At 39.1% G+C, this 72,089-nt stretch overlaps 1 protein-coding gene across 1 annotated transcript; it reads left to right on the top strand.

The window, feature by feature from the left end:
• The first annotated feature begins 53,263 nt into the window (after positions 1-53,263).
• On the top strand, positions 53,264-65,592 carry ZC3H15 (zinc finger CCCH-type containing 15). The gene is made up of 10 exons (XM_062506689.1): positions 53,264-53,406; positions 55,326-55,427; positions 57,777-57,888; positions 59,409-59,561; positions 60,645-60,736; positions 61,811-61,993; positions 62,661-62,807; positions 63,023-63,127; positions 63,356-63,482; positions 63,701-65,592. The coding sequence occupies exons 1-10, from the start codon at positions 53,329-53,331 to the stop codon at positions 63,892-63,894; spliced, it is 1,293 nt and encodes a 430-aa protein (XP_062362673.1). The 5' UTR covers positions 53,264-53,328; the 3' UTR covers positions 63,895-65,592.
• Positions 65,593-72,089: the final 6,497 nt, after the last annotated feature.

The raw sequence follows: 72,089 nt of genomic DNA, 5'->3' as shown, positions 1-72,089 counted from the left end.
AAGAGCACTAGCTATAATCTTCACTAAGCTCATTTGGTACCATTTAATATATATTTATGTACACACACACAAAATGGCAAGTGTGGTTGCATCACAGCCATAAAATGCTCTTGGGGATTTTGTGCAATTTCCTCAATCTTTGATGATTACAGAAGTGGTAAGAAGAGAGGCAAAGCAATAGGGTGAAAAGATGGAATTACCCTGCACTGCATCCAAATTCCTAACAACAGTATAGACTTTGCCACTTATTCCTAATGCTAACCAACTCACATATAAGGATTTAAAAGCTTGATCTGCATGACAGTTCACAAAAATCCACAAAAGAAAACATAATGACTACATACTGAATTTCATCTCTGTTTTTGAGGTTCTCTCATGATGCCTAACTTCAATTATCAAACACAAAATTTCAAACATATTAGTGGAGCATTCCTCAGTCCAGAGTCCATGCCTACTTCTTGCTGTGAGTTACAGCTGAGTAAACAGATAAAACTGTATCAGTTCCTTTGAAGCATCCCATTTCATTTCAATTGTGGTACAGTATTTCAATGGCAGACAAAAAGCCTGCAGAGCTGAGGTCCAGAGTATATAAACACTCATGTTAAGCAACATTTTCAACCCTAAGAGTTTAGTATGACACAGTTAACTACCTCCAGTACCTAAGAGACAGCTATTGAAAAATCTGAGCCATGTCACTAACTTTAAGTGGACATTAAAAAACCAAACCCAAACATTAACACAGCACATGTCCTGGCTCTGTAAGCACTGCATTGGCCATGAACACACAATAGATTTCATTCCAAATATTTCCTCAAGGTTTGCTTGGTTTTTGTTGTTCCTACAAGTATTTTGGCTTATTTTTACTCAGGGTGCCAGTCTCAGGTTGTAAACACAAGTGGGGTGTGACTCTCCCATAAGCAAGTTTATCCATGTGTTTGGAAAATGACAGTATGAACAGTTACAACTGCTCACGCACTCTACTGCCTACACACTGAAATGACAAATAATTAGGAAGGCTCCAATGAATTGTCAAGATTTGGGATGATTTTGAAGAGCTAGTTCAAAAAATAACCAAAACCAATGTTTGTTGATGCATTTACTACCACGTAATTGTACTAAAGCCCTTTGAAGAGACAAATTTAAGCTTTTTTTTTTTTTTTAATGCCTTAAGAAAGTATCTTTACCAAACACAAGAATTGGTTTACACTAGCAAAGTATCAACTCAGGTCCTGCTTTTCATCAGTGCTTGGACAGATTAAATGCATATTGTATATCTACCAAAGCACTGCTAGTCTTTGCAGTTTATTATCCTGACTGGTTATCAATTAATTCCTTGCACTGTGGCAACAGGAGCTCAAAAAGCCTTTAAAATAACTAAAGACTGACTATGAGACCCTGGCCAACCTCAACCCAAACATTTTCTCAGTATCTTCAGGATACTAATCTAGGGGAACTATTAAACACAAGAAATTCACTCTAACACCAATTACCACTCACAAGGGGCAAATATTACAGCCCTGACCCAATAAAAATATCCAGGAATCATCTTAATCAGATTTTTTCCCTATCCTACCTGCTGACAAAATTATACAAAGCAAAGTGTTTTAACTGCCGTTATGTACCAAAACATATGAAGTTGCACAAGATCCTGTATTTTGTTTCTGCAATTGCCTCCTGCAGCAAGGGGAGGACAAACTGGGGGGGGGGGGGGAAATCTTTGTCCTAGCACAGACACAGAAAAAAAACATTTAGGCTGAGACTAAATTCATGCCATAATGAACTTGTACCTTTGTTTGTTGCCACCACTTGCAAAATATTCCTCCCTTAAAATAACAATCCTTTTGTTCAAGCTGCATTTCCACTTTCTCTATGTTAAACATTTGCAAAATAACCTTGAATATCTGAGGAATTCAAGTTGTTGAAAACAGGAGCTGGGAGGAAAACAAATTAAACAGATTTGTTTAAGCCCAGTGTGCTTATGAAAATCTTTCCTTTGGCTTTCCACAGCTCCATCTGCATGGTGATCTCTGTAGACTCACATACAGATTTAAACTTGACATTATCTAATGTATCTTGGGAAAAATCCTGCACAGCAAATTGAATTTTTAAAAGTGATACCACATTCAATGAGCAACTAATACATTATATTTACTTGAACTGTATCAGAATAACATTAAGGATAATAAACTCATTTGGAACTTATATTCTTTAGCCTACATTTGAATATACATTTTAGGTGTACATGTTACAGTATTACAGGGGCTTGTTTTCAGTCTAGATTTTGCGCATAAATGAACAACTCCAGTATATTTGGTGAGTGAGGAGAAAACAGCAAAAAATCCCATGAACACACTGTATGCAACCTGTGTCTTGTTCAATTTTAGTAGAGGTCATCGCATTCATTAAAAATAAAAATAAACAAAAATTGTTAAAAATGAGCGCGTACAACTTCCACTTAGAATTTAGTTTCAATCCAGTTGCTTGCCACTTTAATTCAGCCCTTGCTCCCACTCTGTGATATGCAAATATTTCTCATCTGAGCCCCTATGGCCAATGCAGGGTTTGAAAATAATCAAACAGAACAGTGTGCAATTTAAGGTCCTGACAACAAGTACAGAAATGTTGTTTTATGCTTGAGGGAACTGTGCACAGACCATCTGCTGCCTTTGTGATTCCCTTGATGCCTGTCACAGCGAGGATGTTCGAGAAGGCACGGAATGCAAACGGAGCTATCATCGTGGAGTTTGGAGGAGAAGCTGAGCTATCCCAGCACTGTAACTTTTTCTTGTCCCCCTTGTTCCAAGGTTTGTGAGCGCTGGCCTTTCAGGCACTCAGCTTCATGGCTTCTCACAGAAACCTGTACTTTCCAGCTGGCATCGAAAGACCAGGAGAGCAGCTCAGACTTTTTCCACAGGCTTTGTGATCATCCATGAAGGGCTCAGGCTACAAATCCAAAGATGGGGGATCACACGTGTAATTTTATAGGGTTTGGGGGGATCACAAGTAAACCAATGGAAAACAGGGTGAACACATTTTGACCAACTATATTACCTTTCTTTGTTTGGGACAACCAATTATAAAGAACCAAACCTAACCAACAATACTCTAAAAAGATAAGAAGAACAGCTTACATTTTTCTAGCATGAGACATTCTAAGCAAGTAGTTTTTCTTATCTCAAAGAAAATGCCAGAGGGCCCTCACAGAGGTGTCTGCAGGGGGATTCCTCTCCTCTGCACAGCACCTTGGCCAGACAGCACCTGGATCATGAGATCCATCCATGTCAGGGGCTGGGAACTCACCTCCAGCACAAGGCCCCCAAAGGAACAATCCCACTGGGCACTTTTTGTTATTAGAGCAGCATTACATGCTTCATGCAGAGGGATTTAGGCTGATACAAATCACACAAAGAGCTAGAAATCAGAGAAAAATACAGTAAATGGAAATACAGAAGATTTGGGTTTGATTTTTTTCAGTATTGTAAGACCTTCATAAGGCTGAGCATATATTGCTTTATAACCTTATGCCTCATCCCTTTTCCTTCTCTCCTTCAAGGAACGAAAATGGCACTGCCTGCAGAATCCAAGAGCCCATATCCAATAGCCTCAAAGATCACACCCGTGTTTATCTGAGAGAAACAGATAAGTCAAATTTGCATCAAAGCACAAAAGAAAATAAATTCCTTCAGGATTATATTTCACATGAAAGGTGAAGACATTCCTTTAAACTATTCCCACTCTTCAAACCAACATATTATTGCTTCTACTTGAAACACTGTTGAGTCCAACATGCTGTTCTGATTCCTCAACTCTGCTTATAAGAAAGACACCAATCCTCCACTGTGCACACACACTATGATAAGGATTTTAAAGCTTTTACCTATTTTATTATTTGGTTTGGAGATTTGCACCAATGATCCAATATTAGATTAACTGGGTTCTCTAGAAAGCCTGCCTGTTAAAAGGCGTCTTTGTTAAATGGCTGCCAGAGACTCCTAGATTAATAACCCACTTTTCTTGGAAAGACTCCTGCACTGGATTCCACAACTATGGGAAAACACTCATTTCAGAAAGTCTTCCACATACCATATTTAAATGGAAATATCGACAAGTGAAATAATTCATGGTAAATGCCTCCACTAAGTGGATTTATGCCTCCATGATGCTCTAAGTAACACATTTCAGATTATCTCACTTCATTATGACATCCCTGCTTCAGAATAAGACTCCATGCTGTTTCTCAACTTCGACCCATTTTCTTGTAAGTCATGTTTGTGAGACTAAACTTTATGATTTACTTCTTTTCAGAAGTACTACAAATGTTATTTTCTTGAACAGAAACTAACAAGTCTTTCAATACAGTATATTGGAAATCTTTTCCAGAAACTTCTAGAAGCTATAAAATTGAGGTAAATTATATAGTTGCAGTTAGTGAAAAAAATCAACAGAAGACAAACCTGGCATTTTCCTGCCAATCCCATACATGACTTATGGCCTGCACTGTTGTCAGCTCTCCATCTTAAAACAGCTTAGTTTCCCTTCCACTGAAACCAAACCTTTTCCATAGCCTCAACACCATCCTTGCTCATGGCCAGCCTGTTGTGACCCAAGATCTTCACAGCTGCTTGTCGGGTGGTGGTTTTTTTTCAGAGCTTCTCCTTCACAAGAGATCTCATTAGCACATGAACTTCCCTCCATGTTACTGGATTGTGCCCTGCCTTACATTCCAGGCTGTTGAGACCATCCAGTTCTTCCAATGATTACCTACTTCTCCATCCTACCAAAATCTCTTAATCCTGTGTCATAGCATTCCATTCATCCTGAAGAACAGTCTCAAGACAAACCCTGAGGATCTGTATTAACAGACCAATCCTTTCCTTCTAAGTAGAGCTTCTTGCTCTCCCCTAAGTCATTCCCTGTCCAGTTTACTGACCATCATTTTAACTCCTTATTGTGCCATTTACCACACAGTTCCACACAGATGTGTTTATTAAGTGTAGATAACAAACTTCCTACATCTAAAGTGTCATTTCATCAAGTTAAAGGACAGGCTACATCTGGCACCAATTACTTTGGAAAAACATCTCTCATCCATTTGCTGTTGAATCTGTCAATACTTTTTCAAAACAGGCTCTAGAAAGTCATCCATCTTCAGGCCAGACTAATCCTCCTGCCCCCATCCCCTCCCCTGTTTGTTTTTTTTTTTTTTTGTCCTTCCTTTTACACACTTTTTTATCCCTTAAAACGTAGTCATAATGTTTGCCAATAGATTTCACAAGTCTCTAAGGGTCTAGTTCTTGAGTAAACAAAAAATCAGAGAGAGATGTTAATATTTGTCACAACTACATTTAATTCCCCATTTCAGGCAGATCTCTTATTTGGTTTATTTAATCTCTGCAGTTTAGGTGACCTCCTTCACGTATATGGGGACTCACATAATCCTTGTCTTCTTCCCTTTCCCTGCCCTTTTCTCACCCCCACACACAAGCACATGGCAGTACAGACCTGATAAAAAATTAACTTTCATGAGCAAGCTATTTTAATCTGCAAATCACCCCTGAGCAAAGTATTGCCAAGTAAGGAACACACTGCAATTAAACATTAAGAAACAGCTGCCCTAAAAAAAGTGAAAAACACTTATTAGAAAGAATAGACAGGAATCAGGAAAAACTAAACTTATAGCAAAATCTGGTTTCTTAAAATAATTAAATTCGTAGCAATACAAAAACTAATTCTATGTTTCCAATTGTCTTTGTATTTGTCCAATTACTAATCCAGATATGGAAACGAACCAATGTAATGCACTTCAACTTTATCCCTGGAGATGCCTTCTTGAAATAAGACTTGAAAATACAACTTCTCAGTTCCTATTAACAATTCATTTCTTCAGAACACAGTTAGACAGAACGACGAGACAAAACCCCTGAAACAGAATGTATCAGCAGAGCCAGAAAATTATTTTGAATCTATTGAAAGCATTGATATTAAATCTTGTTACAAGCTGAAGTCTGTAACAAAAAGTACTATTTCCTGCAGGATATTTAAGGAATACAGGACAGATACATCTGGTAGTTGGACTCCACAGGCCTGAAAAATACAATGTTTTTAAAGATACTCCTTCAAAGCATTCATCCATAGTTTGGACAAAACACTATACATCCAAAGTTTGTTGCCTCTTGAAGTAGCAGGTGAGCACAATGATTTGAAGACTATTGGGACAATCCTGAAAACATAAGAGCAGTCCATACAACCTCAAATCGTTCTCTTTAAGGAGAATACTGGAACTGCAAATTGTCACAAGGCAAACTCACGAAAATTAAGGATCACAAGTTGTATCACTTTTTCTGCAGTATTGCTGCAGTGTCCTCTGCTCCCAAATAAACAGGCCTTCAACCATTTTTAGCTGCAATTTAGCAGAGGTGGGAAAAATACTGCTTTTACAGACACTGCCTACAGTTGGAATATTTGAAATACTTTTTGAGACATACAAATAAAGCACCTTCTCTCTCATCCCCCAAAAGCAGCTCTATACAGACCCTACATTATGAAAAACTCTTTACATACAAACCTCTGCACATTAACAGGGCAAGTAAACTTTAGATTACTTCCTATTAAGATTAGGATTACTTATTCATTATTAATTAAGAGAACACTGCAAGGATTAAAGAAGAGTTGCCCAGTAAATTGTTTTAGTTGTAATACTTCTAGTATGAAAAGTTTTTCACTTCTATGACAGTACCTAAATTTGAAATTTCCATGTTAAGATGTAAGTTTGCCATATGAAGAAGAACCACCTCATAAACATCCACCACTACATGAAGGGCTTTTCTTAGATGAATGTCTAAGCATTACACACACAAAAATCTGCATGTAAAGACAGAACTATGTCAATCCAGCTCAGCACAGAATGGAAAAGGAAAAGCAGACTTAGGGAAGCTAAAAGCCAACTAACAAAACTCAAAGCACATTGAAGAGAGCTGTATTTAATCCAGTGAAGAACTACCACCTGGATAAGATACAGGATTTTGTTCAGTGTTACAAAACACCAGCTTTTTTCTGCTGATTTACCAGATGTGCAATTGTCTATTTTTAACATAAAGCTCATGAGTCACCTCAAAATCTGCAGCCAGTTTCTTTCACTTTCTCTTTTCCAAAGTGGCAAACATTTCAAATTAAGCTCTAATACAAAGAATTCCATATGCACTAACACCCGTCTGTTCTCATTTAGTGTATTAAGGTATGAAAATAGCACAACAGTGTTTAAAAAACAAGCGTTCTCCAGGACACAAAAACTGAGAATAGGCTAACTTTTACTACAATGACTTTGTCACAAACCACTTTTTGCCCAAGGAAAAAATCAAATGCAAAGGGCAAAAAGCAGTTCCCTCAAACTAGAGCAAGATCTATTTGACAAGTCAGTCACATTAGCAAACTTTAAGTCAAAAAAGGAACTTTCACCTAAACACAATGTTCACACCCTCCTACATACAGGGACTATTTGTAGATCTTCCACTGTACTGATGTCTTAAAACTTCAAATTTCCATTTCTGGCTTTTTTTTTTTTTTTCCTTGACGTATGTTTGATGTCAGAGAAATATTTGATTAGTTTAAAGTACAAGTAGGGCTTGTCTGCCCTCCTTTTCCTAAATTTATTCAGCCTTTTCCTTTGAAAGCAAACACCATGCTACAAAATCCTGCATCATTAGTCCCACACTTAGAACTTCCCCACAAGTCCTATGCAGCTCCATCCTCTAATGCCACAAGTACCTTGCATGTCACTGTAGGAAACCATCACTTTTCTGGTCCCCTAATTACTGTCCATCTTTCACTCTCTGCTCCTCTTTAGTGGTACTACACTGCTAAACTCTCACTTGGTGTGTGTCAGTTCTGCCCACTCCTTTCCCTACTGCATTGTCAGGCTCTTGCTGCTTTCTCCCTCCCATATCTGGCATGCATGAGGACCCTTTATGCCCAGGATATAACTCAGAGAAGCTTCCTGTCACCACATGGCAGCAGCTCCAGAAAACCCACTTTTCATTAGGTGTAGCTGACATATTCCAACAGGAAAATGCAAATGAAATTAGAGTTCACGATTTCTAAATATACACGTGATAGGTTTGATGGATTTTCCACCTCATCCCTCCCCTTATAGGTCTAAGATATGAAGGCCTCAACCTTATCTGTTTAGTAGAGAGCAAGTTCTCTACTAAAAGCACAATCAAGAGAATAAATGCTTCCATAGCACCATCACTGACAATCAACAGGAACATATTGTGCATGCACAACAGCATCAGAATTGCAGGCAATTTTAAATCTTATTCTGCATCCTGCTGTTTGAGTGACACTACACACAGGGCATGACCTGCAGAAATCCCAAGAAATTTCTACCTAAAACTTAGCTGGCCTTTGCCAGCAGTCAAGAATAAAAGTTTGTGCGATACAAGACTCAAACAGGATGATTTTTATATGCTGAAACAATGAGAGCCACAAATCACATCTCCTTGCTTTTCTGCAATATAGAAACCAAGGACACTATTACAAGTTGGATGTGAGGGTGATCTGGTTGTTTCATCTGTCACCCCACTGATCTCCAGGGTTGATTCAGCTCATCTGGCTGGCTAGGAGGGTGTGCCCTTCCCCCCCCCAATGCTCCAGGTGCACCCCTCCTGAAGCTAAATTAATTTATTAGATGGTCATTCTGACCAGTTATGGCTATTTCCAAAGTCAAAATGCTCCAAAATTGTCAACTAATTTTGTATGCTTGTTATAAGTCATCATTCAAAGCAGATATCAAACTGACAAACAAAGTATGGCACCCTCTGCAATTCCAAGTTCTGCCTTGCAGACAGACAAACAAGCTTTGAGAGAGGATAAACAGCACATGGTAAAGACTTAGTTTTAGCACATCATTTTCTTTACTCTAGGCCTTTTCCCAGCAAGCTACAATTAGTCCCAAAATCTCCTTCAAGCTATTGATGTACACAGCCAGGCACTAGAGATTGATGGTGACCCATAATTAGAGGTGCAGAGTCTCTAAAGCAAGCTCAATTTTCATACCAACAGGTAAACAAAAAAGGAGAACACAAGACTCTAGCAGTTATTTTGATCTGCTGTATTGAAGAGTGATGCAAATTTCCCACAAGATCACTTTTCCTACATTTCAAGTTTCAACAGCCCCATGCAATCCTTACACACGTTGCACTTTTTAGCAGAGTAACAACCACCATTCCAGCCTTGCAGAGGCACCAAACCCACAAATTTTGGGTCAAAAATCCCAGGACAACATTGGCATAAAAGGCAAAACATGAACATTGTCCAAACCTAAATGCAGCCAGGAGCCACAGGAACGTGGAGAGCACAGTCCTGATCCTGAGCTGGAAAGCACTGCTGAGATGTCACCTCCAGCTTGATATTACACTAATTAACTGCATATAAATGACATCTGCTTGGCTTGGAGCACATGCAGAAGACAATTTCTGGTCAGGCTTCAAAAACCAGGAAGAACAGTCGTTCTATTACTCCCTATGTCCAACTACTTAAGAAAATTGCATTTCATGGGACCTCTGGCACAAGTTTAACATTTTTTTACATGTGCCCCACTCAGATAACAAATGGCCATCTTCCTCAAGCAGGAGCAGAAAAAAAGCAAGAATTTTAGAGAGGGGGAATTGTGCAACAGAATTTTGCAAAAATTAAGAACATGATAAGTTTTATTCAGAAAACATTTCCTTTAAAGTCATTATCAATTAAAATGGAACAGTGTTAAGCAGCTTTTGAAACCTGTAACCAAAGCTCTGAAGCATTACTGAGCTTTTGACAGAGCTGTTCTAACATTCCATAAGTTTTTGCCCAAGATTTTATCTTGTCCTCATTCTTTTGGGAAGAAACCCATGAAGATCAGAAGCTGTTGCAAGAGTCATAGAAAGGCCACTATTCTCAAAATAGCCAAGAGTTTTTAGGCTGCTTCTCATGTATACCCAGGCAATATATGCAAGAGTCTGGTTTAATCAGCCAGAGCAGTAACTGGAAGCATGACATGCAAGATTTGATCTCTTCCCCTTTCACTCCTCCTTCTACATTTGACAGTCTGGAATTGGGAGAGTGGCAAGGTTGCCCTGTGTGAAGTTTCACTGAAATAGAGTATATAAAACAAGCTCCCATTTTGATGAAATCACATCTCCCCACCCCAGATAAATGCTGTTTCATCAGAAAACCCCCAGTCAGCTCCTTTAGTACATCCATTCTATGAGACATCTGCTCTCTGGTGCAGAAGCAGTCTGGATTGATGAGGTAAAACAGGTAAGAGCAGAGATCACAAAGACTTGTTAAGGATGATCCTTCCTCCCAAACAGTTTGAAGAGTTAGACATAAGTAACAGCATCTTCCCATGAGCATCAAGTAAGAAGGGGCAAAGGTACAATACCTGAGAAAAAGGCTTCAGCAGACCTTGCTTCTCAGCCCTGTTAGGCTCACAAACATCATTTTCATGAGGAAGACAATTTGTATTCAAGGTTTCTCATTTTGGTAATCCAAACTGTCTGACCTGCAAATGTGCTGGTCTTGTTGTCACTGACTGCTTCAACTGTCCTCATGGACTACTGAGCTCCCCAGGAACTCCTGAGTGTTTTTAATGTGCACATAAACAGGAAAACAAATAAACTTCAATACAAAAAAAAAAAAAAATTAAAAAGCAACCAATGAAGATTCTTTGAACTTCAAAAAAGATAGCAAATTGTTATAAAAAAGCATAGCAAGCACCCAGTGCCAACCAAAATAGGTCTTAGGAAAGCTTACAAAGTCTTAAATAGAGTATCATTCTGGCTTCCTGAGTTAAAGACAGAGTCTATCTGACATATCCAACATAATTGCACTCAATTATAGCACTGCCATTTTACAGAAGCCAAGGATCCAGAAATGGAAAGAAGTGCCCAATATGGGATATTCAAGAATCTCTCCTTAATATTTAAACAGCTCCATAGCCTATGTTCTCATCACTTATGCCATATGTTATATAAGATGTTATATATGTTATAAGATGTTATATAAAAGACTGTCTCTTCCAGGTGTTCCCAACCAGGGACCATCTCTTCTGACAGACATTTCAGCTGGCTGCCCTCAGCACAAAAACAAGCAGGCAAAGAGATCCTGAAGCTGTCAGGACTAATGCAGCAAATGTTACCCGAGCCAAAATGTAACAATGAAACCTGAGGGTGAGGTATTCTGCAACTTGCATAAAGGAAGAAAGAGAAATCCCTCAAGCTATCCTGAGTAATGAGAATTGGGGGAAAAAAGAAATACCATGCCCAGAAAAGACAATTAACAGTTACTGTAGACTTTCATTCATTACCAAGAACTTTTAAGTACCTTACAACACATGGTCTGCCCCTTCAAATTCACTTTGTAGTACAACCTTGACTGCTGTAAGGTAAAACTCCATATTTGTGAAATACATTAATTTTGCACACTCATATTTGCCTTATGTCTAAATGAGCCAAGTCTTCCTCACTTGAAATTACTTGCCCTACTGGAATGAATAGAGTTATAGGCTGAGAAATTCAAGTAAAATTCATTCAATTTGGCTGCATGCAAGAGCCCAAAAGCCTTGTTGTTTCTACTTATTAGAAATTTACTTAGCTTACTAGTCTGTTAAAAATGCATTATAGTGTTGGTTAAACACCTTTACAGATGAGGTCAATTCAAAATAATTTCTTTTGATTTTTTTTTTTTTAAATTGTGTACAGCTTTCTAGCACTTTGCACTAGGTCACCTGGAGATACCTTGCGTACAGCCATGACCACAGAAATACCTGCCTTATCCTGCTGTCCAGGTACTGCTCAAACTCACTGCTTCTGTGACCCAGGGAGGGGCATGTCTGCATTCAGGATGAGGCCAAGTTTCAGCAAAATCCAATTCTGCCTCCAGTTTGCAAGAGCACTGCTGTACACTGTTCTGGTGCCACCAAAGCAGTTACCCCCTTCACCCACCAAAGAAAACCATTAATATATTGTATTTGGTTTCTTACAAACCACACATATTCAGCCTCTAGGTCTAAAATGGCAGTCCCATTTCTCTCAAAACCATTTTTTAATTTATAAACATCATTTAAAAGCATCTGATGACTTTAGGAGAAAACAATCATTTGTCTTAGAATACCAGTTAGTAACTACTAGTCATCCTTAACTAAGAGTTAGACCTGACTTTTCCCCATGATCCCCAACAGGTACCCCTTTAGTACTGCTCCAAGACCCACAGCCCACTAGAAATTTTCCACAATGAGATTCCACACTTTCCAAAACTACCCCAAACATTTACATGACCTCCCATCAGTGATAGGGCAATTCCCATTCAACCTGGAAAGCAGTGAAAAGCAGGAAGGTAAAGAGCAGGCTCCCTTCAGAGCATAAATGCCATGAGCCAAGCCTTCCTTTCAGAGGCATTCCACACATACCATGGTACCCACAGCATTACCCCTTCTTGTGTGACAAGGCACAAAAATCCATTGAAAGCTAAATGGACTTTTAGAAACCCAAAGTGAAAACCCAAGAGTTCATTTTAGATCAAAAGTTTTACTCATGATTTTCTTCCCTAACCTCTCCTAAACTTGTGTTTTGGCAGCAGTTTCAAAACTTTTCCACCATTTCTGAAGTACATTTAAACACAGCTCCTACAAACATTATTTTGCGAGTGACAGACTAATGAGATCTTCAGACAACAACTCTAAGATGAAACAATCTGTGCACAACCGTTTCCTCTTAAATCAGAAGCCAAGACAGAGCCAGGGTCCCCACAGCAACTCTTTTGCCCAGTGGGTTTATAAAGTTTTTAAGCAGACAACTCATTCCTAGCTCTTCACTTCCCTCTAGCTCCAATTTTTTTTTTGTTAGTGAATAGGACATTATTTTCATATTTTTCCAAATCAAAGGCCCAAAGGAGTTTACTTTATCACCAATACTTCCATCTGTGCAACAGGTATAAAGAGAGCAATACATCCCCTCTAAATGCATCATCGAGTTATCCTGCCAGATCAATGATACTCCCTCCAGTTTTGCCTCTCAAATAACACAGGGAAAAGTATTCCCAACAAGTTTAACTTTATCACAAGTAAAGTTGTCCTATTCCTTCCAATAATGAGCTCTGGATCCCTGGTGAGTAACTTACATTTAACTGGCAACATTCTGGGCTGCTTATATTAACTGCAACAGTCTGAACAGCTTGAACTTCAATAAAATGTGCAGTAAACGACTGAGCTAATTTAACCTCATTAATCCTCAAACCAATAGAATAATTTGATGTCCGCACAGCAGCTTGTGCACCGCCTCCAACATAAACATGGCCCTGCAGGAAATCAAGAGCAGAAATGAGCTGCAGCCCTGCTGCCAGGGCTATCACGGTTGGGAGAATCGCCCCCAATTCCCGAGCCCCATGGCCAGCTGCATGCATGAGTCACACACTTTGTTTGCTCTTGTTAACAGTCAAATGGTTCTTTCCAAACTGCATCTATCCTGACATCTCCCCAGTGCAGCAGTTTTATAGAGGATGCTTCATTTTATCTGCAAACTGTTTACCTCTAGTTTCAACACTAGCACGAAAAGCTTTACTAGGAAAGGCAAACGCAGAAAGCCAAGCGGCACCGGTGCTTTAATAATAATAATAATAATAAAAATTAATTACAGCAGCGTTTTAAAAATTTAGTTTTTGAAATAACTGGAACACTGTGTAGTTACAAAGGATGTAAGGGCCCCCAAAATATTTATGAACGTGTACTTTCAGAGAGACAGTTTAGAAAATATTCTTTATCTATATTATTTTTTACTGAAATTCCTGCTGAGAGACAGGTACTTTATTTTATTAAATACAACACATTAAAAATATTAACGTGAGATTTTAATAGCAAAAGGACCTAAGTCACAAAAATACTGTACTGTGTTGACTAGAGTGGCAAAATGAGGATAGTTTCTAAACAAAGAAAAGGGATTATTTCTTCAGGAGGTAAATGGTGATTTTGATACCACAAGACCACATAAAAGAACTCAACTTCCAAAGGAACTTGGTCTTTGTAGAGTTTTAAGTACTGTGTATTTTATCAGACTTATCCTCAGTTATGCTTTACACCACTTATAAAATGAAACAGGACATTTAAGAAAAGAAATAACTGCCTTCAACTTGTAAATGCTGTGACTGAAGCCTGTTAAGTTTCAGTAGCATTCCAGATATACCAGGGTAGCCACAGCTTTGCCTTGTTTACATGACAAGGTACAGAAACCCATTGGCAGCCAGAGAAGCCACCTAAGCAGTTTTCAGTATTTGTGCCAATCAAATTATCCCTGATAAACAGATTACTTCAGCATATAACAAGTTAATTTATTTTAAGGACTGATATATATTTCTTTCACAGCTACATTGCAACACAGACATGAGTCAAACAATGAAACAGCATGATAAAAATTCATCTCCCCAGTATAGCATATCCATGGTTCTCTCTTCATCAGCCATACAATATTTATGGAAACAGGAGAGCTTTATCTTTCCTTTCCAACACAACAAGTTAAGTGTCTTGAGAGAAGTCAGACATCACCATTATCTGCAAGCACACAAGAAAACAAACTCATGCCAAAAAAAAGGAATAATAAAGTTGAGGTCTAAATGGAAATTGAAAAAAAAATAAAAAGTCTTGCTCCAATAGGTTAATCTCTAGCTAATTCCTCCTGTGACAAGTAGCTTTTAAGAACCATTTCACTCACAAATTCTCCTGTAACAAGTTTTCCTTGGAAATCAAACAATTTCTAGTACAAGCATAACTATCTTTGACTTTGACCAAACAAAACAGCATTACATTTTGAATTACTATAGCAAAAAGTCAACTTTAAAAAAAATATTTAATATGAAGACAATTCAGAAAGGAACTTTACTCAAAAGTGATCAAATCAGTTGTAAATACTGAGTGAGAAATTCCTGAAAGACAATTTTTTCCTTTGAGAAAAATGAAATACAGCAATTTACATTTCCAAACAATGCCACCTTTCTTTCCAAGTTCATCCAAAAAAAATCAGAGTATAAATCAATGTCACAGATCTGGCTCTCACACACACCTGATTGCCCAGGAGATTTTGTCACAGTTATCATGCTCCATTCACTGGCTTTGCCAAATGTTAATTGCCTTCCCTTCTATCTTCTAGATCTACTTGTGACTTGGGGGTTTTGCTTTGGGTTTTAATGCTTGTTTGTTGTTTTTTAAATAAAACACCTTAATAATTATATTCAGGAAAGGCTGGATTTGATATCATTTTTACATTAGAACCCAAATTTTCAGTACTTTGTAGCTACTTGTCCATTAACTGCTCATATAACAGAAGGACAATAAAAGCCATAAACCTCTTAGTTTAATAATCTTCTTGAGGAGCAATTCAATAAGTCATTGCAAAATAAAACAGCAGCTTATAAAAACAAAAAAAAAAAATTGTGTCTTCACTGCAGTAATCATCACAGCAGGGCGGATGCAACAACTATGTATTTGTTTCTCTAGACATGGAAAAGGATTAAAACATGTAGACAGTAACAAGTCACCATCACTTATTCTTTAAGCTATAAACTTAAGCATACATCTGTGTGAAAATTAATTACAACAGGGGGGAAATCAGGCCAGTCACTAATCAAGCTAAGTGAGCAGGAAAATGCAGCTATGTTGTACACTCCTGACTGAGTCTCAGGATCAAGCAGCACTAAGTGCAGATAAACCAAGGGGGAGTTATTATGCCTTTTCATCACTGAAATCATGCTGCCCCAGAAAACTCTGACTTCTGTGTCTGGGCTAGTTACAGACTATTGAATCTAAACAAGGAGACTGCAGCACAGTGGTTGGAAGCATAGCAACGCCTCAGAGGAGGGAGAAAGACAGTTTAAGGGGGGAACAAGCCAACAGGAGAATTCTGTCTGACAGCTGAAGGAGAATGAACCAGCCAACCTAAGAGGACAGCTGCAAAACAAAGCAGGGTCCACAGCAGGCTGTGTGTGCACACCTACATGCACAGCCACACCAGCACTGCCTGCTGCAAAACACCTTCCCCCATGATAAAATATCAGTGCCAAATGCCAAAGGCATGAAGAGAAAGCATAAATCCAGTCATAAGACAACTTTTCTAAATCCATTTCACAAATATTTATTATTTCAAGCCTAACATTACAAGTGGTAGGGTGGTATAGCAGAGTCACAGATACAGAATTATGCAGTGCAATTTGCAGTTACTTGAAAGGGGCTTGGTTATACCTGTGTATTTTTACCAAACCCAAGAACTGCAGGTATCATTAAGGTACACTAAAAGCTGCTCCCCTTTCAGTTAAATCACAATTTATTTCTGTGGTCATGGCTGTAAGCAAGGTATCTCCAGGTGACCTAGTGCAAAATACTAGAAAACTTTAACCATGTTATAAAATTTAAAAAAACAAAATAAATTATTTTGAGTTGAGCTAATCTGTCCTACAACTCATGCAGTCTGTCCTGCCTCAAGGTCCACTAATGATCGATTTCCAAATGGTGTCACAACTTCAGGATGGCACAGTGCTCAAGTATTACCAATAAATAAATAAATGACAAAACCCAACTGCTCTTTTTTTGAAGATGACACACTAATATACCAGCATAATTGTGATGGAGCTGTTTCATACCCCAGCTGAAGCACTCCTGGTTTGATGTTTCTAGAAGGCATTTACTGAGGAAACCCTGCATGGGAAGCTTTACACACTACATTGGACTAATTTAACCATAGGTAAGCACTTCTCTCAAGTTCCTGACTGAACTTCTCTACTAATCAGTTACTTGCCTTTAAAAAATATACACCTGAATTTTACTCTCCCTCCCAATTCCCATAAAGAGGGGTGGACTCAAAATGGTTATAAAATGTTAATAAGTTTGCCAGCCAGAAAGTATCCAAGTAGCTTAATCATTAAAGCTGCTGTTCATTTCCAGTAATGACATGCATGCTCTAACATTTCTCAGGCACAATCAGAAACTATAATATTTTACATACAAAGGCAAGATGGAAAATTACCTGCTGTACACTGTCTATATTTATGCACCTGAACATGCATGACATGGGGCATAACAATGGCAGTTTTGTAGCTGGATGTCATTCCTGCCTGCTCAGTGTCCTCTACACAGCTTCCTTACAAACATGTTAATGAAGGATAGCAGCCAAGTTTAAAATCAGCTGTGCCATAGCTTTAAGGAACGAGTTATTTTTGTAGTCCAAACCCACCAGATGCACATCTGTAAGAACCAAAGCATTTCACAGAAAAGTAGACAAGCATGTCTGCACATGAGCAGCTCCACAGCACAGAAACCGTGAGGAGCAAAGGGCAGTGGCTTCTCATTGACCCTTCCCGTGAGGCAAGTGATACACAGCAACTGCTCTGTGTAGAGTGTGTTCATTTACCCAGCCAGGATTTTAAATGTCCTTATTGCCCAATATCGACATCCATTTTAAGAAGGGGAAGTACTTGGTAGCAAAATTCCTCATGGATTTCATGCAGCATTGCAAATCCCTCTGTTTGGGTGTAAAAAACTCTGTCTTTGCTGGGGTGAATAATTTAACATTTTTCAACATTTAATTTCATTGTTCCTCTTAAATTCACTATACTGTCAGAATGGGAGAAAACTGCATTCTAGCCTAAGTGCAATTGCTACATTAGACAATTATTTCAAATTTTTGTTGCACATCCTAGTAGTTGTCCTATCTCAAAGGCTGGCTTTAATCCTCGCCGAAAACAGCTTCTCCTTTACACTTTAGAATTATTTATTTTTTAGTAAATAACATTTTCCCTCAGGCTTGTTCTGTTGGTGGAAATCAGCAATTTGAGGCTGTCCCTGCAATTCACTTGCTTTGCTCTTTGCATTACCTGAGACTGGCATTTAGGTTTAGTTTGCAGGAGGTTTAAATCCATCACTCACCACGAAATCCAAATCAGTGATTTCAGTAACACCTGAAACAGCCAAGGAACTTGGGGAAGGACAGGAAAGCAGCCCCCACACTTTAAGGCACAGGACAGAATGCTTTAAGCAGTTTCTCAAGTGTTTCCCCTTTCTGACCAGGGACATTTAGTCTTGCTTGTTCTATGCTGGGTATTTCTCCTGGGCACTTCTGTAGGAATAGTCACTGTTCCAGTGAGAATAAATGTGCAATTGAGTGTCATTAATGTACTGATTTGTAAACATCTAAAGCATGTATTGATCTACTGTCTGCCTCGAGAAAAACAGCCTGTGGATCAGAAATAGCAATTAATTACCAAGACCTTTTTTAGTGAATCGTGCATACAAACAAAACCTGAAAGATTTGATTAAATTCATTTTACTGTAACCCTTCAAATATTAACTAAAAGCTTCTTGGTTCATTTGAAAACAGAGATAATGGTGCTCTCTTTTAGAGTACCATAGAATCACAATAAAAGTTGCCAGAGGCAGTAAGAAAACAGTAACAAAAACCACCAAAGATAAAACTTCAAAAATCCCAAGTCCAAGACAGTGACAGAAATGGTTCTAGCTCTGCTACTGGAGGCTCACTTGCAAAAATTGTGACCACAAAATGCATCACAAATTGGTTTTCTACCTCTTTACTGCTGATTGCTAGGTAACATAATATTACTGATACTTTTTCGACATCTACTTTTTCTCAAGGTGCATAAATCACTATAAAATTGCTTTATTCTCACCCAGAAATATGGAAGGCTGGTCTTCAGATGTTTTAACAGCAATCTTCCCATTACAGGGCTACACACTTCGTTTTAATATAAGCAACACACTCATCAGAATATTTTTACACCTCCTGATACAAAATCAGATGAACTCTCCAAAGAGGGAAATGATTCTCCAGCTTCCATACCTGAAGTATATTGACAAATTATTTATAAGCATGACCAGTTTGTGCCATAGCCCTTCCTAAGAGCTTCTAAAACACACAGTGAATCCAAAAGGAAGCAAAACAACGTTTCTAAAACAGCTGAGTCAACATTCATAGAAGCTAGTTTTTTATGCAGAAATACAAAGATTTTTCAGAAACCAGCAATGCTATCAACATTACCAAGACAGAGCACCAGGTTTGGTGTGATGTGCATGAATTTACAGCCTAAGCTACCACTACCACTTAAGTATCTGGCTGAAATATTTCTCTCCACTAAACACTACTGTCTACCACGAGATAAAAATTAAACAGACTGTTTTCTTGAAGTTCTGAAGAAATCTTACTTCAAAAAGACAAGCAGACAAGTTGTTTTTTGGGGTTTTTTTTCAGCAGCAGTGCTTTGGTACCGAAACCCTTCAGCCCAGTGAGTATGTGCATGAGGCACTCTGCCAGTGCTGACTAACACTCCAAAACATGAACTGAACAGGGCTGCTCTTCACTGTTCTTTCCTCACCACAGTTACACCTGGAAGTGAAGGCACCTTTTACACATTGTAAGTAACCCCTTGCCTACCCAAAGGAATATCTCTTTGTAATGAAGCAAAACATGCAAAACTGCTCTCAAGATAGTACTACCAGGGAGAAGAAATATCAGTGCACCACCCTAAAAGCTCTCTCTGACCTCCTGTGAGGTGGGATGGCAAACAAGCCATGTACTGCAAGCTTCTATTGGAAGGGGAAAGAGACAATACCTAACCAAATGCCATGAAGGATCTTTTCAGACAAAAAGGAAAACTTTGTCAAAACCAGACAGAGAAGTTCAGGGAGACCTTTTGAAGAAGAAGTAGAAATTTTATAGTAAATACCACCGCATATACTTTCAGATTAGGGTATTCATCAATAATTTAACAGAAAAATATATATCTAATAAGTTTCAAAGACAACAAACCTAACCCTTAGCTCTAGACAAATCCCCCACAGTACCAAGACATGTGATTTTCAGTGAAAAACTCCTTTGAATGAGGCACATAAAAGGCTTGACCTCAATTTTCCATTTCACAAGGCAGGTTATTTTTCAGAACATCAAATAACCCACCAAAATACAGGTCAGTTGTTTGACCAGACTATGTTTAGTGAATGAAATCTAACAGCTCAATTACAACTTAGCAAACTCAAGCCATTTAATTCCAAAATCCTAAATAATGCTGGACATCCATGAATTGCAAAACTGCACAAGGTCAGGAACTCTCTTCTGATCCTCGGCCAGCTGGAAGAAGGGAATTGCAGAAAGCACCTACTAAAAAGTACAGAATTTGAGCCCTCTTTTCTTTTGCAAGCATACCATTATCTCTCATCTCACTGATGGCAGTAAGTTTACTTGGGTCAATGTGTTTTCTGAAACACTTATGAAGGTGGAGAAAAAAACCTAATTCCATGCTCTGAAGATATTGCAATTCATTTCTGCCACAAGACAGCCTTAATTCCAATATAATCATTGACAAAGTGGCCAACTTGCACAGAGAGGGAATTTTAGAAGAGTGGAAGGACTGAAACCAGAGAAATTACTTTCAGTGGTGCCTAGAGCTAGAGAAAAGCTGACAGTATTTGAGCCTGAATGCTCTCATTGCATCATCCATGGGTTAGGCCAGTCCACACAAACCTGAGATTTGAATGTGGGAGTCAGGAGGATTCAAGGGTGTGCAGCTACAAGTGGCTTCAGAGCTCTGAGCTCCCAGGACAGAACAGAGCCATTACTCTCTACACCCACTAAATGCTACGTACCCACACCATTGCAAGAGCACGTGAGCAAGCCAGCAAAAAGCAGGAATTCATGTTTTCCATTGGCAACAGATGTCTCTTAACCTACATATTCTAAATAAGAAAAAAAAAAAAAAAACCACAAACACTTTTTTTTTTTTCTTATTGAATGTGCTTCAACTATAAGAAATCAGAACTACCTGTGATTTGACTTTCTTTAAAAGGCATTCAGGATCTAAAAAGACCCAACAAAACTCAACTTATGACAACTTTCTAAGTTTTATGTTATCCTATATTTGCCTGGTAATTAAACCTGTAATAGGATTTCAATTTATCTCCACTATTTTAGAACTATAAATGCTTACAGCAACCAGGTTATTGTCACATTTCTATTCATAGCATTCTGAATGATAGTGACCACTTTCTTTTTACATTTATTATAAGACATAAATGGACAGAAGCAGTGGTGATGCATAATTTTAACTTTGTTAATTCAACCAAGAGTGTCTTATGGATTTAATTAAATTTCTACTAAAAAAGCTCTAAGTTTTTGACATAACACTGATTACATAATCCATTCAACCAAGATTTCAAACAGAGAAAAATAACTACCAAGCATAGAAACCTTTTCATATAACTGAAAGGAACCACTTTTCCCTCCTATCTTGCATTATTTCAGAGTCAGAGAAATGAGAAAAAGGAATAACAAAAGCAAAACACAAGTTGTCAGAGTAGTTGCTGCAGCTTGCTTTCTCCTGCTAAAAGTCTGTGTGGTTCAAGGCCCTCCAGACTATTTCAGAGCTTTATATCTCTGCCATTTGTTTGAGACTTATTGACTTTTCTCAGCTGTCTGTTCCCTTAGCTGTGACATAATTTATCCCAGGAAGATCTCCACCTCACAAGGATTTTCTTTCTAAAGAAGTTTGCATAAATCTGCTTAGAAGCTGAAGTGCCTGTAGCTAGTGGTTACACTGATGATCAAGAGGAAAGCCAGACATGATTAAGACACGCTGGCCAGTTTTAAGGTTGCATTCTGTTTCCATGCAAAAATTAAGGGGATCGGCAAAAAGTCAACAAAAATAAAAGTATCCAAGCAAGGACAGCCCAAACAAGAGATTACACTCAAACTCCAGCTTTTAGGCCAGGTAACTTAGGCCATCCTCCTCTGAGATTATGTAAAACATGGCAAAATCTAATAATTATGGGGGAAGGGGAAGAAGCAGGGATAGCATTTTCTGTTCCATTACAGGCTGGAAATGCCCACAGTGAGGGATCACAAGGCACACACCCTATCTCCAGAGAAACAAGAGACAACAGAGCACTGGGTTTCTGCTCACAACTCACCCTGCACTGAAGCAGCATTTATGAATCAAAGCAGTAAGAGGTGCTCTGTTGGTTGAAGATTTCTATTTTCCACAGCCAGGTGGCAATCAGGCACATTGCAATCCTCTCCAGTAGAAAAGCTGTGGTAAGTAGGTAACCCTACATACTTAACATCATAAGGGCTGCTTTTCTGAGCATCACATCAAGCCGTGTTTGAGATGGTGCACCTTGGGGACTTGATTAAAGCATCTTTTCACTACTCAGCCTACTGACTCTACAGACAGCAATTCTCATGTTTCTGGTGAAAATTACATAATCAGGGATAGCTCTGCCATTTCACATTTTGAATCAACCCAGCCTGTGTAATGCATAAGGAATAGAGTCAACTGCTCACAGTAAACTCTGTGCTGCAAGATATTCATAAAAGCTTAGTCAACAACTTGAAGATCATAAATTAATTCAAGGAAAAATAAAATACAAAATTATCCTTTGAACAAATCAAACAGGAAATATAAGATGTATTCATTAGTGATCACTTAGCTAGTTTTTCTATAATGACTTCAACACATTTTTATTTTCTTGTATATATCTAGAGAAAACAGTTTATTCTCTCTGGGTTCAGCAGAGCTATTACAAATTTCACCAACTGTCTGAGCCTTCTTTATTATTCAAGTCTTGTTTCATATATCACATGGTGATATTTTTGCTTAACATTTGCTGTTAAGAACAACCTACAAAAAGCACAGAAGTCCAAAGGTAAGTTTAAAAGTTCAAGCTTGAACTTATTCGCACATCAAACTTAAATCTCCAAGAAAAAGAAAAGAGCATTTTTCCCTGGGCCTTTCATTCTTGATGACAGCAAGGGAACTATGAAGGACAAAGTAAAAAGAAAGCAAAGAGGATTGATACTGTTGACTGAATGGAAACTGGCATCTTGATTTCAGTGGCAGCAACCCATCTTTTCAGTTTCACTCCTTTCAGTGAAATGTGATGAAAGGTTGCTGCCAACAAGGATAGTTGAGCATCTATTCAAGTAGCATTGCTTCCAAAGGCTTTTTCCCTCCTCATGTTTCAAATACAATGCCACTTCTGAAGGAATGGCTTGCTGCCCGGCCAACCCATGAAGCACATTCACTAAGCAAGACCATGGTGTCCAAACAAAGGAAAATTACCAGCAGCCACTCAAAATCCAACTGAATATTAATTTTTTTTCCAACAGACATTAATGGAAATCACTTTTCTGCAAACTTAGTTGCCAAAAATCACAATTCTACTTTCAAGTGTCTCCTACTGCTACATTAGTCAACAATATTTGTGATTTCCTCAATACACATAGCTGCTCACCCCTGCACATGACTGTTGAGAGTATACAGTAATTACTTCTACCCAATGGAAGCTAATTCAGTTCCAATTTATGAGAACTGGAATGACTATATTTTTCTAACTTAGGGATTTATATAGGTACAGCCATATAGCAAACTGCTTAAAACTGCCTAATACAGTTCTTAAAGTAGCTTTCATTGGATAAACCCAAATTTACACTGAATGATTGCATTTATCCTATGAAAGTGCAGTATATTCAACTACTACAGAAGGAAACAGAAAGCTATCATTCAATAATCTTCATTTATTTTGCTCCAAAATTATGCTTATGTTCCCAGGACAAACCAAATATTATCAATGTTCAGAGTTCACCACCATCTCCCATCTTCCACCTAACTATACATTCTGTAGTTCTGTATCTGCATACATTCTGTGCACACATCTCCATTTAATCCAAGACTAAGAACACAGAATAGTCCAGTCATTATAGATTAAGTCTTTCCCACCAGACTGATTACTGCACATAAACCAATTTTTTAAAAAATTTTGAAAACTGCCCTGAAAATCAATGTTTTGCCATTAGCAGTATTCTGTCCTGTTCCTCTAAAAATCCCAAAACAGAATGTTTCAACAGACAACATAATTAAGGCCAATTAGACAAGTTTACTGAAGAAAGTACGACGTTACCAGTGCAGACTAATACGGTAAATAATAAAATAAATACAGTAACTTCCAAATACAATCAAGAGATAGCAAAAATATCTGCAACAGTTGCCAGAAATGTGCAATACTTATTTTACAGCTCTACACAGGCTACAGTTAAGTTGTGTACAAGTACATCTCCAGTACTAGTAAATATAAAGTTTTTTTAAATCTCAAACAAGTATTTCTCACTCATCTATTTCCCAAGGTGATTTTTTTTTTTCTTTTAAATTCTGAACTGGCATTTTTCATTTTCCATACCAATGGTAGTAAAGCATGCACTGGGATTACAAAAGACTTTCAAGAACCTGGCATCACTACCCTGTGAGGTCTCAGCTACGGCTGGAGACATTGTCATCTAACAGAGAAGAACAAAGGTTTAATCCATTATGTCAAGTCCATACGTGTTCCTAACACCAACTTAATTCAGGCTTACCCCACCAGAGAATTCAGCCAATACAGTAGACCAAAACATACCACGTGCATTGTGATTAAATACAAGGACAGCCCATTCCTGACATCACTTACCCTTCAAGCCACACAGCATCCCTACAGCTCTTTATGGGCAACACAGAGCCATGACCCTGGTGCAATTGGTGTGATTTGGAGAAAAAGCACTTGTTCTGCAGAAATACCAATAGTCTCCAGAAATGGAATGAAATCGGTGACAGATATTATACAGAAGAATTTAGGTACAGTAGGAGTAAAATCTAGAGGCCCCATGACATCCCATTTCAAGCAGCAGCAGAACTTGAACAGAACCTACACAATCACTGCTTCACTTACTCAGAAGAACTGTTCTAACAAGGCACTGACTGACCTTGGGTCACTCAGACCTACTTGGTAGCCCTTGTGTAGAAATAAAGGAGCAATACAGCAAACCTCAGGGAGAACCTCATCACTGACACAGAGAGCAGCAGGGTAATTTCTGCAAAATTGGATACGATATAAACCTCTCACATGGAGGCAGCAAATGACAGCAGCCTCGATTGGATATGGTTATGTTGGCAAGGAAAAGCTACCAGCAAAGAGTATAAAAATCAGGAGTGATCAGTTTCCCACCTCTCCGAAGTTCCTCTGCTCTTGGATGAAAGTTGGTGTTGAAAATAAAGTTCTTAAGGAACTTTAGTTGAGGCCACCATCCTCAAGTGACATGCCTGAAATGAAACTGTTATAATTACACTGAGAAAATGCCTGCAGAGTGCCTGAGAGCCACATCCACTTTGTTAGTGTTTCATTTTTCCCTCAGTATCTTGGCCATGAGGGCGCCCAGCACAAATGTTGTTACCCAATCACATGGTAGAGATGCTCTAAGAAGGTTCTGACAGTCCAAGCACAATGCTTTTATAATTCAAGCTCAGCCTAGATTTCACAGCTGGCAAGTTTGGCCTATCCTCTCGTATCCAACAGAGACTCAGAGAAACCAAACAAAAAAGAAACAGAATCATTTATGTCTTGTCCTCTTCTACTTAGCCCCTGTTACTCCTAAATCTTAGTTCTGGAATGCTTAAAATGAACTGCAAGAGCAGAGAAGCCATGGAATCCACCTTCTCTCTCTATCCTTATTACAGTTTCGTGCTTTAAAATGAATATATTCACAAATCCCAAGTAAGGGTCTCCCATTTTCCCATAGGGAGGTTAGCCTGCTTTTTATTTCATTTTTCATTAGTGCACAGACTCCTTTGTGCCCCCTGAGAGATTTTTACTCTTTGCCCTTTCTCCCTCAAAGTCATCAAAACATCAGTCAGCCTAGAGTTTGTTACATATGCAACTAAAGAAAATGAATCTAAGTTTTGTGTGATTTTGACAAGGCAGCTTTAAAAGAAAAAAAAAAAAAAAGGCAACCAACAGCCCATGAGTTTTTAAGATGCTCAATTTTCCTCAACACACAATTTTCTCCTTCCCCAAAAGCTAATGCTCACCACAGTCACTCATGTACATCAAGACAGCAATAGAGAACACAGGATATCCTTGGTCCTAGTGGTTAATATTCTGAAGTGCTTTTTCATACCATAATGCATTTTTGAAGCTAATGATTGCATAGGTCATAAAATACAGAACCTACACAGCTTGGAGGTCAATAGATGCTTTTGTAGCCACAATTTGGCCATATCACATGGTACACATCCAATTTGTTCATCCTGCCATGCAGTGACAGCCACCCCTCTGAATCTACCATTACCAGAAAATGTGAAGATCAAAGACATGAACCACACTGCTGTAAAATTACCTTCAATTTACTGTCACATGCATAAAGAGCAGGGTGCATAGGCAGGCAGATTTTTCCAGAAGAAGAGAGGTTGTTGCATCCCCCAGATCAAGGTTATATTAATAAGTCCTATATTCACTGGATTACCAAAAATTAACATTTTCAGACACAGTATCATAAAATAATGCTATTTGAGTGATCAAACTCTACTAAGTTCAACATCTGCAACTTTTTAGAGATCCCCCTCCTGACACAAATGCCAGTTGCTTTCTCACCCAACCTGACAGGGACTCCAAACAAAATCTTACCCTCCCCTCCAAGAAGAATTTTACTGAAAGAAATTCAATATTGAAAAACTAAGTTGTTTGCTGCACATTTCTGTCTTAGCTTTATGAAAAATTATTAACCATCTGGAAGTGCTAAGGTGGAATAATTTGCTTTCCCTTAAATTAAGACAATTAAAAGGTCACTGCTGGCACAGCACAGATCAGGACACAAGAAAGAGATTTTGTATCAGGTTATTAGCCCACTGTTAGGACCACACGTGGCTGTTTATTTAAGTACCTTGCCAGGGAGTTTGCATTTTCTGTTTCAAGCAGCACAAAGAGGCAGCAACATCCAGGCCAATGCCTGGAGTCATTTCCCAGCACCTGGCAGCCTCAAGACAAAGCTTCAGCCAAGTGTTTCCTTTCACAGAGCACCAGAAGCAACTCCATGGGGTTAGCAGAGACACAACAAATCTGCGGGAGGGTTGCTGCCACTGTCTCTTGCACACATTACACACACAAGGCCGACACCTTCTGGCAAGATGCAGTTTGACTTCTTGGATGCTCTGATTTGGTTTGGGGCTGGAAGAAAGCCACCTTCAAGCCAGCACTGTACCAGTATTCCAAGAGACACTGACTACTGTAGGTGGCTTGCAGAGACCCAGAAGCAACAGCTGCTGGAACAGGATGACCACAGAATTTACAGCAGTTTGAATTTCAAGCCATCGACAGCGCTAGGTGAGGTTGACCCCGTTCTGAATATCTGTTGTCCCCTCGCACTCACTTCAGTTTACAAAGCCACTGAAAGGTGGGGTCTAGAGATGCATTTCATTAAGCAGAGCTAGGGACTAGCTTACTGGCAAGAAGACTGGCACAAACTCCAGCTTTATTCCTACACAAAGGCCTGTCAGATATTGGAAGTTTTTCCTGACATGCTTACTGCAGGTTTGAGATCTGAGAAATGCATTCATTGGCTTATTAAGCAATGAATAATAAATCCATATAGAAGTACAAGCAGACAGTCTCTGTAGTTGGCAACCACAGAATCACAGAGCAGTTCTGGAGACTACCCAGCATAGCTATCTGCTCAGACTTGAGCACTTAAAGCAGACAATAGTTACATGCTTAAGAGCAGACCATTTCCCTAAAAAAAAGTGCAATATCCTAATCCCTCTAAGGCTAGGGAATACTTCCTAGAAGGTATGTGCAAATTTCTTCTTTCCAAGTAACTATTTTCTGTTCCAAGTTTTGACCTTAGACATTTCCATTGATACATTTTCTACTTCAAGTTACATGCTGCCAACAGCATCAATGCAAAAGATGACAATACCTTCACTCTGGTTTCTGACACTCACAAGGCAATGAAATGATTTGATTAAAATGGAGTTTACAGTGGAAAAAAGATCTCAGAACAAACTGTGACAGAAGAGAAATCTTAGCCAAAAGGCTGCTCACCTTAAACAGCCACGTCTGAAATGCTAATCAAAATCAAAACTTCTATGCACAATAGCAGATCTTGTATGGAAGCATGTACATAGAATGAGTGCTGCAACTAGGGTTCAAAACACACTAGAATAGGGGGAAACCAGCCTTTCCATTGTCATGCATATGAGTCCTGCTCAATAACCACCTGGCCTAGAGACCAGGTGAAGTGTGGGCAGAAGAAAGCTTCCCACTGGGTAAAGGCACGAGGTGCCTACGCCAAGTCAGCCATCAGTACTCCCTCAATATTGGTTTTTCTCAAAAGCATCCCATTCTCCTTTTTTACAGTGCTATCAAGATAGACAATAAATTATTCCAGAAAGCTGAGAAGTCAAAAGCTTTTCCTTTCTGCGCTCTAAAGTCCTCTCTCTCACAGACGCATCAGCACAACTTTTATGATAGTCAAGCAGTATAAAAAACTGTCCCAAATTCTTCTGTTATTGTCTAATTGAGTACAGCAGCAGAATCGTGCAAGGCCAGCTTTAAGAAGTGATAAAGAACTCTCTCTAAAAACTCTGCTATTTGAACTTTAGTTGTAATGAAGGATAGTTGTCAATCCACTAGCTTTTTCCAGGGCAAAATTCAATTTACATTCAGAATACTATTGCACTATTTCAGAGCTAGAAATGCAGCTGAACAAGCATTTTGCCCCAGCTCATGGCTTATTGTTCAGTTAAAAAAAAAAGCAACAGATTTCCAGCAATGCTGATAACTTATGTGAAATTTTGTAATAGTAACAGTAGTGCAAGTATGCAAAGCATCCATCCCGTAGAATTAGAAATCTGTAAAAAACAAATAGTTGTTAAAAACACCCCCTTAACTTCCCTACATCCCAAATTCAAACAGCAAACCAAATCTAGTTATAGCAACAGACACATAAGAACATGAAACAGTTCATAAAAGCAAAGTCACGTCTTCCAAGAACATGAGCAGTATGATAAGGGACAGCTAAAAGGTAAAAGCACTTGTAAAATCACTGTATTTGAATGCTGCAGTGGTCTTGCCAGTAGCATATTCAAAGCAGCCACGTTAAAGACTGGAAGAGAGGCAGCACATCAGGCACAAGGTAGACAGAAAAAAAAATGCCTCAGCAACCCAAAAAGCAGCTTGTTACACCCTCTAATTCAATTCCTGCTAGTTGCAACTGATCCAGTGCTCCAATTTACCATCACTTGGAAACTAATACTTAAACACCTTTTAGTATTCCCCCTGTCCATCACTGTAGATTTGAAATTGAGTTGCCACGATGCTGAAGAGAGTGCATCACATTTTAATATCCTCCAGAAAATCTCCTGTAGTCAGGAGCACAAGAGAGTGATACTTGTCAGTTTAAAACATTCCTTTCTTTAATTTCTGAATTTTACTTTGATTTAATTACTCTTGGTGCTCTACATCATCACTGACAAATTCTTCAGAGATCTTTAGCCAAAGAACAATTGAGGACTAATTTTTGATTCGTTAAAAAATAAAATCAACCAACACTCTACTGGTACAGTTTTCTGGTTTGGGTGGGGTTTTCCACCAAATTTTAATTATTAATGAACCCTATAAGCATTTATTCTTGCATAACAATCTTCTCAAAGAGTTCACATACAAGTCACAGTGGATGCTGTCAGATTTTTAGGCACTTAGAAAATTTGAAGTAATTGTTGATTAGGCAAAAGTCAAGTCTTTCAGGACTCTGAATAGGACTACATGAACCAGGCTACAGAGAAGAAAAATTAATCTTTTCACAGTGGCACTCACTGCAAGCAGCATAAGCATTTAATAGCAGTGCATGTAAAAACAGAGCAATTCAGGACTGCATGGAAAAGGTTTTTAAGGAGATTGGTAATTGGATGCAAAGCATTAGATCATGAGTGATTCAAACATAATCCAGCACAGTACTGACCTTTAGCAGTTACTATCTGCAAGCCTAAGAAAATACAGCAATGATCTCATTCCAGCCTTTAGCGAGAAGGTATCAATTTCACCAAAGCACAGACAGCTGGAGTTAATTGTCACTCGCTGTCAGTCACCAGGGAGATCATGGATTCTGTCAGGCTTCAGCCTACTCAGACAATGTCTAGCCTTTTTAAAAACACATTTCTCTACTTTAAAACTGCAACCTATGAACCCTTCCTCATACACAAAAGCAGCAAGGCAGAGCCACTTCAGCATTTGTTCTGAAGTTAAGCGGAGTGTGCTCACTACATGAACACCCTGATTTGACTCACAGTTCTATAACCCGTGTTATGGAACCGTTTTGTGTTTCCTTTGTTTGAGAGGCCGAGGCAAACTGAAGGAAATTATTTGGCAAACATACCACCCACTTGTGCTTCCAGCCACAGAAAGAGTCAGAGAAAAATCACGAAGAGCTCCAGTACATAACCCTTTGGTACACTAAAATTCACACTATCACTACAACGCTGGAATTTCTAGCCACCCCATTTCTAGTCCCATTCCAAACAGAAGAGCAACTCCATCATGACCGTCTGTTGCAGGGGATAGACGTGCCCAGGAACACTTCTGTCCTCTGCTTTTCACTTCTGACATCTTACATGTTTTGATTTCTTCCTGGACCTAAGATGGAGATGAAATGCTCTCAGAAAAGACAGAAAACCAAGGATTGGAAATCCAAAGATACAAATCAGCAATTAGAAGGGAGAATAGGCTGCCCAAAAGATTTAATACCCATGTAGAACTTGACACTTCTTACATTATGGACAGCTGGTGCAGCAGCAACATACACAGGACTCGACCTAGTGTGCACACAGAAATGGAAGAACAGCACAGAAAGGAGACATCATGGAAAAATTTCAACTTTGTTGCTTGGGTGACCTTGATCTAAAACTGTTCATTGAACGCTAGTGAGGTACATCACCAAAACCAGAAACCTCATTCACCACATAAAATGCACTCTGAATAAATGTTATTGCACCTAAAAAGAAATCCCACACAAACTTGATGTGGTTTTGTACACATATTTAAAATATTAAATTCATTTTGAATACAATTTGCATTAATTTCTTAAGTCTAATATTTTCCTTCATATAGTCTGGACAAACTTATGATTTAAGAAATCTTTTTACAGAAATTGGCCCTTAAATACAAGGTTTAAAGAGGTCACAATCAACAAAAAAGTAAGTTTTACAGAGCGTCTGTACCCAGACAACAAAACCAATTCTGTGTTGCCATAAACAATTAAGCACAGTTTATCTACCAGTCAGAATTAGAATTAATTTACTGATTATATATTATGAAACAGTATTTCTGCAAGTACATAGGGGTCTTTTGTTCTTGACTGTGGCTCAGTCAAGAGCAGCTGCACACTTACTAATGCTCTCCTTCTTCAGCCCTAACTCTGAGACCACCTGTATTCATTTATCCTCACACCAGATACACTGCCAAAGAAAAGTCTGACTGATTGCAAGTTTAGGTTAGAGTCATTAGTACCAGCTGTATAAATAGCTTGTGTATATGCTTTTAATGATCAGAAGAAAATACCACTTCGCTTCAAAGATACAGCACTTAAGGATCTGCATTTCTGGATTCTGTCTACAAACTAATTATTTGTTTAGTGCTCTAAGCAATTAGCTCTTGTTACTGGAAAAGCTATTCTACATGGGGGAATTATTCATCCAAACATTCTCACCCCTTTGATGGGAGGCTTCTATTTATAGGGGTTTTTTTAATTTTTTAATTTTTTTTTGTAAAAGTGCTCAGAGTTTGCTTGTTTGGACAGGTTTTGTTACTTCTGTGTACTTAAAATGTTAAGTAATGGGTTACTTTAAAATGTTTCCATCCAAAGAGGGATCATACAATAAATGGGATTTGAAAAGTTAGAGATCATTGGAGACTATTCATTTCTGAAACCATTCCAGAAGTGCTTTCAGCTGGAACAGCTATTCCACCTTGAGTATTTCCTTAGTACTGGAAGTGTTCTCGTGGCTATTAAAACAAAACACACAAGATCCAATACCTTCCCATCACTCATGATGTTCTGCCATGCCTGTTACATGCACAGTTCACACTTGGTCTGCAACAGAGAGCAACAAAAAGTAGCATTGTTGGCTCCCCAATAAAAATAGGAAAAGACCAAGTACTGTCCATAAAGGAGTATTCTCACATGACACCAGGAGCCCCCTGAAATCTTAGATACAATCAAGTTCTATGAAATACACTGCTGATATACCCTGTAGATCAGATAAGACAGAATTTTGCACCAATCTGAGTTTTCTATCTTAACAGATTCTCTCTGTTGTGACAGCTAATTATGCAGAGCAGGACAACCCTCTGAATTCCTGTCTTGTGAAACAAAAATCACTTTAATTAACATAACCAGTACAACAAAACATTTTCTAAACTCCCACTCAAGAGAAAAGATTCCCTTCACAAAGACAGCAGCTTGAGGGCATTGAAAGGATTTTTTGGACTTGGAGGACAGGGACAGAGCAAGATTGCTTGTTTATTTTCAATTTTGTGCAGCTCCTCATCTGGTTCACCAGGTATTGAGAACTGACAGAAATGTCACCTATGTTATCTGAGCAGTTCTTATCTTGCCTCTTGAGACAGGTAGCAGGACTTGTTACTGATAAAGTACATCCTGGTATCTCTAAAAACACAGATTCTCATGAAGAAAAGAACAATTTAATACATCAAACAACAATACTTTCTTCTTTCAATACTGTTTATGCATTTTTCACCTTTTCAAAGTTTCTAAATAAAGCTTAGAAATCAAACACATTACTGCTGCATTCAAATATTTCTCTCTTCTAAGCCAAGCCAGAAAAAAAAAAAAAGAAAAAAAACAATAAAAATAAATCCTTATTTTTACTACAAAATGTTAGAAGCCACATTCTCAACAGATGACAGAAGAGCCAGCGTTACTGAAGAGGGTTAAAGCAAGCTGTCAAATCACCTTCTCTCCTCTGAGGATATGCACTATACCACCACCATGTATCTAGTTCTCACATTCAGACTATGAGAGCCAGGACTAAAACATCTGCTTGGCCTAACAAGGTCCATGTCACATTCTTGTGATAACACACTGCTCATGTCTATCACGTAACAGAGACACAACATATTCTCTTGCTTTTATCCCCTTGGATTCCTTGGGCATAACAAGAAATTAGCAGCCTCCCAGGCTTCCTATGGGCCATTCCATGGCCATTCTGGGGTGGGACCACCAGATAACCCTCCCTGAGTCAGGCTAGGAACAAAAGCACCTGCAGCAGAACGTGCAGATATCCTACAGAGAGACACTGCCACCAACCTTCCTTCCCCAGGAATAAAGGGGATGATGAGCAGTGAAGCAGGTGTAGGAAGCTCTGCTGAATTTCCACCACTGCCATACATTCTCTCTTCACTAAACACCAATTTACTTGCAGCAATAAAGATTCACCTAATAGAACCTATTCCTTTTATTGCAATGAAGAGCGAAATGGGGAAAAAATAGCCTGAAACTATACCAGTTTTAAACTATTATTAACTATCAGGCATACACTGACAGTAGGAGACATGAGGTGGCAAGAGGAATTTCAATAGCCATAAAGCTCTTTTCTCATCTGACCAGCTTAATATATTGCATTAAAATAAGTGTTAAAATACAGAGAAATGCATATCTAGTAACTTTACCAGGAGCATCCAGTTGCAGATTTCTTTCTGCACGTGACTAAATTTAATGCATGTACAAAAAAAAGCCTTGTGAAATGAGAGGTGCTAATATTTTTCTAACAAATGGGATGACATTACACAACAGGATCCTTTTTGTTACTCGTGAAAAGAACATGCTCTTGGAGCAATTGATTTCACACATAAAAGGCAACAGTTTCAAAGACCAACACTGTTATTTTTGGCCAGTTAGTAGAAACCCATTTCTAAATCTGATAGCAGCTCTGACAATTAATTACAAGCTAAAGATCAAGCACGTCAGATCCTTGTGAAATCCCTAGACATGAATCAGAATGACTCCTGAGGGCCTCCACAGAGTTCAGAGCAAGTATTCCCTCTTTTTGCATATCATCTTCCAGTGTCTCTGAGCTGCACAGATTATCAGCATGAATATTTTATGGGACTAAGATCAAGGTAAATAGAGCCAAGAAGTGTACAATTTCCTGAGTTTATGTACAACAGACTTGCCACGGGTAAATAAGTGCTCAGTTAGGTAGGCACTTACACATATTACAGCCAGGTGAACAGTGGGGAAGGACTCACAAACGAGACTTAAAACATATTGCAGGGCAAACTGCAATTCTGCCAATCCACACCTGCAAAAATCATTTTCCACAACGCTGCTAGGCATTCCATAAAGGTTCCTCATGAATTTAAGCAGCAGCAGTACACGTCTACAAATACATTAAGAACATTAAAAAAAAATTAACTATTATGTTATAATGTAATTTATGCTGATCTAAGTCAGGGTAAGAGCTGAAGGACATTTCCTTGTGAGCTCACAGGCCCAAATAACCCAGCCATGACTGTCCCCAGGGATGACAAAGGAGCAATCTCCACTCTTCCAAGCAGTCTGAGCTAATCAACATATCTGATTATCTACTGCAGAACTTGCATAAGAAATCAGTTGAAAAAGTTTGTTGTTATGGATTTATTTTGCCCAAAAATTAACTGTAATAGGTCGGCACAGTAATGACTTTTTCATTTTTCAAAGTTTTCCACAATACCAGAATGTACTGATTCTTCTGGAAAAATAAAGTGGATTCTGATTCATGGAAAGAGGCCATGCCAACAAGACAAGGTAAGGTTGAATTTGCCATCTCCAAGTTTCCTAAGACTGAAGAGACAATATTAATTAACATTCATTTATACTATTTATAAACTTGACAACAACTAGACAGGGCAAGCACAGTCTGGCCAAGAAATAAATAGAATTCAAGACCCATCTGGAGTTTGAAAGTTTCCCTCAAATAGCAAACATCACACAAGCAAAACAGAAGTCTCCAAAGTATCTAACAGAAACACTTTTTATAGTTCCAGCTATACATTTATCATTTAATTAAGTAAGTAGTAAGTGTTAAAACCCCTTCTTTACCTTTACAAAGATCAATCACAGACAAAAAAAGAAGAACATATATAAAATATAGTCCTGCAACATCCAGGTGTGTGGGAGACAGACCTTTTGGGGGTCCCAAAAGTGGCAGCACAATTATTAAATTACCTCATCAAGAGTCAGCTGCCAAAAACTCCTGGGGAAGAACCAGGGCCCAGAGCTGCCCCTCCCAGTGTAATATGGGACAGTGCAGCTTGTTTGGAGGAATAACTAAAGGTGATACACCCAGGAGGGAAGTGATCCTACTTTAAATTAAAGGATCTTAAAGGATTGCCAAAAGTAAGTGTAAATTTATTTGTACATTTTTCACATAATACTTGCTTGAATACCCCTCCAAAAATGCTGTTAATCTGATAACTAAGAACATGCCATTGAAGAAAAAGTAAAACTATTTTTCTTTCAGAAGCAAAATACTCCTTGCTGATTTACAGAAAAGCATGTTCCTCTCCAAATATATGCTGTCAGGTCTTTTTTATGGTGAACTGAAGGAGTACATAATGATAAATGAAAAAGTGAAAGGTTCTTACAAGTATTTTTATCTGTAGTATACAGAGGTCAATCTGTTACACTCAAAAATTATTTTCAACTTAAACAATTCTGCTGACCTTTCACCTTTGCCAAATGTCTAACTCACATAAAACTGTAATAGGTACACACAAGATTTCTTGTGATTAAGTTTGCAACAAATCCTTACAGAAACAAATCCTACAAGTTCACTTCACCCTCAGTAAAGGTGGCAAACACCTGAAGGGAATATACAACACACAATGCACACTCATTGAAAGTGGAGGAAGTGAGATTTGTCCCTCCTCCTCAAAGGGAGGGACACATGGGGATGATCTGGAGAATATCAAAGATTTGTGGATCATGGCAATTTAAAATGGCTCTTTTTTTTTTTTTTTTCTTTTTTTTTTTTTTTTGGTCAAGAAACAGGGAGTCCCACGGAACCAGCAGTTCAAAGAATGTCTCACATGCCAAGAAAGGCTCTGACACACTGACTGTAAATACTGGGAGGAGGGAGGACATGCAACATCAGCCAAAGCAGCTTTTTGAGTGCCTTGCACATTATTCCTTCAGAACAGCCACACTCCACAGTCTTTTTCCATAGAGATTCTCCCCAGACACAAATCCAGGCATGATGGTGAAGGGGCTAATTCTTTACCCTGTTTAGAATTAGTCAGAGAACTTCACTGTGTTCATGAGTTGTGCTCCCTTCACTTGAAACAGCTCCCACAAGACCTTGACAGACAGCTTGCTTCCACCACCAGGAGGTCAAACCTGCTAAAACCTTCAAAGATTGTCTTTCCTCGTGTATTTCCTTGTCTTCCTACACTTGTTAGATCTGTCTGTGCTGCAGTAGCAGCTAGCTGCTGTAACAATATTGTTATTTCCTCTTTCCCATCTCACAGAGCTCATTTTCACATCTCTCCATGCTCTGATCCGAAGTGTGTTCAAATCAAAGGTTCTCGTTTTTTTCCTCTTTCCCTTGATTGTGGTTAATTAGACTATTTTTTTTCTTTGAAGTCAAGGGGAAGAGCCCTATTTATTTCTATGAATATTTAGCCTAGCCTTTTCCTTCCAGTGTTCTACCTCACTGCATCTTCAAACACATTTTTCCATAGGGACAAGGATGCATCCAAATAAAGATTAATAAAAAGGCAGTTACTGTGGCATTATTAATTGAAGAAACTGGATCACTTCTTCCAGTGTCAATGAACTTCCATACACTAATAAAATTAACAAATATCGAAGTTTTTTGGGTCTGAAATAGAAACATTTACACTAAGTCTTTTCCAAATACTGGACAAATAGTCATATACATTTTGAAATACAAAAATATCTCCAGTGCTACAAGATGAAGCTGAGCAAATTTCAGTAAGTGAAATGAGAATAGGCATTATTTGCACCTTATAAGCATACATTATATTTTCATCTAGATGTTTAAAATAAGGCTACTGAAAGGAGAATTTCCACTGCCCCAGCTGTCAGTACCTGGGTTTTGTGACTTGCCTGCTGGGGAATTACTCATTTCCTATTGCAAATCTAAAATTACTATTCACTTGGACAGATCTGCTCGAGATTTCACCCTGATGATGTGTCCTCAGTCCAGCCCATGGCACTGGCAAGATAAATGTGTAGAACGAGAACAGGGGCAAAACACTAATAAATTCTGCTTAGATCAAAGAGATGCAATCACACCCTTTCAGAACCACCTGACATCTTCTCAACACTATTATGAGGCAATTAATGTCTATATGTATTGGCTGATGGAGGTGAATTATGGTAAATTCAGGCAGGCAACTGTCTAAAGCAGGTGAAGATGATTAATTACCTAGTAATAATTCATTATTAAGACATTTAGGTCTATTTGTGCACCAAATGCAGAGGGAGCAGGAAACAGTAAATCCTATAAATACTATTCAGACCAAACTGTTTGCAGCTATAGCCATAAAGGCATATATACACAGATCCAATAACACCACCTTAAGAAAAATTAGGTGCTTGGAAGCAAATTAGCAAACCAAGTGGGCAGCCTCCTTCCCATGCCTTGGGTGTATCAGCACACGCAGCAGGAGCCCCTGTGATGGAATGTTCACTATTTCTCAGGTCTGCCTGTTTTCTATATGAAAAAATGATCATACACCCAGGGACACAAACGAGGAGCCAGACTGCAAAGCCTTGGGCTTTGATCTCTTACTGCTAAACCGAAGCAGACAGGGAAATATATGAAGCCTGAATACACTTGTGCAGATAAAGATCTGTATGTTAATACTGATGTTAATTGACTAAATATCATTTAAAGCAGATATCTGCCTGCATATCACATACAAGGCCCTTTTCAGGTGTGTACAAAGAATGTGCCCATTCCACAGCATTTTTTCCTTTCCTTTTTCTCTATCTGGATCACACAGATGATATATTTCTTGGCCATCACCAAAATTGTTGCCCCTTATGAGGATTGCTCCCTAAAGAGTTTAAATACTAGAACTAGCACTATCTATTGCCCAGCACCAAATTTCGGCTGTGACTTAGCTATTCCACAAAGGGGATTTACTGTAGTGATACTTCTCAGGAATACACAATATTTTAAATTTCACTGACATTTCTCACTAACAAAACAGCACTTATACTTCAGCAGTGATTCTAAGATATACAATTTTGATAAAGCCTTTTCTTTCCTCTGGGTGTCAGACTTGTCTTTAAAGTCCTTCTGTGTTAAAAATTAGTTGTCTAGTTTTGTATAACAGACCCAATGTATTAGGGAGTACATGCACAGTAATATTTCAGGGAGATTACGACCTTCCTCCCCAAAATCTTGGATGACAATTTTGAGTTACTCTGAACCTCTCTCCAGCTTAGACTTCTGAACTTTTCCTTTAATCTACTTTATAATTCACTTCATGTATACTGATACAGTAATTTTTCTCTTTTTGTAACCTGGTGTCCAAATACCAGAACAACCAGGGCAGTGAACACCTGACCATTTCCATAAAATAACCTTCCTCTGCAAAAGGTTCTTAGTCAGAACCTTGTTATTAAAGCAAGTTTTCCCAAACAGTTTCCACTGCAGAGTCAAAGGGCCCTCTGCTCAGAACCCTTCTCTGTAAAAGGATGGGGAGATGGATGGATGAATGATTCCTGTGCCTTGCAAAGGTCCAATACAATTCACCTCTGGATACCAAACAGTTCTGACATCTAAGAGGGGATGTAGGCACAGAAGATGAGAGGATTTCTCTCTAGCAATGATATCCTGCCCCTTGGCAGATATCAGGCAGTTCAAATAAAATTTAAGGTTCAGCTCACGACACTCAGAGGATGCTGACAGATGATGAAAGCACTGTCACAGCAGCTCTAACTTGACTTTCTGTCTACACTACTGTACATTTTGAATCATTTCTGGACAAGATCACTGCAATGGGCAGCAATCTCTAAACCATCCATGAAAATACAATCACATCCAACAGGTTTGTGCTTGAGTTATCCCCTAGGAAGGGAAGGCAGTATTTCAACAGGCATATAGATGATATCAGGAACAGTTCTGTTCCTAAGAGCTGCCTCCTTCCTGGGTCTCCTCATTCCACATGTACATCTAAGAGGGCAGCATTCAAGAGCTTTTCTTACAGTCTGTTCTTGAACCCTCTGACTTGTTCTCATCTCACTGTATCTCGTTAACTCAATTTAGAGTTATTGGAGGTTCTTTAATTAGTTTTATTATCTTCCAAGCTACTAGGCAATCCAAGTGGGTTATTCTGTCTAATAAAATCTAGGTCTGCCTGACCAATATGTGACAGACATTTACTTCAGGAAATACTGCCAAAATGAAGACAATTTCCTTGGTCTTCTGGGCATAGTGGACATCACATAAAGGTACTAGAGCAAAGCTATGAAAACCAGAGCAAGGCAAACAATGCTTCTGCTTCAATCCTTCACGAGAATGGGTCCATTCTTTCAGATGCAAAAATGGCAACCTGAATTGCATAAAAAATAAAAGTTTTGATCTCTCCTTGAGTGCACAGCACACAGTATTTTGCTCTTCACATACCTGTTTAAGCAGTCCTTTATCAAGGCTTTCTAGCCTTTACTAGAAAGTGTCATTAATATGAGGGGGTAGGACATTAAAGATACACTTTTACCATTAACTCATTTTAAACACACATTCTCTTTCCTTTTAAATCCATATTGCACCTTCAGTTTGATTTTGGCAAGCAAGACAGAGTCATAAGACAAAAAAGATCAACCCAAAACTTCCAACAGTGAATGTGACCTCTGCAGATTGCATCCTGTTTTACCAGCTGCTTCATCAACATCTGTGCACCTAAGAGTAGCCCAAGACAAAGCGAAGGACACACCTGCTGCTAATTTTGATTCTGTTACAGTAAAAATTCAGTAAGAGATTTCAGGGAAAAAAGAGCAGGGAACAAACTGTCTATAAAGGTTTCAGTGGTATTATGGATACAGCACATTAATAGCTTTAATGTGTAAAAAAATTACATATGGGCTAATAAAAAGCCTTCCTTTAATTCCCTCTGTAACACCTCCCCATGATTTGACCATCTGTACATTGATACATGAGTAAAAATACTTGAATGTGTGGTGCCAAGGGACTTGTAGATTCATAGCAGCTGACTACCAGGGCATCATGTTGAGAACACCCCCTGGACAACCTTCAGCTCTGCACAAGCATCCAAATTTAGCATTTCTCCCTTCAGCTGATTCAGAGTCATGCTGACTTCACCAACCAAAGATTGATTTCATAAAACATCTGTCTGACCTAAAACAACACTTGATAAGAAACAAGGGTAGTTTGAAGGTAAGACAACCTGGAACAATCTTTCCTCTGTAAAGATGCTACTGCACATCCACTCAGCTCAAAGTACATCAACTCTTTTAAGCATTTTTCTTTCACTCCTCAGTATTTTACTTCAATAAGCTACACATACTCCTACAAAAATGAGACGAAGGTTATGGTTGTGTACAGGATATATATAAAACATTGTTTCTAGTACAAAGTTCATAGCTTCAGATTTTTTCTAGATTCATATTCATGGCTTGGAAATTTGCTTTGTAGGAAAACCATATGACATTCTCCTCTTAGAACTCAAACTTCCATGGAAATAAAAGGAGAAAGAACTTGACAAAGTATTTAAGAATATCATAAATTGCCCTAAACTGGGAACTATAGCATTTTTTGTTTTGAATTCACAGCAAAATTATTTTACTAGGAGAACTGTTTCTCTGCAAACTCAAACTGAGGGTTTCACCAATGTAAGTAATGAGAGTTGGTTACTGTTTGGGAATGTTTCACCTTGGGATGTATTTTGTGATCCAGAAAACCATAAGCTATCAGGATCATCTCATCTCATCTCATCTCATCTCATCTCATCTCATCTCATCTCATCTCAGTAATTTCTCTGAATAGTCCTTATAGGATTTCTGGCTCAGAATATGGTAAGGAGTATGGCCAAGCAGGGAAACCTCTTGATGTTTGTTTTTCAAAGGAGCAGAGCAGTGTTTTTACATCTTTGCACAGCAGTCCTATTTTTACTGGGCCTGAGTTACTCTATATTGCACAGAATTCCTGAATTTAGGGTTGAAATTAGAACTGCAAAATCCTAAATACCAAGGATGCAGTGTGTCCTTACAGGAGAAACATCAAAAGCTAAAATATTTTGTGCCAAATTAAAGGTTTTGAGTACAAAGGTCTAACAACTGAAGAGTTCATACACACTTATACAAAAAAATATGAAGTGTATCTGCAACCTAGGGGTTGGAAATTATTCATTAAAATAAGAAGGCCCTAGCCCTTAGACACTGTTTTGGCTTTCTTCTGTTTTGATCTTAATGTGAAACAATTTATAACATCAAAACGGTGTTATATTTCAGAACTTTTGTTTTAATTGTAGTGCCAACATTCGTAATTATAATTTGCTTTTCAAATCATCTTTGAGAAGAAAGGGATAATAAAATTATCCTAATAAATCCACTAGGGGATTATTGTTGCACTGGAATATCAAAGAACTTAGGATGCATTGAAGATTTATTGTCACACAAAACATTGAAGTGTTAATGATCTTAATCTGAAACTGGGTGTTCTTCCTTTGATTAGATGCTATACATCAGTATGACAGTCTTAATACTTTCTGGTTAGACTGATAAATGAAACTGATTTTGTTACATTACTCAGTATGTCTGCAAGTTAATATAGGAATGAAATTATTTCCTTATAAATGTTAAATTATAAACTCTAGAGACACAAGCACAGTACAGCTGTTGCTTTACTTTGCAGTGCACACTGTATTACAAAATGGATTAAGAAACTTCCCACCCACCAAGCATGAGAAAAATATGGAAGTTTTTCCTCTGAGCTGAAGTTCCTCCTAAGAAATACTTCAGTTCAAAGTGATCAAGTTAACATTTGAATGAGCTGACTAATGTAAGCAACAGTGCTATGGGTATGCTTACAGCCAGGAGCATGCACATCTCACCTTGCTGATTGAGCATGGGGGATCTGCCAGTTCACAATTACTCTGGAATTTTCACTCTGTGGTTTGCAAGCAGCTCCATCTCATGTTTTTTAGCAAGACTCAAAAACAGCAAGAACAATCACGTATTTCCTAAGATAATTTCCTAAGATAATAAATAATTCCTTATTAATTCTTAGTTTAATAGGAAAACCTAGGAAACCAAGTTTTGTATTGTAAATGGCTAAGCAAAAGGAGAGCACAAATTTATCCTAAGAGCAGTATGGAAATACAAGAACTTAATCCATTTCAAATTGTTTCATCCATACCAAACCTAGCAAAGCAGGCATGAAAACATTCATGCCTAGGCACAAAGTATTTATGCTGAGAAATGCAATCTTTCACTTGCACATCAGTGTAATTTAATAAAAATCTTTCAAAAGCTTCATCAGTACTTTTCAGTTTTCAAATCCAAATTTAAATAACATCCATCAAGAATTTACACGGAACAAGCATAGCAATAACAAATGAAAAAAAATTACTTTCTGAAATAGACAATTTAATCCTTAGTACGCAAAATAACGCAAACAAAACTGAAAGCAATAACTAAAAATAGGCATTATTTTCTCTTTTCATCAAAAGCTGATTATAACCCCTCTAAGAAAGCAGCATGATCTCCACACAGGCTTCACTGCCCTATATAAGGAAGATGCAGTGGCATTTATTTCTTGAATTCATGGAGTGGGTTTGTGACCTGTTTGTGGAGGGCAGAGCCGAGCTCTGCTCGCTCCTACACACAACACGTGCCCAAGGTGCACAGCAAACACACAGTGGTGCTGCAGCACCACGCTCCCAGCACATTCTTCTGCAGATGATCTCGTGCCATGCAATTCGTAACAAAACCAAGGAAATCTAGGATCAGGTGGCTTCAGAGAATGCTAGCTGGTTTACAAGGTTAATTTCCCATAGCAGCATCCAGGTGGGTTAGTGAACTGTGAAGTATTTTCCTTTCAGTAGTGGAATAGAATAACATGCTGACGGCACTGACTGAAAATGCTTAATTTCTCCCTCTTACATAAGAATATTTAATGGGACTTCTAAATGACCCAACTGAGACAGGAATTCTTTCCCTAGGTAAAACACTTGATGGGGAGAAGAAAAAATATATTTTTAGAAACAGCACTCCCTAAACTACATTAGCTTTTTACCACCAGCCTTTGCAATTCTTCTTCAACAGAGGACTAACATGGAAGAAGGCAGGTAATTCCATGACCAGAATTAAATCTGAGTAAATAAAGGAGGATGCCAAATTTCAGATTCCTAAGGTATATGAAGTTGAATTCTCCAACTCATGATCACCACTGTGGTATCAGAGAGAAGATGAAAATGGCTGATGTTGGCCAAGAGTCCACGAGAGATGACTTTGACTGCTATAGAGTGATGAACAACACACACCTCTGAACAAAATGACCCTGGCAGCATTCCTGACTGTACAATCATGCAGCAGAAAGACAACCAGGAACCTAAGAAAATTCCCAAACAGCCCCACAGAGAAGCTCCCCACTAGCTCTGTATTGCTTTCATTAAGAGATGTCAGACCACAGCTTTTTTTAATTACATGCCCTTCACAACAGTACTCCATACATGAAATTTCATGTAAATGGCATGAACAATTTGAACATACTGTAATTGCAGACGAAATTTGCAACAGTAGAAAATTAGGTATTTGATGGAACGGAGCAATTGAAAGTGTTTATGTCATATATAATATTTACAAGTATTTTTATAATAGACCAGTATCATTCTATCCTGCATCTAAGAAAATATTTAGCATAACCTGCTCAACCCTGCAGCACAGAGCTAATGACAAGTCTTTTAAAATTAATTTGTATTATTATCACTCTGATAATAACACATTACTGTGATTAACTGCAACTCATGAAAATAAAAATAAGCTGCTTAACATAAAAATTGTTTTATGTTGGTTTAAAGAACACAACTCTGAAGAACTTCACAGCCTCTAAATTCATATTTAGATAAGATCAGTAGATCCTTTTTGCCAGTATACAGGTATACAACTTCCCTGGATCTGGTTTAGCAGCAACGTTTCCCTAAATGACACAGCTCTGAGTATAGACAGGAATTTGTCTATTTAACTGGACTGCCAAGAACTCATGGGCTTGCAGTCACTACAGGCCTTCTGTGGCTGGACAAAGCCTGACATTTGGAGAAATGACATCAAAAAGGCAGAAACAGAGAGGTAGACTCACCCTAACACAGTGGCTTAGCAACTCAAGTTAGTACTACATCAACAGCAGCTCCTCAGCTTCTGATTCACACCTGACCCCAAGCCAGACATCTGGAAACACCATGGGCAGGGGGAAGTGGCACACAGAAAACAATTTCTCTATCAGTATTTCCTGTATTGCTCTGAGAAGATCCAAATACTGCAAGCAATACCCATTTCTGGGGCTCTGTGTAGTTTGGATGCTGGCTGTAGTATTCTGCTCCAAGACAAACATACAAAGAACAGACTTGGCACAAAAAAAAAAATACAAAAAAATAAAAATAAAAAAACCCCAACCCTTTGGTTTATATTTTCTAGATATCACTATTTCCCTTGGCCATGGTCAGAACTTCTTCTATATTCCCTAAATGCCACCAAAAGCAGAAGACATTTGCTCTACAGTTGGCCTATTCAGGAAGGTATGATGGATTTTCCAGATAACACATTCAAGTAGTCTCTGCTCAGTACACCAGGATTTATGATAGCGATTAATATAAATTGAAACAAATAAGAAGATAAAATGCTTCAGGTTTAGATATTATTGCAAATTCTGTTGTTTAGGATCAGAGTTTTCCCAGACATTCTCTCCAGAGGGGCATGTTTCCTCCAGTTTTTGATTATTTCCTCTTTCCTTGATAACTCCTCCAATTGTTTGCAAAGTGATTTGACCATTTAATTGAGATGCCACCAGTACATCAAATATCTCCCCTGATACAACCTTTCTTATGAGTTTAGCATCACTCAGGTTTTGTTTCCCAAAGAGTCACACCAAATATTCACACAGAATTTTAAAGCTTTGGTCAGAAAGGACCTTGTAACCTAAGAGAGCCCCTGCTCTTAATCAGCACTCTTGTTTGCAGAAAAAACACATTGCACTGAGCAAATTTACTCTGGTCTGTATTAGCACAGCTCCCCAGATGGCCCAGTTTTCTGCCTAACAGTGTCATCTCTCCCATTTACCAAATCATTCCGTTTCCTCATCCCCAATACAAGTCATTAAAACGTTATTATTTCCAGTTACACAATGAAAACACTGAGAGATGCTTTGCCAGCCTGGGCAGATGATCTTGTTTCCCCACACACACCTCTTGTCTTGGGTCTCTATATAAAATCTATGAACACTTTTTTAAAATAATTTTTTAAACTTCAACTACTACAATTTACCCCCATGTCCATAGCATTATTAAAATACCTTCTTAGCAAAATCAAGTACTGTTGCTATTTCTGTAATTCATCAGCTGATAAAGGACAGTGCTACAGAGAGCTTGTAAACCAAATACTACTGACACTGCATCATGACCAATTTAAAAGCATTTGATTTTGTAGTTGAAATTATACTGAAAGCAGATTACTAAAAGAAAAAAAAAAAAAAACCTCTGGAGCCAGATGAAAAATAGTCTATAAGATGTGAATGTTAGATAAAAGCCCCCATTACATTCTTAAGACTGATTAATAGTTTAAACTGCTATTTAAAATACCTTCCATTTTATATATTGTTTTATGTTTAGGGAATGTTTTCCTCAAACACAATTTTGCACCCGTAATACTCAATTCTATAGAGAGATTATAACTCTTATATAACTTCTTATCTCAATTCTATGGAGAGTAATACCTGTAATAGGTATCTTCCATAGGGACAGCACTGGTCCCAAGAATGCAAACCCAGAGAAACAGAACACTCAGAACACCCCAGACTTGGTTGGGAAAAGCTACAACAGCGACACACAGGGGACACCTCACTCTCCAGAGCTGGGAATGGCAACACCTTCCAGAAATGCACCTCTGACAAGATCCAGGCTACAACACGGTTATCCCAGACAGGGAGTTGATGCTACCTTAAAGCAAACATTACCAGAAACTCTCCATTTTCTATTCTGTCCATCATTCCTGCTAAGAAAAAAAATCTTCTCTAAAGCTAAAATTCATATGAAAACTTCATCTACATGTACACAGCAACCACAGGGCTTTGCAGCACCCTGTGAAGGCTCGTATCACTCTGTAAATGACAGCACAGGGTGCCCCACCAGCAGCACGGCTCTCGGGGACAGGTACCCGAACGCGGGGCAATCCTGACACCCGCTGGCTGCTCCTGGCACCACCGCCGGCAGCGCCAAAGCCAGCAGCTCAAAGCCTCTCGGGCTCCCTGCAAACTGCCCCCGGCTCGCTCCTACCTGTACCGAGCGTGCCGATGTTCAAACAAAACCAGCTCGGCGTCCTTCTGCTCAAGCTGCAACGTCCGCGATCCTCTGGATGCATCCAAAGCACGGCACAGCAAACGCTCACCTTTGTGTCCAGCGCGCAATTCAAATGCTGATTCAGCCCGCAATGACACCTGCAGAACTTTCTCCGTGTCCAGCTGGGCCTGATGTCACAGGGCTCCTCGGGCAGGACTCCATTCTTGAGTACAACTGAAAAAAACTCCACCGACCAATTCTGACTCCGCAATTAGTGCACAATTACCAAGGGAAAGGCAAAGAAATGGCTCCTATGACACATTCTGTTCACTCTGCTCTCAGAGCATGGGACCTGTGCAGCTGCTCCTGCAGCTCAAACCAGATTGATTGGGATTGATCTGACCAAACTACACCTTCCTAAACCAAATCCTCATCAACTGGGGAATAACTTCTTCCCACACTCATCTAGGTTCAGAGTTCACCGTACATGTGACATGGCATCACAGAACTTTCCAACAGAGAAATTCAGTGGAGAAAACCAGACCTCACTGCATGGATAGAAAATTCATCAAACAGATTAACAATACTTACTTAAGTATATTTAAACCCAGTACATTTATAGACTTTGCCAACAATCAGAGACATAATACGAAATAACTCTGTGCAGGTCTTACCCATTTGTTGCTTGACACTCTTTAAATGAGCCTATTCTATGGCTCAGAAATTAAATAGAAAATGACAAATGCTATTAATTTTTGCAGTACATCCTAGCCCAGAATTGGCCTCATGACACAAGTCAAGCCTGTCTAGACTCAACACCATCATTTTAGAGCATTTCATTACAGCTGAAAAAATACTTACCTCCATTTACAAGAACATTTTAGGGAAAAAAAAGTCATTAGTACCAGAACATGTCACAAGCACCCGCAACGTCATTTATAAAGTTCATTAAACCGTGCAAGAAACTTATTTCTAGAACACTCTTTTCAATAGATACACTGCTATTGAACTAAAATAACATTGGTCAAAAAATGGAGAAAAGAGGATATTCTAACACAGATGGATTACTGGAATTGCCCAACATTTCTGCACCATCTTGAAAGAAACAAGTTGTTCATTTAAGGTCTGACTACAAGTTAAGTGTTTGACGCTCTGGTTTGGGCACAGGGTATGAGTAACTCACCCACCACCACAGCCCTGTTTGCACAGGGGCTTCCCTGGCTCAGCTGATCCTGCCAAGTCCATTTGGTGCTTCCAGAGCCTCCCCAGGCCTCCCCCTGCACTCAGCCACGAGGCTGCTCTGCCCGGTGCTCAGTTCCAGTGCTCACCCCAAACACTCCCAGGAACCCACTGGTACCACAGCAACCACCTGGCACCCCAAACACTGCACATGGAACAACCCATTATGAGCTCACTGACAGCCTGGCACCCCAAACATCCCCACCACAGCTGCCTCCTGGGAACCAAATGTGGAACCCAGGAATATTATTGCCATTATTAGCAGTGACATACACACAGGCTGCCATTGGACCAAAGATAAAGATAAAGATTCAGCCAAAATCCCCTAAATTTCAAACTTCTGCCAACTTGTTCTCAAGCTGTTTGTTACTCTCTGGACACTCCTCTAGCAGCTCTCTTTTATTTTTCAGCATTAAAGGGAAAGAGGATGGCTTCTCATTCATTAGGAGCATTTGCAGAGCTAGTTTCAATAGAACTACTCATGATTATTGTTACCTCAATCTCAAAACACTGTAAAATAGCACCTCCAATTGAATAAATTTGCTATCACCATCGATCTGCCCACTGCACTTCACAACAACCAGATTAAGAGCAGCATTAGATCTACTTGTTTCATCTTTCCAATAGTGAGAAGAAAGAAGTCAGTTAAGAAGCTAACTGCTCAAAATATCATGTTCTGTGGCAAGTGGCATATTGCAGCTTACTTGGAAGGGTGGTTACTGGCTAGCTTAATTCATACTCACAAATACACTTTGAATATGTCAAAAATAAAACACATTTTAAATGAGACCCTTATGGTGTATTCCACTATTTAAATGTATGTGATAAACTTCTGTTGGAATTAAGAAAGTACTAAAGGGAGAAAAGAAGGAAGGGAAATATGTACAATTTCTTTCCCCATCTGGTTCAGAACAAGCATATAAACACAGACATGATACACAAGTATCAGGGTGAATACTCACAAGGCAGTTGCCTGGATCAACCTGCACAAAAAAAAAAAAAAAAAAAAAATGCTGCTTTCATGTTAGACCTCTCATCTTCTGTTTAAACCACCAGTCAACCACACTATTGGACAGGATTTAAAAGTACGTCACAGTAAAGGGTATTAGTTCCTTTCTTAAATCAGCTACAAACCCTTGAGATTCATTACAACTCTATGCAATGCTGAAAAGATTACAGAGCACCCAATACCCATGGAGGTCTACATTTCATATCTGGAGATGCTGCACATTTCCTCAATGAACCTGCAGCACTACTGGAATAATTCTGAGGTCTAGCAAACCATTTCCCCAATCTTTCCATGTATAAGAATCTGACCTTTCTTAACTGATACTCTCCAGCTGAGTTCTGTTCTCCTTCATTTGCAGCTAAAATAATAATTTTCATGTCTATGAAGATAACATCTATTTCGGATACCATTTATTCCTAACTTGAATCCAAATAACTTGCCTATAAATAACTTTAAGACTAATTAATAATGTAAATGCCTATTCAAAATACTTTCTTAGTTACTTATTCTTTTATGTTTAGAGAATTCAGGGAAATTAGGGAATTTTAACCTCAAATACACTCTTGAATTAGTAATAACCAGTCCTGTCCCAGATACAAGTAAATGCTGTTGCAAGAATATGACACTTGAAAAAACTCCTCAGGAAGTAAAGTGCAGGTTTACATAATTTTGGCTCTTCTTCATTAAACCTCTTCCTGAATCCTGCAGTTTTCGAAATTACTTTGTTACACTCTACCTTATTCATATAACCAGAAGCTCCCCACTTTCTTTTTTGTCTCTTGTTCCTGATGTGGAAAGACCTTTTATAAAACTCAATTTAATTTTAAAGTTGATATACACATACATGGCAACCGTACATCTTTTCAGCACCTTGACTTAAAACTCATGAACCCTTGTGATCACTCTGCAAATGACAGCAGAGTCTGGGTGTACAAATTAGAGTTTTCTGGGACAGCTACGTGGACCTTGGGGCAATTGTGACACCTTCTGGTTGTTCCTATAATGACCTTGAATATTTTAAGGGTAAATAGGTGGGGAAAAGAGAGAGTTAGGGGTTTGAAGTTCTGGTTTGGCCACAGTGTATGAGTAACTCACCCACCACCACAGCCCTGCTTGCAGGAGAAGCTCCTCAGGACAGGCAATCCCACCAAAACCAGTTTATGCCTCAAGAGCCTCCTCATGCCTCCCTCTGCCACGGAGATACTCTGCAGAGTGCCCCCAAAGAGCAGTCACCCCAAACACATCTAGTAAGCCACCATTACCATAGCAACAGACTGTGACCCCAAACATGCCCTGGAGAAACAGGGACAGCATCACAGTTAACCCAGTACTCCCAGAGCAAGGTAAATGTGTTGGTGCCTCCCGGACTCACCATGATGGACTTGAAGGAATCCAGCCCAGCCTCTCCTCAGGAGGTTTTGCCTATCAACAACAAAAATATACAGAAATTGACATTCAAAAATATCACAACAACACTCACTTTCCACAGCACTTCCAGTAGGGATTTAAGACCTCCACCAGTCCCCCAAGAACACTACAAATACCCTGCCTTACCCACAGGATATGGATTTATCCATAATATTCTTCAGGTAGCTCTCACCATTAGCCAGAATCTCACAGCTGACTTAACCAATCAAGTTTTCTCCTATAAACCACTCCACTAGAGACTGGGGCAGCTTAAGGAAAAGTGTAAAGGTTAAAAAAGGCCACCCTCCTTTTTAAGGCTAAGTTAGAGACAGCCTCTTGAAAGGAGACGTGATTTCATGTTGTCTTTTGTTAGGCTTTTTCTAAGAGATTTGAAATTTTATTTAGATTCACAGAATCATTTCTGTTGGAAAAGATCCTTAACATCATTAAATCCATCATCCAGCTATGTCCTGAAGTGCTGTATCTACACACTTCTCATATCCATCCAGGGAAGGTGACTCTTTTGGGCATCCTGTTCCAGCAGGGAAATTCTTTCTAATATCCAATTTAAACCTTTGGCACATTTCAAGTCTTCTTTCTCTTGTCTTAAGGCTTTTTTTTTTTGGCAGGGGAGAAGATATGAACTCCCCCTGACTGCAACCTCTTCTCATGTAGCTGCAGAGAACTACAAGGTCTCCTGAATACATTTTTTTTTCCCTAGGCTAAACATTCTCAATTTCAAAGATTTTTGTCAGAGGGCTAGAGCCTGAAAGTATTGTTTCACCACAAATGTGAAAACATGTAGCTGGGAAGATGAAGAAGATGAAATGAGTGTCCTTGCCTGTATTATTCAAATGCAAGAGAAATATGCAGGTGAGTAGGAGTTACAACTCCAGAGCTGGCTTGTGACAGAGAAGAATCTGGAAACTGCTTCTTGCTCAATGTGGATGCAAACAACAGCTCTCTGGCTCTGTTTTTGTCGGTTCATACTCGACTTTCTCACTTGGCAAAAACGTACGCCTTGGTTTTTATTTGGGGGGGGGAAGAACAGGAAAAATTATTAAACTGGGCTTAATAAAGCCCAGTGAGCTCTTGGACTACCCACTCGTCCTTTATTCAATTACTTATAAAGCAATCAATGTTTATAAGAACTAGAGTAATGATCTTAATTTTTGAGGTATAGCAAAGGAGGTGGAAAAAAGTCAAGAAGCTTGAGTCATATTAAGCTGATATTTCTGTGGTTACTTAGGATTTTTTAAATGAAATATTGTAGACAGTACTGACTTGTGCTAGCTCATAATTTTAGCGTCAGCTTGTTCTAAATCTAATGCTGGATGCAAATTAGAACAAAGCTGCATAAATTTCTAGAAACTAGAAATAAAATACTATTCTTCAGGCTTTGATGGATTAATCTTTTAATTATGTGTTTTATTTATGATAATCTTCACATTCTCTATGTTTTTCAGGTCACACTGAAAGGAGGCAACACGGGAATAATTTTTCCTTTAAATTTGAAGATACAGTGAATTATGTCACAAATGAAATAAATTTCACAGGAGAAGAAAACATTATAGCCTGGCTCATCTCACAGTGATGTTAGCAGGAGCATGACTGACATAAGGCAGCAAGTTGTCCCAATACCTCAAACAAAATAGGCTCATTTTTAGACTAAATTTCTCCTGTGTCAGGCTCCCACTACTGTGTCTTTGCTGATGGATCAAGAAATCATTATTTATTACAAATGTGAGCCAATGTAAACAAGTACACCTTTTAATCAGGTAACCTCCTAGACCTTCCATTGTCTCGAGCTTCTTTGTGACTCTGAGCCTAAAAACAAAATAATAAATCTGGAATTGTTTCCCAGTATTATGCAGACTACAGAATCCAAACTGAAGACCCAAAGAATTCCATCTTTTCTGGAGTGTGACGTGTGCCAAATGCCTGGGGGTGGCTGGCTAGCACTGTGAACCCCAGAATGCTCCGAGCTGGAAGGGGCCTACAAGGACGGCAGAATCCCAGAACTGTCGGGGCTGGAAGGGACCCCAGGAGATCACCAGGTACAACGCCCCTGCCAGGACAGGGCCACCTGCAGCAGGTGACACAGGGACACATCCAGGTGGGCTTGGAATGTGTCCAGAGAGGGAGACTTCACGTCCTCCCCGGGTAGCTGTTCCAGTGCTCTGCCACCCTCAATGTAAAGATGCTCTTCCCCTTGCTGAGGTAAAACTTCTTGTATTTTACTTAAATGACATAAAGTAAGGGTCACCATGCGCCAGCTCTTAGCCTGACACAGGACATCCTCAAGAATCCGCTCAGTGCCTGTGAGCATTGTCCCAACACCCCTTGAGCTCCATCAGGCTTGGGGCTGTGACCCCTTCCCTGAGGAGATGACCATGGGAGCGGCTGAGTTGGGATTGATTCATCAGTTGCTGGAGCCTGGGATATGCTGTATTTCTCCCTGACACTTAACTGTCTGTTTTGTGTGTCCTTTAGGATGCAACAGATCCTAAGAGCGTGGAAGATCACGCTGCAAAAAGCTAGTGTCCATGAAGGAGACAGCGGAGTCCTGCAAGAATCAATTTTATTGGAATAGAAGGAGAGAGCCCACAGGGTCGTACCCCTGGATGTGGAGCACACATCCTAAACTTTAATCCTAAATCCCAGCTGCACGTTGCCTTCTGTCCTTCCCCCAGCGGCCGAGGCACTAGGAAGGTACAGCCTTCTCCATATTCCTACCCGGACGTGTATACTCCCAGCAGCGTGCCTCGCATGGCCATTAAAATTAGCTTCAATCCCCCTCCCCGGACGAAGAAATCAATAGTCGTAAGTCTATGAAGCCTGCACGTTTTTCCTAGAGTTCAAAAGCTCAGACTCCGCTCGGTTCTGCAACAAACGTGACGCGCACGCCCGTCCTTGCAGAGCCTGCCGGGCCCGCTCAGATCGCGCCGCCTGTGAGGACACTCACAGACCTCCCTCACGCACTGAACCCTCTCGTGACGTCACGCGGATCAGCCCATCCTGCTCGTGACGTCACTTGCCCCGCCTCTCTCCCCCCTCCGTGACGTCACGCACGCACGCTGCCCGCCGGAAGGCGATTGGCCGGCCCGCGGCGCGTTCCCAGCGTGCCCCGCGGGACCCGTTGCGCCTCCCCCCGCGGCGGCGGCGCGGCCCGAGCCCGTCCCGGCCTCTCCCGGCCCTTCCCGGCCCGGCCCGGCCCGCCCGAGCCCCCGCGGGAGCCGCCCCGCCCCGCCCCGCCATGCCCCCCAAGAAGCAGCAGCAGCCGGCGGGGGGCAGCAAGAAGGCGGACCAGAAGAAGAAGGAGAAGATCATCGAGGTGAGGAGGCCCAGGCCGCCGCTCTCCCGCCGCGGCCTCTCGCTGGGCCCTGCCGCTCCCTGCGGCTTCCCGGCTGGAGCGGCCGAGGGAGGGATTCCAGAGCCGAAAGCTCTCTGTTCCCGGGGAGGCACCGCCTTCTCTGCGCTGCTTTAGCCGGGACATTGCCAGGCCCGAGCCGTGTTGGGCCTGACCGTGATTTGGCAACGCTGTTGTGCCGTCTGTTTTCCTCGCCCTTTCCCGTGTTTATCCATCCTGGTGCCCTGTGTGTCCGTGTATTCCCAGAGTCCGCCTCGCTGGGCTGTACGTTTGTGCTTTTGGGGGTAGGACCAGATGATCTGCAGAGATCCCTTCGCACCTTAATGACTCGCTGGTTCCTCACTCAGATTTGCAGTGGGTTTTGTTACAGTTTGACCCGTGTGACCCTATCGGAAAAAAACTGCTAGAGGGGTGTGTGTGTTTCTTTATGCTGTGTGTGTGAATTTATGCTGAGAGTACAAGCAGAGTAGTAACAGAAATTTAAATATTTGCTTGAATTATTGGCATGAGAGATGCTGCTCAGGCGAAATACCCGTGTAATGAGTGTGTTCCTTTAAGTATGAGGTTGCACATTGTTATTTCTGTGGTTTTTGGAAAGGTCAGTTTAGAGCAGTTGGTCTTGTGTTCTCCTGGCTTTGGAGTTCCTGAGGTTCTTGCTGAATGCAGCTGCCCCAGAAAGATTCTTCTTTTTATTACACAGAAATGTAGCTGAAACAGGAATTGTTGGCATTGATTATTAGCAATATTTTTTTATGTAAAACAAATACACGGGGATTATATTTTCCATGCTGTATTTACAGTGAAAATCAAGTGTGTAAATGATAAATTTTCTTTCCCAACTAATTTTTTTGACTTCTCCAGTTAGCACCAAGTAATAGAGAAGCTGCTGTTCATAGGAAATATGTTGTAAGTGAAAACTCCATGAGCTGTTTGTTTTGTAGTTATTTTATAATATACTTTTGGATTGTTAGGGCTTCCAAAACCATATTTGAACTGAGTTATCTTCACTGTATGAATATCTGTTACTTTTTCCTTCAAGAAGGAAAATGTTGGTATCAAATCAAAGGCATGGATAAGTTTTTAAGGTACCTATTTCAGTTACAAAAAATAATTTCTGCCTCAGCTGCTCATATGAAAGTAAGATGGTTTTTTAGGTTTTTTTGTTTGTTTGTAAGAAATTTTTCATAGATTTGGTATAGAATCTTCTCCCTAACAATAAAGCTGAAGATACAGAGGAAGAATTGGTTTGGGCAGTTAACAGAAACTTCAAGCAGTGGATTTTAGGAAGTAGAGACAGCTGTCCAGACCTGATGTAGGATAAAGACATAACTTCAAATTAGTACAGTTAGAAAAGGAAAAGCTTCCAATACTTGAAAATAAAAATGTGGTGATACTCATCTGTATAACATATATAAAAATGTGGTAAGAGTCATCCTTATAACATACATCACTTTTCTATCTGAATAGTTGAAGATAGAAGTAATGAGTGATTTCAGGTAGACAGGAGAGAAACCAGCAGTAGTTATGGCTAATCAGTTGTCCTGTTTTCCTCAGATGTTCCTTGGGTACTCTCCAAAAACATCTTGTTGCCTCGAGAGGCCTGAGAATGCTGTGTCCATGCTCACACTGATACCAGGGCACGAGGTCTGGTGATAAAAACAAGAGCTCACCCAAGGGCCACATTCTGGAGGTTCTGGTGAAAAGCCACTTCTGAAGATGATAAGAGGAGCCTAAATTTTGTCCACGCTGTTTCTTGTGTTGCTTGAGGAAATAATCTGTGTTTTACTGGAAGCGTGAGAGTTGTGGCAAGGGTGGTGTTTCTGGTGGTTTGGGTTTTGTTGGTTTTTTTAAACTAATACGGCTGTGTTCATCTCTTGATTTAGGACAAAACATTTGGCCTAAAGAATAAAAAAGGTGCAAAGCAGCAGAAGTTTATCAAGGCTGTGACTCACCAGGTTAAGTTTGGTCAGCAGAATCCACGACAGGTAAGCATTTATTGTGGAATGTTTTCCCACTGCCGAGTTGAATCATCTTTCACTCTGTGTACAGATGGTCAGGTCCTGGCACAGACCTAGCTAACAGCTGTCATGCACAGCTTGTCTAGCTGTAAATTATGTACCTGTGTAAAGATGGTGGAGAATACGGGGGTTTGTTGGTTTTTAGCTTGTTGTTTGGTTGGCTTTCATTGTGAAAAAAGAACTACATCCTACCCAAACTCAACTCGTCACGCTGAGCATTTGTCTCAGTAGTATTCTGATAGTAGCATAATTCAGTTTAAGGTATACCTAAAGTTAAATTGTGGATACTGGCTGTCAGCAAAGTACAGTTGCACTTTGTTTCTCTTTTTTCTCTTTAATTCCCACCTTATCTGAGAAATAGTGAGCAATTAATATGAACAACAGTTGGTAGTAAAGCTGGAATTGAAAGAAGATAAAAGTATAAACCTTTATGTTGTCATTCTTCTACTTACAGAACTATTTATTACAATTGTAAGTGGACACAAGTCTGTCAAGTCTTCATCTATTTGGTGAAAAACCTTTGGTCAAAAAACCTGAAATTTTGAGCCGCTGTCTGTAACTTAGCTCTTCTGTACGATTAAATAAAATGAGTTACAGTGTTTACATTATACTCAGTCAGAAAGTATGGATTTAATGGAAATGATCCAGGTCTCTACAGAGCTAGGAAAGCTAGCTGGTAAATATTTACACAGATTTCTGTTATATGAATAAGACTGTAAAATAACTACATTTGCATTAGCTCAATTCATGATCTTGCAATACGTTCCTTGTGTAACAAGGATGAGCTAGCATGGCAAGCCAAACTTGAAAAGTAAAGCTGGTATTTGGGTCATTAAATCTAATTTTTTTTTTTTTTGTTGTGGAAAATATTCCTCAATGTCACTTCAGAAACATTGGTGTTATTCAAACAGTTCTGAAGGTTGTGTGTGAAATCCCTGGATCTGTGGCATGTATACATGTATGTATGTACGTGTATATCAATGTGTAAAATAGCCAGCCTGAAATAATGCTATTTCTCAAATGCTGGTAGCTATTGACTGTTGGATGGCAAAACCAAATTTTTAAACCTGATTATACCTCTCTTACCTTAGGGAATATCTTTCAATTAGGATTGTCCCTGAGAAAGAACTTTATAAACAATTTTCCTCATGTTGTGAGATGAAAATGGAAATGCTGTCAGAGTTTTAGCTTTGGTGGTGGGTGTTTTGGTTTGTTTCTTCTCCTTTTCTGTTTTGTTGTTGTTTCTTTGGGGGTTTTTTTGTTTGTTTCTTTGATTTGGGGGGTTTTGTTTGTTTTCTTTAAGACAAGCTTCATCTTCAAGTTTTTAGCACTCTGAAGAGAAACAAAAGCATTCTTAAAGTACAGGTTTGTGTAGTTGATATACATGGGTCTGTGTGTTATTTAAAATAGCATTTGTGAACTTCTAGTAGGAACACTACCAAGCTGCTAATTCCTTTCTAAAACAATTTGGTGTGTTTTTGCCAAATTCACCATAAGAACAAAGCTTCTTTTTTAATATTACACTGTATTTTAGAAAACAGTTCCCTCCATACTTGTTTGTGGTTTTAGTCTCACTGGCTTCCCATAAGGACAAGAATCAAATAAACACAGAATCCTTAGGGGTAGGGAAGATCTCTAGGATCAGTGAGTCCAGCCAATAACCCAGCACTGCCTGTTCACCACTAAACCATGTTCCCAAGTGCCACATCTACACATTTTGAACCCTTCTAGGGATGGTGAGTCCACCAATGCTTGGCTCGCCCTTTCAGTGATGAAATGTTTCCTAAAATCTCATCTAAACATTGTCTGGGGTAACTTGAGTCCATTGCCTCTTCTCCTGTCACTTGTTACCTTGAAAAAGAGATGGACCCCACCCTGCTAAAACCTCCTTTCATATCTGATCTAAGAATGTTTCTCCCATGTCCTCTTTCACGTGTTTTCATTCCACTCTGGTACAGACACACCTGCTCTGGCTTATCCAGAAAAAGGGTGAGGCATGGTCAGATTTTTTTTTTTTTTCCTTCATAGATGTAGTTTTCCTTCTCTAAATAAGCTTATTTTCCTGTCTTTGGTCCTTAAGCAATGAAACATTCATATGTTGAGTTGATCCAAGTTGAAATAATGTTCTAAAAGTACTTTCAACTTCTGTGTGCAGATTTCTTAGAATTTCTACCTGTATAGATCAGAAGAAGGAGTAGCAGTTCTGAGCCTTCCGTGCATCAGAGGTTGTTTCATTCCTGCCCTTGTAAACTAATTTTGAATGATTGGTTATTTTAATGTGAAGTGAGTCATGGCATGCTGGTTTTATATTTATAGGCTGCTCAATCAGAAAGTGAGAAGAAATTAAAGAAAGAAGATAAGAAAAAGGAATTACAAGAATTAAATGAGCTCTTCAAGCCTGTGGTTGCTGCACAGAAAATTAGCAAAGGTAGGATTAACTGTTTTCTTCTCATTTATGTGGTCTTATACCTTAAGTAGTTATATGAGTAATGACCCTTCAAAAACACCAGTAGATGTTGTATTGAAATAGATGTGACTATTTCCTCCTCCATCTAGTGTGCCAAGTGTTTTATCAGTCATGATTTGACATTGTTTTGGGAAGTTCTCTGGGCTCAGAAGATCACTGAAATATCAAAAACCACAGTGATGTTGTCAGCACAGCTGAAGATACTTGGCTGTGTTCTGATTCATCAGTTAGATGCTTCTGAATGTGTGGCATGATTTTGTGTGTGTTTGTGATGGTATTTGTTTAAAACAGCCTGTCTCCCCTAGGAAGTCTGAATATCCAAAGAAAGAATATAAATTCATAACATTTGACTTAACAGAAGACTTGTGTTCAAATCAGAACAGAAAATACTTTCCAGTTAATTGTATTGAACCTCATAATTAGCAATAGCGTTTGTTTTGGGTCTCTTTGGGGATTGGTTATTGAACAAACAAATTTTGTGATGTTAACAGTTTTACTTATCAATCTTCTGGAGCTTCTGTGCAATAATTTTTGACAAAGTGTGATTTTCATATATTTAAAACAAACCTGGTATTTACTCACTGCAAGCACTGATCAGCAGCAAAGACCACTTTTCTGTTTGTGACCTGCAACTTTCTGTATCAGTTTTCCCTAAATCAGGCAGTTTTTAACTTTTGAGTTTTTTCAGAAAACTAATATTACCCAGATTTTTAGATTGCATTTTAAACAGGTGTTGCTGTGCATACTGAAATCACTTTCAGTCAAACCAAAAGTGAAGCATCATGTGAAAAGCTCAACCTAAAATCTTCCACAAGAACTTAATTTAGTACTACAAGTAAAGTATTTCTAATTCGATCTCATGTCTCCTAAATACACTTAGACCTGTTTCTTTCATTGCTTTTCCTAATGACTTCCTAATAGTCAAATGGTTCTTTAGTGGGATGATTTTTACTTAAACTGTAGTTAGGATGATTGGATAGTTCATATTAGAACAGCAGTTGCTTATTTTGGGGTCTCTGATCAGCCATTTTCATTCTATTATTAAAGGAGGAAAGTGGTTTGAATGAATGTGGGTTAAATTACTGTAATTTGTTGTAATGTGTAGTTGATCTGTTGGGAAAAGGCTGACATCCAGAGGATGCTTTACTGTGTAGCAGAGGCAAGAATAGCTTCATGTACAGGGAAGAAGTTGCACAGAACGATCTCTCTGATGTATTGTAATACACAAATGAACAATTCCTCAGGCACACCATATTTCTTTGAATAGTTTAGTGGCAGCTCTGATACTTAATGTAAATACCATGCAATAAGAGTAAATTTGGCATGTTTGGGACTGAATTATGTATTTACCATGAACACTTCAAAAAACTTCTGATTTTAAAACATGTTTTCATTCTCTACATATCCTTGATATTACCAGAATTTCTAATACAACTTTTGCTTAAAAATAGTATTAAAATATAAAAACTTTCTTTACTCAGGTGCTGACCCGAAATCTGTAGTTTGTGCTTTCTTCAAGCAAGGACAGTGCACTAAAGGAGACAAGTGCAAGTTTTCTCATGATTTGTCATTGGAAAGGAAGTGTGAAAAACGAAGTGTCTACATTGATGCAAGAGATGAAGACCTTGAAAAAGGTGTAATAATTGTAGAAAGTTACTGCTAAGCTATTCTGATTCTGAAAGTGGAATTTTAAGATTGAGCCTTCTGTGTTGTGGTTATGATCCTGAAGAGCAGTGACTAAGGCACCCCATCCCACTATGTTCAAATTTCTGAACAGCACTGAAGCTTTCTCCAATTGTGCTCTCAAATGTGCTTTAGACCTCACCTAGAAAATAAAGTATGACCTGCTGGTAATGGTGGATTTTCAGTTGTGCAGTGTCATGTATCCTGTCATACAGTGTTGAACAGGATTTGACCTTTCTTGCAGTTGCAGGTTCCCTCTTAAGCTCTGTAGAAGGGAAGTGCAGAAGGAGGAAGTGCAGTGAGCAACCAGAGTTGCCTTCCAGAACTGCTGCTGGTGTTTGGCCAAACAGGCACAGTTCTACATTTAGGGTTACGTGGGAATTTTTTCTGTGCCTTTCTCTGCCCACATGACTTGTTGGCTAAGTACTCTGGATTTTACTTTTATTTAGCAGGGATTAAAGATTTTATAGGACTTGTTTTGGTTTTTTTTCCACATTTCCTCATGTCTCAGTCTTTATTTGAATTTTAGCCTCTGTCATCCTAAATGTATCTGATGGGATTCCCACAGATTCACTGCTAATGTTGTCATTGGTGATTTGCTTTCTCTGGTGGAACCTTCTTTTAACTTTAACACAGATAATTTTGTATTATCTCTTTCAAGCCTCAAGTTAGATTAGCTGTATTTCTGGGTGTTATCCTCCAACTTTCTCTTTTATTCAGTTGTCTTGTTTTTCTTATTTTCCCTTGTCCACACTCAGTACTGCACAGATGGAATGACACACTGAGTGTTTATCTGAAGCATGCTTAATGCATTTAAAAGTTAAAATTTCTAGGGCTTTTGAGGTAATTATCTTTTGAGTGGCATAGGAGAGTTTGAAGACAGTATTTTAAGAACCTGAATTTATTTTCCCTTGTATAAGCTACTTAAAATGTAAGAATTGCATATTAAAACTGATACTGGGCAGAAAAGCAGCTTGCTTGTAATGTTCAGTATTTGGAATTTTTTGTGAAACCATCTGTTGTCTTTTTTCTAGATACAATGGATAACTGGGATGAGAAGAAGCTAGAAGAAGTGGTGAACAAGAAGCATGGTGAGGCAGAAAAGAAAAAGCCCAAAACCCAAATAGTATGTCTTATTTTCTTTTTTTTTTTGCTTTGCTTTATTTTTGTTTTTTTCTTTTTTTTAGTTGAGCTGTACTAGAAGGAATTAAGTGCAGTGCAATTTGGCATTAGATGTATTTATCATTATGTAAAAATTCAGAATGGAATATTACAGTAATAATATTCTGAGTAGATGGCTGGACTGACAGTATTTGTAGTAATCTCTTTAAAAATTACAAAAGCAAAACCACAAAGAAAACCACAACCCAACAGCTCTTTTCAGACCATAAAAAGTTTTCTCATGTACATTACAAATGGATAGTAGGTGAAGTGCTTTATAGAAATGCTCAAGGTCTCTGCAGTTTACCTAATGTCTCCTAATTGCTTAAAAATCCAAGTATTGTGATTAATGAAGTCTGTTATTGCAGTGGGTATGATATATATTGATTTATCTCTGTACTGGGTGACATACAAGCATTGTAAGCTTTTAAATTTTCTCCTAACTTATGCATTGAGAGTAATTTGTAATTCCTGGGCTCTAAGTTCAACAATATTTTTTTAGTTCTGTCCTAAATGGCATAATGGGTTAATCCCTTTTTCATTCTTTGGGACTATTTTACCTCATTTTCAACACCAAGTAATTAAACAGTCTATTTTTACCACCTAAATTTGCAAAAGTTAAACATTGCTGTGGCTAAATATAAACTATGAATTGCTTGTTAAAAGTCCTAGAATGGCATGATCACCTCAGGATCCAGAGCTGGAAGGTTTAACAACATGTGAGGCAGATGGAATTGATGTTGTTTAAAACTGCACCGATGCTGGTGAGCCAAAAGAGATGTGCTGCTGGTTTTACAGAAACCTTCTGTCATCTTGTCTTTTTAACTGGCATCATACTGAAGGAGAAAAAGCTGTTGACTACATGAATTTTAGATATTCAGTTGCACTACTTTGTCTACTGTTTTTAGTAGCAATGCATTTCCCATGTTCCTTCTGTTCTGAGCACAGCTGACTTGGACTTGCTGTACTTCTGACATGGAGTGTAAAATGCTGGGGATGGCAAGAGGACACAATGCTAACAACCATTGTTTCCATGCAGGTCTGCAAATACTTCCTTGATGCTATTGAAAACAACAAATATGGATGGTTTTGGGTCTGTCCAGGTGGAGGAGACAACTGTATGTATCGCCATGCCCTCCCTCCAGGCTTTGTATTAAAAAAAGACAAAAAGAAGGAAGAAAAGCAAGATGAAATTTCATTAGAGGATCTAATAGAGAAAGAGGTAAAGTTGTCAGACTGGTACCTTTTGGTGGTAGTTGTTTTTGTTACTTTGAAGAGACACGTAGAAAGTTTGCAGATTTATAAAAAAAAAAATTAGATGTTTTTAGAGCTGTATGAGATAAGGCAAAGGATGCACAGCATTGATTCAGGTTTTTGTTTAGAAACTGTTACCTAGTGAATAGAATTAACTATAGCTGCATACTTAGTGCAAGTGTTGTTTACCCTTTTATTGGAGGCTTCTATTTCTTAACTGCTGTTTCTGTATCCATTACAACTGCTTCTGTGGCTCTCATCCCCAGCTCACTGTCTTCTTAGCTCTCTTAATTTTCTAATGAGACAGCAACACCAAGAGCACAAGCCTTCTGAAGGTGTTGCTGCTCTGCTTCTTTCTGTCACCACTGCTTGGCAGTGTCACTTTGAGCAGAGCTGAGCTCTTGCCTTCCCTTTGTTTCCTCCTCCATTTTTCTTTTAATTTTTCATGCCAACTCACTAACTGGAAAATCACATGTTGAGTCAAATGCTAAGAAGATGATGCCTATTTAACAGTGAAGAGTCAAGAGGGAGTTGGAATGTTTTCAATTAGTTCCTGGAAAAGAGTAGTTAAATATCTAATTTGTTATAGCCTTTGGAAAGAGTTTCTTCCATTAATCAGTCTCTTTCCTTGACAGCGTGCTGCCTTAGGACCAAATGTTACCAAAATTACTCTAGAGTGTTTTATTGCATGGAAGAGAAGAAAAAGACAAGAAAAGATTGATAAAGCTGAACAAGATATGGAGAGGAGGAAAGCAGATTTTAAAGCTGGCAAAGCATTGGTGGTAAGTTTTAGAGTCCAGTTTTTAATGTACGAATAGCAAGTAAATAAAGTTTTCTGAAGAGGTAGCTGGCCTGAAATTGTTTTGCTTAACATTATGTAATTTTATTTTCCTTTGTTGTGATGTTTGTTTGTTTTTTGTTTTGTTTTGTGGGGTTTTTTTGTAAGCAGTATAAATTCCATGAAGTGATAACTGAAGGTTTCTTTTACTGTGAATAGATTAGTGGACGTGAAGTATTTGAGTTCCGGCCAGAGTTGGTTGATGCAGATGATGAAGAAGCAGATGACACCCATTATGTTCAAGGAGCAGGAGATGATGATGAGGTAAAGGAAACAGGATTAAATCAAGGAATATTTTAATTGCATTCAAATTTGAAAAATGTCAGTTTGAGCCCTTAAAATGAAATTAATGAGCTTGGTTCTTAATACTGCCACAGAGTACATTTTATCAGAAGATTCCTGTTGAAGGTGAAAAATGTTGTAGAAATATTCCAGAAGTGAGGATTTCTGTGGAAAATTAATTCATACAGTGCATCCTGGTTTATTTTGCAGATTGAAGATCCTGTGTGCATAAATGATGTAGATTTGAACCTGTATGTCCCCAAGGCAGTAGAGGAGACTGGTATTACAGTGGCTAGTCCAGAGAGGTTCAGCACATACACTTCAGTAGAAAAAGATGGTAAGCTATTCTTCTTTCCAACCTGTTTTCATACTTAATTATCCAGACCTAACATATTAACCAGGTACATGCAATTTGGCCAGTATGAGTCTGCTTGGATTTCAAGTGGCTTCTTCATAGTTTGGAAATTTGAAAGCATGTTTAGTAGGATTGTGAATTCAGTTGGTGATTAGGAAACTTGTGACATTGAAATGCCTAAGAATTATGTTTATTTTCAGATAATAAATTAAGTGAAGCTTCTGGTGGTGATATAAACAACAGCGAGCAAAATGATTTAGATGAAGATAATGATGGAGATGGGGAATTGGAAAATGGAGTAATTGATGCAGTTCCAGTTGATGAAAATCTCTTTACTGGAGAGGACTTGGATGAACTAGAAGAAGAACTAAACACTCTTGATTTAGAAGAATGAACTAAAAAGCTCCAGTGAGAAATTAAACCTATGTGACAAAGAGAAAACTGACTACATTTTTTCTCCTTTTTGAATAGAATTCCTAAACAAGGTGTTTATGGTTATGCAGCTGAATATGATGGGCACTTGATATACCAGGAATGTTTTCCTTCAATCTCATCTACTCCAGTCTTGACTATGCTCACAGTGTTCAGAGTAGTTCAGACTTACCTGACAGCTGAATTTACAGACAGTGAGATTACAACTTTCAACTAAGAGTTAGGAAGTGTAACTGCTTTGCCAGTATGCAAGTGGGCAATTTGACATCAGGTACAGTACAAAAATCCAAGTATACATTCTTCACAAAAACTGCATTTTTATTAGTGATGGTGTTAATTTAGAAACTGCCTTGAAGGCAGGATACTCTAATGGAGCTGATGCAGATTATGCTTCTTAAAGTGGTGATTAGCTTTATTTGATCAGCTGGATACTGAAGATTGTGAACTGATACTTCATACAATACAGTACAGTGCCCTCTGTTTAAAATGTTTTCAATTTTCCCACCACCTTTTGCCAATAAATCTGTAAATAAAAATTACCAACTTTACCTGTGTTGATTTTTCTCTGCTAAGTTAGGATGTCATCAAACTGTTAAGAACTGGGTTTTCTAATAGAGTGGTAGATGTTTTTCTCTGCAGTCTTGATACAGAAGTGATGATGTTGGCTTCAGTTAAGTTTGGGCTACCTGCAGTTACAGTTTTTTGTCTACTCTTGATGCAGTGTAAAATTCAGCAGCCAGCTTTTCTCCCTTGCTGTTCTTACTCCCTGCCCACCCATTAACTGATGTAATACCTGCTGTACATCACTGACTGCTATTCCAGTCTCATTCTCTCCCCACTGTCTTTTGTAGATTAGTGAAGATTTCAGGCTCTGCAGAGCAGGGAGGTTACAGTCCAAAACATGCCTGCCATCCCTTTGGTGGCCTCTAAATAACAGGAAGTTGTACAGGGGTAAGTTGCCTCAGGTGCTGTACCCTGCAGACTGCACTTAAGTCACTGTGTCCTTTTTCCAATGGATTGGGTGTCTGCCATGAAGATTTCTCAGCAGTGGTGCTTTTCCAGGGGGCTGTAGGCTGCACCTCTTTGCCAAAACTACCCGTGGTGTCTGCTACAGTACTGCTGTTCTAATGATACACTTTGTGTCATTAGTACAATTGATTTTTCTAAACCTCTTAAACCACTTCTTCCAGACCAGTAAGAGTTATGGCATTGTTAGTGAGCTTTCCCAAACTGATTTTTGGTGGTAATGTTAGCTTTACTGGTTATTTCTGGCACTGCTGAATTGACTCTCATATCTTGAATGCTATTTCTAAAATAGCAGACTCAGAATTTTTGGCCTTTTTAGGGATGGTTGTGGAATTCATTTTCTCCTGTAGGAACAGGAAGCAGTGCTCGGGAGAAAGAGGCCTACTAAAATTGACTTCTAAATGTAAGTGTTCAAGGAAAAGCTGCACTATCAGATATAAATATTTATTTATGCAGATCTTTCTCATGTGGCCATAAAAACAGAGTTGATGGATTATTGTATTATACTGGCCAGCAATAGGATACCTGGCCATCAGGACACTTAAGAATGCAATTCATTTGAATGTATGTTGCATAATTTTTCAAAGTTGTATATTTTAAATGGGAATAAAAGTAATTTAATCATTATCAAGGATGAAAACTGCTTTCTATGTTTTGTGTGTTAGGGGTTGGTTTGTTGTATATATTTTGATAATACTTACCTGTTTCACTGATGTAAATAGCTTAAATCTTTGCCAACATTTTGTTCATGTTGCTTGAATTTTACAGTGGAGGAATGGTATTAATTTCAGCTAATAAAATACTGATGGATAGGCAGGGAGTGCCTGTGTGCCCTTTTGGGTCTAAAAGGATGGTTGTGATACACAACTCCTTTATACAGGTGTCACTTAAACACTTGGACAGTCACCTTGCATAGCAGTGAAATCCATGGAACATCTGTAAGTTAGCTGAAGAAAACCTGATTTTCCTAGGCAGTAGCTGTTGAGAGATACCTTCACATGGGCAAGAAACAATAGCTGGTTGTCCCTGTTTGGGTTTTCACTCCTTTTCTTCTCCACTTTCTCTGGCACAGCTCCTGGCTGGGCTTGCTCTGCCCAGATTTCCAACCATGAAAGCAGGCTGACTGCTCTTCAGGAGCCCTTTGTCAGGGGAGCATTCACATTCCTGAGGGTGGGGAAGCATCTGCTGCTACACGTTCCTTCTGCTTTCTTATGGGCTGCTAAAAGTTCTTACTCTTCTCATTTAAAGATCCTTGGATTTGTAGCTAATGGGGTTGCAGTCAATAAATGTTCAATTGAAAGTGAATGCCAACACATTGCTTGGGGTAGATGAATTATTAATGTTCAGGAAATGAGCAGTGTGATAGAAGGGAGTTCACTTGGATGTGACATCACTGAGTTGTTCTTACTGATGCACATTTCCTGAAATTACTCTGATACAAAAGCAGTGCGTCACTTCTGGAAGAATGAAATATAATCTCAATCCAAAAATAATGGTATCTTCCTTTCAGTGACTACCCAGTCTGTGTGGGTCAAAAATACAGGATGTCACTGTTAAAGGAGCAGGCAAGCTCAGTTCAGGAGACTTGCTGGGTTGATATCAGGCTGTAAAGCATCATATTGCCAGGTGAGAAACACCTTTGCACTTCACTTGGTTTCTAGCCCTTGCAGCCTGGACCAGTGTTTGTATCACCCTGTTTTCCTCCTCACTTACATGAGCACTATGTGAGAAATGCAGCTGTGGCCTGAGCAAATCTTGAGGGAGCACACTCTTGTAGCACTGCCTTGAAAGCACCTCTGGTACTGGACATGTGTGTGGACAAAACCAGTTAAAGGTGCTGCAGTGAACAGTGCCTTTGCTTCCTGGTGTTTGCTGTTGTGGGAGCAGAGTACTGGTTGGTTTTAAATGTTGATGTGTACTAAAATCCCATTTTAGTCACACACACCAACTGCTTGAACTGCTGAAACTGGCTGGCTTTAAATTCTTTGAAGTTCTGGGAGTTTTTTAAAGCCTGTGTGAGTTTTATGTTTGCCACTGCTTTGTTGCTCACAGCTGCCTACTTTTGTTTGTAATGAACACTGTCCACAAAGGCCTAGAAAAGAAATTTAAAATTAACTATCAAGACTGACCTTAAATATTGCATTATCTGTGAGTTGTTTGTAATAGAAGTGTTGCCATTTCTTAATGGAAAGTGCTCTCCCACTGTTTTTATCAAGAGGAGGTTTTATTATTGATAAAACTTTGAACCAAGCAGTATTTACCTTGGCAGTTGAGAATTCTCAGATTGTGTTGGTTACAGAAAGAACGTTCACATACAAATCACTGTTTTTATTCATGGTTTGTTTCACAGTTTAGTTGGATGTGGAATAACAGCTGTCAAAAACTGTGTTCTGAATGCTGAATTCAGGACATTGTGAATGCTGAGTTCTAACTCTTTTTCAATGCTAATGTCCCTTCTAAAAATTACCTGAATATAGTAAGTAATGCAGACTTAATTTTGGTAAGCTTATATATCTTGTAAATAACATACTTGGAGGTTTCATAAACATTATTTGTTATTCCTGTTCCATGTGCTGCTTTGTAATAACTTACTGAAACTGCAGTCATCAAGCAACTAAACTAAAAATCTTACAAGATTGGGTCTTTGTTTTCCTCACAGTGAAATAATTACAGCCCTAAGCTGAAAGGAAGGGATTGTTCTCATATGCAAATATCACATACATATTCACCTGAAGTGTCTCAGGGGATATTATCCCATGAATAATATGAAAGAGAGTTGGAACAGAACTGGAAAAATTCTGAGATGTGGGAAGGCCACAAGAGCTGCAAAAACCCATGTAACAGCAGCTGCACTGCATCAGAGTGAGAGCATTTATAACACTCCCAAAACAAGACACCTGAGGAGCAAAGAGGTAGCACTGCTCTGACAGACCTTCCAACTATTCTTATTCTAGAACATTTGCTCTACTAGATGGAGCCTCTGACACCTTTCTCTTCAGAGTACATTCCCTCTTTCTCCCTTGAGTCCCTTGACTTTCTAACCAACTTTTGGAAACTGGGGAGTTCCACACCTCTGCTGCATCTTGTTTGGAACACGGCTCCTACTAGCTTGGGTTCTTCCAGGAAGTCATATCCATCCTGTGCTTTGCTTTTACTTAGTGTCAAATGGAGAAATGGGGTTTAGAAAGAGGAGATGATGTCTTTCAGTTGTGAAGAACTCAATATCTTGATGCACTTCAGTGCTAGAAACAAGTTGTTTTTTTTTCCAAAATTAAAAGCTTTCTCTTGACATATTTGTTTTTTTTTGCTTTGAATAGGCTTCTAATAAACAAAATCTTTTGTGAAGCAAATGTTTCATGAATGAAAGATTTGAATGAAATGGTTGCTTCTGGTTAGGTACCAGGTGTGTTTTATGGAGCTGTAATCACCTTAAGTACTCTTACTGTGGTATCTGCACATGACCCTTCTCTTTTCCCCCACCCTGGTATTGCAGGCTTAGAAGTGACCTTGGCTTTGCCTGTCTCACATACTTCCTTTCAATGGATGCTCTGTCTTTTTACAGAGAGCAGCTGTTGCTGGTGTTAGCAATAAGGCCAAGATGTTTTATTCATTTATGATGTTACAGCCCTAATATGTGACCATAATAGGCTCCTTCATAGCACATTATTGAAATGAATGCCAAAAATAGAAGAGGCAGCATCTCATCTGTGTTCAGGGAAAAAGACCATGGAAGTAATCTCTATCTTACATTTGTGGTTGAAAATGTAGTGTTGTAATACATTTGAACCTAAATTTGAGCAAGGCTGGCTTAAAACTTACAGGCGTGCCCTGAGTTACCAAATCAGACTTCAAAAATGAGACAGACTCCTAAATTAAAGAAAGAAACTGTGGAATAAAAAGCATCACAGCTTTCCTTTAGAAAAGGAAAAAAAGCAGAAGCAATCCTGGAAGGAAAGAGGTGAGTAAATTACTGTAGAAGGTTCCCAAAGCAAAACAATGTTCTTTGTACCATCAGCCATTAGGGAAATGTGTTCTATGGAGGCTGCATCCTTGGGCCTGTGCTTGAAGCAAGCTGTATATCAGCACATAGTATGGGTGTAGCACATCTCTTGCAGGAAATCAGCTTACAACTTACATTTCTCAGGCCTCTACAATCAATACGTTTTGACAGGATTGCTCTTCTAAGAGAATTTTTGGCTTCTTTGTGTTCCACCTCCACTTCTGTTTTGTTCTTTGTTTTCCTTTCTTGTGCTCTGAACACAAGGCAGGCAGAGATGGGATTGAAGAGGAGGCGGTAGTTTGGCCTCTGCAGAGTAATACAAATCCTTTGCAAGCTCTCAATCCCTGCTTTCTGTTACTCTTATTGATCTCTGACATGACAGGTAGTTTAGTTCTTTGATTTGGGAGCAGTAGACTGCTTCAGGAAAAGATTGACTTCCACTTTAAAATTTCCATCATTGCAACTTAAAGTCAGAAAACAGCTAAGTTTCTAGGTAAGAAAACTTCAATCTTCATTCTTCCTCACTCTCTTTTGCTGTCTTCTCCCTCTGCTGAGTGTAAACTGGGGAAGGGAAGCTCTTCTGACTGACCTCTCTAATCCATATCAACTAACCCAGTTCTTGTGAAGGCAGCTGCTGAGGGTTCCCTGCACAGTCCTGGAGCAAGGCACAGCATCCTTGGCAGTGTGCTTCCCTGACATAGCTCCAAACACTTCAGGGGTTTGTTTATCAAATGGAGACAAGGAGGATTAGGAAAGCTGGTCAGAAGGAATGGAGCAAAAATGATTTCTTCAAATGTCTGGCAGACTAAAGTAAAAATAAGAGGGACCTGTAAACTGTAAGGGTCTCAGTGTTGTGAACCATCTCCCTGAATAAGCACCTGGGAGGTGTCAGAGCTGCACTTTGTCAGGACTATCAGCCCTGCACCATGAACTCTTCAGTCATCTTCTTGTCAATAGAAGTCTGTATTCTGTACATGGCAGTTCCCACACAATGCCTTCCACACAGAAATACCAAGTTACAGTTCTGCACAACAGTTGCTATACATGAATAATTGCTCATTCTTTGTATGGGAGAAGTGGAATGAGGAATCTTCCCCCAAGAGGGCAGAAAGGGAAAAGCTTAAATGTGCTTTTTATTCAGGGCATGGAAGTGTCTGGAGTTTCTATCACTGATAACTGTTGTCAGCATTAACTTGTGTTTGATAGATACAAAAATAGTTCTTTCACCAGCAGCCCCCAGCTGGGACTCCACTGGAGTGACACCTGGCAGTGGCAGGCTGTTGGCTTAGAAGCAAATGGTACAAATTTGAAAACAAACCAGGTCCACACCAATCATCCCAGCCCCTCGCTCTCTTAGCCAAATCCTCTGCTAGAATGGGTAAAGGTCTGATTGTGTGTTGAACTGTGTTTAATTTTGTTATGTTTTGTTTTGTTTTGTTTTATTCCTTGAGGGAGATATTTGTTATTTTACTCAACAAGGGCATAGTCACCAGTACAATGTTTTATAGATAAGGACATGCTTTGGTTTAATATTAATGTCAGGACAGTATTCCTTGGGCACAGAGGATCAAAGTATAAAGGCTTCAAGGTGAGGATGGGTTGGGGTTCTTTGGGGAGAAAGGGGCATTTCTGCTTAGGGAAGAGGGAGGAAGTTTGAGCTCTGGGGCATTCTGTAGGATGGTAAGGTGTCCTCTGAAGGCAAGAGGCTGGAGCTGATGGCTGAGCTGGCTTATAGACGTGGAGATTGCCTGGGCTCAAACACTTGAAATGCTTCTTGAGAGACAAGGGGAAGGAAATATCTCTTCCAGTGTCAGTTCATGGTATTACCATCTTTTAGTGCTTTTGTATCTGAGTAAAAGAATATTCAGAGTATTGGATAGAAAGGAACTTGTCTCTATTCCTTCACTGCCTTTCAATCCTACTTGCTCTGCATCCTGTTACTATTTTGTTATCAAAGTCTTTAACACATTTAAAGTCCGAGCTTGCTATTAAGCACAGAGCAGCCTGAATAGTAATCCCTTTCTCAGGGAATTTGAAAGTTTTAAACTTGTTTTTGTTCCAAATCCTTCAGCAGGAATGTGGAAGCATTACTGTAATACAGGAGCACTAGAGGACAGATGCTTCACGGCAGATCTGGCATTATGTGCCTGGAATGATCAATGAAAAAGCCAACACAACTGCTCTGTGAGTCTGAGCCTTGTTAGATTCCTTTGGAAATGCATGATGAAATGCATCATAGAAAAAATCAGAAAGTTAATAGAAAAAACTAGAAAGTTTGGGGAAAAGATTCAAAAGTTGTACATAAGCTGCCGTTTGTAGTAAACAAGAGATAATTTGCAGTGAAGTCAGGGATAACAGTGTCTCAGGGATACAACAGGAAGCAGTGGTCTCTGGTATTTCTGTATAACAGGAAGCAGTCAAGAATGTAAGAAACCTATGAACTGCCTCCTGTCATCTGGAAATTTTCCATAAATGGAAATAAACTAGGAAGTGACCCATCTTCTGTGCCTATATACCCTGTGTGGGGGAAGTGCTCTGTTCCTCTTTGTCCCAGCAGAATACTGTTCTACAAAAATTTCTGCCAGACCTAGGCACTTCCACTTTCTGAATAAAACATGTGTGCACACTTGCCATGGATGATGGTCTCAGCAGAAAGGACAGTCCTTAAAATGGTATGAAAACAGTGGCAAGCAAAAGAAGGAAAAGGTTCTTAAGAAGGAGAATAAGATGTAATTAGGAATAAGATGATGACAGAATGTGTAAATCTTTTCCTCACCATCAGGGAACTGCATAAAAGCAGCATGTTCTAGAGGGTTTTTGTGAATATGAAGAGGTACAGTTAAAATTCATGGCATCCAGCAAGCAATGTACTTTCCTTCCAGGAAAGGAAGAAGGAAATGGAGGAGACAGTGCTGAAGAGATAGAAGGGCTGATTCTTAGTTTAATCACGTGTACTGTTAGCACAGTACTAATTGTGACTGCTGTGCAGCTACAGGCTTTGCTGGATACAGGCAGAAGGGTGGGTTAGGAGGAAGTGCAGGTCCAGGTGCAGTTCTGTGTGATGGAATTGTCCTGAAAAGGAACAGCCACTGCAGCAGTAACTCACATGGGAGCTGGAGCTTTCCCTCTCT

The sequence above is a fragment of the Cinclus cinclus genome, chromosome 21, assembly GCF_963662255.1.
Source record: "Cinclus cinclus chromosome 21, bCinCin1.1, whole genome shotgun sequence".
Lineage (NCBI taxonomy): Eukaryota > Metazoa > Chordata > Aves > Passeriformes > Cinclidae > Cinclus > Cinclus cinclus.
The sequence above is the reverse complement of the archived record's forward strand: the minus strand, read 5'-3'. Positions and strand labels throughout refer to the sequence as shown.

Coding starts and splice junctions, on each gene's coding strand:
- ZC3H15 (XM_062506689.1), top strand. CDS start 53,329: ATGCCCCCCAAGAAGCAGCAGCAGCCGGCGGGGGGCAGCAAGAAGGCG. Junction 60,737..61,810: donor AAAAGCCCAAAACCCAAATA/GTATGTCTTATT, acceptor GTTTCCATGCAG/GTCTGCAAATACTTCCTTGA. Junction 62,808..63,022: donor AAGCTGGCAAAGCATTGGTG/GTAAGTTTTAGA, acceptor TACTGTGAATAG/ATTAGTGGACGTGAAGTATT.